At 42.0% G+C, this 65,779-nt stretch overlaps 1 protein-coding gene across 1 annotated transcript; it reads right to left on the reverse strand.

Moving 5' to 3' along the window:
* Positions 1–28,000: 28,000 nt before the first annotated feature.
* Positions 28,001–47,442, reverse strand: cbln1 (cerebellin 1 precursor). Its single transcript, XM_070831023.1, has 3 exons — positions 46,761–47,442; positions 45,357–45,476; positions 28,001–28,207 (listed from the first exon to the last, which is right to left on the reverse strand). Exons 1-3 carry the CDS (start codon positions 47,016–47,018, stop codon positions 28,010–28,012), a joined length of 576 nt encoding a protein of 191 aa, XP_070687124.1. The 5' UTR covers positions 47,019–47,442; the 3' UTR covers positions 28,001–28,009.
* Positions 47,443–65,779: the final 18,337 nt, after the last annotated feature.

The raw sequence follows: 65,779 nt of genomic DNA on the forward strand, positions 1-65,779 counted from the left end.
CCCATGTGTTTTTGTTTAATCAAATGTGATTAAACAAAAGTGATTTTGCCACCAGTCCTCGAAATTTTCATTAAGGTTTTTAAAGTTCACCGAGACTCAACTCCACATTTTGATTGTTGATTCCATCACTCCATAGACGCAGTCTGTTTGTAGCTTAAGGTCGTTAAGGCATTCATCATCTTGCTTCAAAATAAGAAAGCACCATTTTTTCATTGAATCAACCTGCCATCTACATGTTTCTGAACAAGCACATCACAGACACCATTTCATCAATAGAAACAGGTTTTGCATTCCAATTGGTGGCTTGTTTATAAAAGTCACAGGTCATAAAGGAGATGTGCTACCACTGGGTGATCCACCATTACAGTTTGTTTGCCAACCACTGACAGTCACAGAGCTTGTGACAACATGGAGGTGTTGGTCGTAGTGTTTCCAGCTATGACGAGAACAAGTGACGGCTGAAAAAGCTCAAGACCCACGCATGTAAAGGTTACGATCATTTTTTTACCACTTCCATGTGACGTGTAAGCTCATGATATGCACACACACACACACGCACAGACCAACACATATACACATGGGTGCACATGCAAAGATACCACAGATTAATGTTTGTGTGTGTGTGTGGCGGGGTGCAGACCCACGGGGTGTTTGAGTACAGCAGATATGGAACGGGGCATTAATTGAGCTCCAAACTAAAGGGAATAGAGAGAGGGAGCTGGGTGGGGGGGTAGTTAGAAAGAATATAAGTATGTGTATGTGTGTGTGAGGGAGAGAGAGAAATAGAGAGAGGGTGATGATGTGACTGAGAAAAAGGGGTAAAGAGAAAGAAATGCAGAGACAGACAGATGCAGAGAGAAAGAGAGAGAATCATGCTGAGGGGAATAACAGGGAGTGATGCTCATTAAAACTGATTATTAAAGCAGTAACACTGAAGAGTTGCATTCAGGCATAGCCACAGCATCCCAAATGTGTTTGTGTACGTGTGTGTGTGTGTGTGTGTGTGTGTGTGTGTGTGTGTGCGTGCATCTGTTGTTACTATAAACAGATAGCCACTGAAGTATTACATTGGTAGAGTGCAGACAGTTAAAACATACAACTGATTTTCATAAATTAAACATTTATCCTGTTCTCAGTTTGTTTCACTCCCACTTCTTCTCATGTCTCTGCTGGTATGTATGAGTGAACAATGCTGTCATGTCATCCAACAACTGCTGTCAAAGTGCACTCGAGCAAGGCACTTCAGGCAGGAACCCTGACTGCCTCAAACATAAATGTGGGGAAATGGATAGGGCAGCTCCAGCTGAGAATGTGTGGCAGAGCTATGCTGTAATAAAACAGCTGGAAGTGTAATTGTATCTATTATAAAATCACAAATAAAACACTGTATAACAATTAGCAGGACTTAGAGAATTAGCAAGATTCAGTTTTGTAGTGTTGCAAAACAGTCCTGCATTAAAACAGTGGAAGGAGAGAATTGATCTTAAAAATATATCTGTTTTATTTCAATGTATCTATCAGAGTTCAACTTAAAAATTGAGGCTTGTTTTGCCAAGGCCCCCTTTGTGTTGGCACCCCGAATGAGCTGAGAAGGTTTCAACCACTCTGAAATACAGACCTGGAGCCGGAAGGTGGACTAAAAGCAGGTAGAGTATTGCACACTTTACCTACAGCCACTGATACCACAGATGGAATTATCTAGGCAAAGCTTCACACTTGATCCTTATCCTACTGGGGAATAAGAACAGGACGCCCACCCTCTCCATCTTCATTTGAAGACCTGCTGCAAATAGTTGAAACAGTACAATAAAAAGAATTCACATCAATTCAATTCAATTCAAATCAATTCATAACATAAAGTTAGCTTCTTTGCAGATGACATGCAACTTTCCTTACAACTACAAAGTGGTGTGTTTACATTAATATTTATTTTACTCAATATTAATATATATTGAGTTAAATATGTTTCACACGTGTTTGGATGCTTGTATTTTTTTAACTTTGGAGACAGCTGGGCTAGCAACTTGGCCCTGCTTCCAGTCCAGAGCTGTATGTGTGAATCCAATGGCGCTTTTCCACTAGCACCTACTCGGCTTTGCTCGATTCAACTCAACTCAACTCGGTTTTTAGGGTTTTCCATTAGGTGATAGTACCTGGTACCGGGTACTTTTTTAGTACGTACTCGGCCGGGGTTCCAAGTGAGCTGAGTTGAGCTGAAAATGTGACATCAACAGATTGCAGGCCACTGACTGGCCAGGGAGTGATGTCACTGGATGAGTCATGAGAGCGACTCGTTCACAAGAATCAAACCCGCCATTTTTAAAACCCTGGCCCGTGCGGTTTTGTTATATAACGAGGTAAATGGCTACACACAAACCAACACCGTGATCCAACGATTCTTTTACCTTGAGTCTGACAAAAAGCCACAGACCGAGCAGCAGGTATACCATCACCTCCATGTCTTTAGTTGTGTTGTGTTCGTGTTGCATACAAATGACGTCACTGGAATTTCGGGCTGCCGTGCTACGACGACCCCACCCATGTTGAGGTGGTACTCAATTGTAATGGAAAACGACCGAAACCGAGTAGAGTCGAGTCGAGTAGAGGCGAGTAGTGCTAAAACTGTGTAATGGAAAAGCGCAACAAGTGTCCGAATCAGTTGTTGCACCAGACGGTATACTTTCCTGTGTACTGCTGTCCACTCTTTTGTTTATATTATGAATAACTCCAAATACACGTAATATTGATATTAACGCAAAACACAGTAGAGTATTTCCAGTAAATGAGAACGTGCCTCAAACAGACAATCTGCTGTTATGTGCTATATGTGTAAAAAAAAAAAACTACAGACAATGTCCAGACCTAATTCTCATATCTGAAAAGTTAAATGGAGTTCATATCTGAAAGCAACTAAACTAGGTTGCTAAGATGCTAATCCCCTCTCAGGTATAAAGTTCCAAACGTTTTCATTGATTTTTATCATACAATGTATCTATCATCCATCCATTATCCACCCAATCCATTAAGTCAACATCATTCTAGCAGATTTTTGCTTGAACACATCAACTATTTTACCTCATAGATTTTTCAGTTGAGAATAAAAAGGTTTATTTAAAAACCTTTTATTACATTTAACTTGCAGGTTTCCTTTTCAAAGATGTGCACTGGTGTAGCCAGAATGACCCTGTTGCTTTAATGTGAGGGTACTCTGATGGCAGAGGACAACACTCTCTCTCGATCATTGAACTCCAGATCACCAACGACACGATCAAACAATGTCACCAAAGTTAGCCTTTCTTTGTCAAAGCATCCCGCTCAGACAACAAAATGTTGCTCTCACTGAACTGTAAGAATAATAAATGTTTCTCAGAGGAATGAGGCTTTATTAAGTACCCAGAATTCATCACTTGGATCACATAAGGTCTGTTGTTTTGCTCCAGTTAATAAGAGAGAAGGCAGCAGTTTAGATGACACTAGCCCACACACTGAAATTCATCACTGTACTTCAACATTGCAAGTTTTCTTTTTTCATAACCTCCCTGCAACAGTGCTAGATTCCACATCTGAAGACAGACTTTGGTCAGTTCAGTGCTCGCACTGTGATGTGACATCCCCTCTTACTTTTCCAGACTTAAAAACGATCACAGTTTCAGAGCCTCTGATTTTATAAAGGCTTTACAAAAGGGATTTGGTACTGTGGTAGAATCACTGAAAATAGCTATCTATCCTTGAGCTCAGAAACCAACAATAGGTGAAGTCATCGATGACGTGAGGAGCTTATAGCAGCAACACTTTCTTACAAATCTTGACAGTGTGGGTGATAATGTTAAACAGATAAATGTTCAATGTATCTAGATCCTCGGCTGCCATTGTGATGATTATTTCAACATTATATAATTCTCTGCATATTACACCGTCTGTATGTGTGCAAAAAAGTCCTGTTTATTTTTTCAAGTGTTAAAGATTAAAGTTAAGATAAATCAGACCTCTTCTTACCCATCAGACTTCAGCACTGTACTAAAACCTGTCCTTGACTCAGGGAAGGTCGCAGTGTGGGTGTACACATCTGAAACGCCTCTTGTCATTTCTATGCATCCATGTTACCACAACTAGTGAGCGTAACATGGAACCATTCCTTACTAAAGAGCATGTTGTCTTCCCTATTCACCCTGAAAAAGCATGTCTCCTCATTCACTGAATATTTGCGGCTTGCCATTGTTGGGGGAATGAATAAAAGGTGGAGTGAAATGTCTGCCGTAGGATGTTTTCTGTAACCTACAGAGGTGTGTGTGTTTGTGCGTGTGAGAGCAACATGCTTCAGAGGAAAGCCCTGGGCATCGCCTGAAGCTGGGAAACTGGATTACAGGTGTCGATACGAGTGTGATGATGCTATTGTTGTACTGTTGTCTGTAAAAGTAGACCTATTGCATAACCCATGTTGTTTGCAGTATCAATTACACCTTTATGTTTATACTCTGTAATGAATGCAGTTAGATTAATGATGCTAATGGCTGAATTGATGTATTTGTAGCCAGTAAACAGGGGCATGAAAGTACGAAATTAAACAAAACAACTGACACGAGAGAGGGAAAAAAGGCGTTCTTACTCTGATACTATGCTGATAGTAGTGGATAGCAGTTTATGGGTTGTCACTAAGTAATGTTAGGAGAATTAGAATCAGCAAAAAACAATTTCAGTAGCTTATTTATACAGTTTAACTTTCACATGTAAGGATTTGAATGAAAATCATGCAAATGAAGGTTCTAATTTCATTCATTTGTTGATTCAGTCCAGTTTTCATTCATATGTGTCGTTCACTACATGTCACTCCTTCAAAAATATCATATATTCATATCATATCCTAAAAAGTCATTTAACTTTTATCTTCAAATTCTTTGGATTTGTTGAAATTGTCAAAAAGACAATGCTATTTTGATTTCATTTCATTAAAAAAATGGGCCCCCATGTGGCCCAAAAATGAATGAATGCAACATTCAATTATATAACTCAAATATTTTAATTGTCATAATTCTAAACTCTATACTATCTGTGTACACTGTTCTGTATGTGTGAATATATTTCAGGAAAGGTCACCTACAGTAGCTTTTGATTAGTATGTACTATCTGCACTCCAACATGCTCCATTCATTTATTCACAACCCAAGATATCAGCATCAGATCATTATTCATCACCAAATCATATTAATCATCTTCCCTCTTGTGTACATAGGCCCATCCCTCTGCTGCCCTTTACTCTTCATCATCTATTCACTCCTTCTGTCTTCTTACCTTCTCTCTATTCCAATTGACCCTTTGCTCATGTTTGAATCCCCAATGATGGTTGTTAACTGGGACAAGCCATTACATCACACAAGGAATTGATAAGAAGCTTATGGTCTTTGCTGTTACGTTATTGGCTCAGGCAGACGAATGGTACATGTACAGTACTGTTTAGTATTAAGTCCACTAGAAGAATCGCCAAAGAATGAGCTGTATAGCTTCCACATGGAGGGAAATTAGAAATTGCACATCTGCAGCACTTTGATTCAGACAGAAATATCCTGGTATTAATGGATCTCCATGAATTCTTGTACAGACACTCCTAATAACTTTGGTGATCCCTTGACTTTTCCTCTTCTGTGAAGCGATGCTTATACAATTATGAATTGTCGTGGAATGTGATGTGAGATAGGCAGGTGGAAGTAATGCAGGCCTGGTACGCCACCTTTCTGTTTACCAGTCGATCTACATCTCAATCCTCACTTATGTTCATGAGCTTTGGCAAGTGACCCCAAGAATGAGATTCTAGATATAAGCCATCCTCAGAGTTAGGGTAAGTAGTCCAAACACCACAAGGAGCTCAGAGAGATGCTTTTGTTTTGAGTCAATCGAGGTGGTTCTGGTGAGGTAGATGTGATCAGGATGCTTCAGGAGCACCTTCCTTTGGATGTTTTGCAGGCACGTTGAACTGGTGAGAGATGCTGGAGTAGACCCAGAATATGCTGGAGAGGTTACATATCTCATCTGGCTTGGGAATGCCTTGGAATCCCTCAGGAAAAGCTGACAAGCTTTGCTGGGGAGAGGGATGTCAGGACTACCTTGTAAAACCTGCTGCCACCTCATCTGGATAGGGCAGCAGAAATTGGATGGTTGACATTTTTGAATTTGTCCAATACTTTGGTTTATGACCAAATTTTTCCGGTCCGGTTGTTTTAAGATGAGCAGCCATATAAAAACATTACCAAACAAATTCTCTAAAACCAACAAACTTTTGAATGAACTCTCCATAGACTACACGTTTATAGATCTGACCAGATATTGGGTGGAAGCCCTTCCAGATAAATGGGATAAATGTGTGTGCAGAGGGTTGGGTAGGGGGGTGAAAGCTGTTATAAACAGGGAAGTTAAGTAAGTAACTTCATATGTTAATCTACCTGGTTAAGTTTGGGCACCGATCGGCTTTTAATCTTCTCCTGAAACTCCTGTCGGGGGTTGTGGGGTGGAAGAACACAGTGATGCTGCTTACCTTTCCATCTGAGAGACGACTGCTGCTAAAGGTTACTTGTCTGTAAAATGTCAACATCGGTTATTTCAAGCATGTCAACAACTGACCATTGTATTAATTTTTCTTGCTTAGACAGACTGGATGGGAACTATAATCAAACAAAAACTCATCTATACAGACGTGTATTTAACTTAACTCTCACTCAGATTGCTGAAAATCTCCACCCTCCTCTTTGCTGCTCCCTTATCAGTTTCTTTCTTTACGTTCATTACTCACATTACTTTTTATTAGATTAAGGATTTTCTAATAAGTCATTTCCTCCACTACATTTTTCCACATTAAATGAGCAGAACAATAAATAATTTGAACTTTTTTGACAGATTTAATATATTTTTTTGACATATTTAATATATTTCACACATGCAGAGGTCAGCCTGATTTTTTGCATGTTTGTTAAAGGGATTACCAGCCTGTGGGTGTCCCCTTAACCGAGTGCAGAGGCATTTTCCATAATGACTAACAAGTTATGACTAAACGCACACACACACACACACACAAATACACACACAGTGCTGAAGAATGCCACGTCTGCCAAATAAAGAAGAATTGAAGGCTTCGTGAGTATAAAAAAAACCTGGATGCTTTCAGAATGAAAAAGGTGCAGACAGCAACAAAAGCTTTTTGTGGAGAGCTGATCACAATATGACAGTGAAAGGAATAGAAAACAGGAATGCCATGCATACACACCTCCCTCTTCCACTCATCCACCCTGACTGCACCCCTCCTACTCATCTGTCCATCCCCTCTCCTCCTTTTCACTTTGCCTCTTCCATCCCCATCTCTCTGCTCAAAAGGTTAGTAAATGTCAGATGGGAGTCATCATCTTCAATGGCGTCATCTTTCTTCATAGAAACACTGTCTTTTTGTGTGTGTGTGTGTGCGCGCACGCATGTGTGTGTGTGTGTGTGTGTGTGTGAGGAAGTTGAAGGGAATACAATTGAACAGAATGAAATAGAAGAGGATATTGAAAATGGGAAATTACTGCTTTCAACAAAATACACCCTCATGTCGAAAAAACTTGAAATAGAGCTGAGGATGCACAGTATATACTTCATTCTGCACAGTTCTTTCTCTGTGTCCCCCTTTTATTTCCCGCTCAGTCTCTCTGTGTTCATCATAAAGAAACCACAAAACTTCAGTGAACAACTTAGCGTCAGTGTAGCTGCCTATGACTTATCCAGTTCCCACACACACATTTTTATCTCTCTCCGTCTCGCTGCTGCGTCTTCATCACAGCCTACATTTGCCTCTCTATATATTTTATGACTAATGGAAGGAACAGGCCTTTGTGGTGATGACAAATCCCCACACTCGGACAGTTTTACAGCCCTTAAAGAGCCCTTTGACAAACGACAGGGCTGTAAACCTAATATTCTAATGCTGTATGTTATTGTAATGGCATATGTGTGCATGAGTGAGTATTTAGGGGATGCTAAGTATTGCTTATCTCCGCCAATTATGGAAGCACTTTAGCATCAAAAAGTGATCTGACTACAGACGAATTCGCACAAGCACACTCACGGAGTAGTTCATATACTGAGGATATGTCTGTGCTAATACGCATATGTTCAATAATACAGTAAGTGAAAAAAAAAACCCATTCTGCACGCATGGGTGTGCATACAAGGGCTCACAAGCGTACACTAATATCTGTGTATGTCTGAGACTGAAAAATTGGAAAAGGAGCTAAAATTCGGACTAAAAATGTAAAAAAAATCTCAGGAAATTTTACTATGCATGAAGTGAATCCAGGTAAAAGACTCTCCTGGCTCCAATTTTTTTTTAAATATGCTGCATATGCAAATAGAGATCCCTGTGGGTGTGTGACCACAGGTGTAAGCACAATCCAGAAATACTGTGGAGAAATTTGGACAAGAGGTTGAAAGAATGAGTACCTGAGCTGGACCAAGCTTCAGCACATTATTACATATCTGTTTACTAATGTGCACAATATTACCACTAATATCAATACATCTGTTTTAGCTGCTTATGTGCTTAAATAAACCTAGAGCTCTCTAGAAATATCCCTTTTTTTTTTTACACCTGAAGATAATATTTCAATTTAAGACCAGTGGTTTGTGCACTTACCAGAATCATGACCCCACCCCAGAGGATAGGTTATTCAGCTTGTCCTCTGAGGTGTTATGATTCTGGTAATTAATTCATTAATTAAAACAGTATTAACTGAATTTTTTTTCACAGATGCAAAAGCTGCGTTTCTGGCCACCTAATCAATGTAAGTTCAATATTCACTGGTCCAGTATTAGCTGTGTTCCAGCCTCCACCGACTCCTTAGGGAAATATGAGGGTTTTATTGCTGTTAAATGCTCCACTCTGTGCACCAGCTAAATGCTAACATTGTCTGTGAGGCATTTGGGGCTGGGGAGGTAGAGCACGATTTAGTTTACCAGAGATTTTTTTGCTGAAAACATTTGGCAAAGTGGTGAATGTGAACAAAAACTGTAAAGCTGTGGGCCCCTGAAACCAAAACAATGGGCTGAAAAAGGCTAAAAGGCTCTGTAGGGCTGAGGGGAACTGCAAAGTTTGGTGACTGTTCTCTCCGGGTCCCTTTGGGTATACTTAACCCTTCATAATAAAAAAAATTGTGTGTATTTTTGACAACATGGCCTTTGTTTGGGGCACAATGAACTGTGTCATGTTAAGACTTGATAAATCATGAGCAGAGTCAGCTGGTACATCGATGTGACCTCAGGGCCCAATTCTTCGCTCATATAGTCTTACAGTGTATATGTCTCAACACCTTTACCCATCCATAATCCCCCAATGACTACACCCTGTTATTTCCCCTGAGGGCCGGTGAGCCACGCACCGCTGCGGGAATGCATTAAATTCAAGAGTTGTTGACGCACGCTGAACGGAAAGCAATAACCTGCGCAGGGTCATTTTTTCCCCCCGTTTCCTTTCATTTTCTGAGGTCGAGCAGAATTGCCTTTCAGTGCTAGTGTGATTATGTTCCGTTTAACATGGGAATTATGTGAATTACACACATAAGTGTAGTGCAGCATGCCTCAACAAGATTAAAAACAGCTTCACTGGGAGGGAGAAAGACACAAAGGACGAGAGGGCGGGAGAGAAACCCCCAGAGTGAGGAGATGGACGTGTAGCTTTACAGTTTTAATAATATCTACCCTTAAACCTTTTGATGATGAGTTACATTTTTAGGATGGCAATCATCAATCGTGGGAGGGTTACACTTCCTGACTACGGCCATGACAGTGACTGCGAGCTATTTGAAAAAGCTTAATAAGTCAGGAAACATGTTGATATTTATGCTCCGAATATTATGCCTCACGTCTGTAGTTAGGAGCAAATATTTTACAATAGCAAGGTGCTCACCTGTTTCCCCTAGCCACAGGCTGCCAGATAGTTAACATTCCTGGCATAGCAGACACTGTATTAAAGGAAATAAGCTGTATCTTTAATGTGTTAGACATTGAATGGCCAACCAAAGAATTTGGCAATTTGCAGCCCCAATCTGTGACTTGCACTTTGTACTACATCACCAATAAGTACAGAAAATGATAGAAATTGCCTGCCAGCTAGCATGTAGTGAAACCCTACCTGGAGGAAAATCGTGCAGCGAAAGACTGGAGGGTCAAGCAGGCATCAGTGAGAGGGGGAATCCTCTGTGACGGCACCCTGAAAGGCATAAACCATTCACCCTCTGGGCCTCAACAAGGAGCAGCCAAATTAAATGGCTGGTAAAAATGGCCGTAAAAGCCCTCACTCCCCTCGATCCGATTTGGACAAACTTAATTATCAGAATCAGAAGAGGAGCGTTTTCAAGCCGCCGGCACAAGGCAGTTCATTAAAGACCCACCACAGCTTTGTTACCCCAGCAACTCCCGGGGATCGATGTGTAATGCACTTTTTGTTTATGGAGACGGAGGAAAAAGGGGGAGGAGAGAGGACAAACTAATTGAGCTCCTCCAATTATTATCCTGATAGCCTTGTGGCCTGCTCGATGGCGAGCCGGCGCAGCAGAGAGATCCTCCCTGTGAGCAATTATAGGTGTTGTTCCAACTCAGAACTGTCACATGGATGGGACTGTGTGTAATTGTTCCTGGCAGACGCACTCACAGGCAACTTTGTGAGCATTGACAGAGTGGTGTCACAAACCCCTCCGCTTCTTGTCAGCAGAAAAAATGAAATCACTTTTCTTTATCTCTCTTCTCCTTTCCTCTATAGGCGGCCAATATACTCTAATGGCAGGTATAATTGAATTTCACAGTTTTCGTACATTCACACACACACACGCACACACACACACACACACACTCATAAATAGCCCTCTCGGCTGTTAGCGTTTCAGTCAAAATAAACAGCACTAATATGGTGTCTCACACACAGTAATTACAATCCAATCTGTGGTGTTTCTCCTGTTTTCCCTTTTAATTGCCTCTCTCTCTTTACCAATCCCTTTCTCCTCCCCTCTTCTTCTTCCTCCTGCTCTGCCCTCCCTCCATCCCAGCCTGTCGCTCCTCGCCATACTGCATTTGAAGAATTAGCCGCGCTAACGCAGGCCCTAATTGGCTGTCACTGCGTGCTCGGAAATGTGAAGCCACTTCCTCGATATAATCATGTTTACACGCGAGCGCCGGGTGCCAGACTGCTGGGCTTGTCTCTATCGAGCTTGTTTAGGAAGTAATTTACTGTAAAATTGGCTATGATAGTCAGTCACAGAAAGAGAGGGAGAGGAACTAGCTCAGCGTAAAATGGGTGTTGGTGAGACGCAATGACTTCGTCAGCATGCAGGTCATTATATTTCTTGCTTGTTGCTGATTTGGAGGGCAGATCAAACTCCAGTATAAACCTAGGTGAGTTTCATTGTCATTATGATAGCTTAATCAATTTAATAAAAGTGAAACAGCTTAATTGGTGTATTACAACAACTAACAAATCACATAAGATGGATTGCAGGATGTCCAGCTCTAGAAAGAGGCAACATAATCATTTTGCTGGGACATTTGTTTACACGCGCTTCCTTTCTGCTACTTCAATTTATCACACTAATTGGTGGAGATAAAACACAGCCATTTGAGGAAATAACAAATCAAGGTGCAACTTTAAAAAAAAAAAGAAGAAAAACACCGGCCCATAATTCATCTGTCGCTGTATTTTCATTCAGTATAAACCACCTTGATGGCAAAACAATCAAATGGGTTACTTCAAATAGAGCAGACACGCCTTATCTTTCACTTCTAACAGTGTAGATGCAGTTTTCCATAAGTGTCAGGAGCATTTCACATTAAAAGCATCTTCATTTGGAAGCGCGCTGACCGGAGGGCAAGTCTCCTAAGAACACATTCCTTATTCACCGATCCTGTTAATTCCCATTCCCAGCACAGCGAGGGCTGGGGGGCCACTTGAGAAGTCTGCACACTGTGAAGTAGACCTGACATTTTTCTCCTCTAATTGTGCTTTCTTCTTCCTTTGCTGGATTGCAGTGTGTGTACGTGTGTCTTTATTTGTTTCAGTTTGTGTGTGTGGCAACAAAAACTGTATTACCAATATATGTGTGTGCATGAGTGTGTGTGTGTGTGTGTATATGTGCGGAGGCATACTTATTCATCTGTGTGTGTGTGTGTGTGTGTGTGTGTGTATACAGCAGCAGTGTGTGCTTTTTGCCAATTAGGCACTCAATGACAGGACATGTGGTGAAGCAGCTAGCTGGGCTATTCATGGATCAGCAGTTATGGGAGGAAATTTCAAAATACCAACTGGATACACACACACACACACACACACACACACACACACACACACAGAGCCACAGTAATTTTGAATGCTCAGTGTATGAAGCTGATCTTAGTGGCTCAGACAGCAGGACGCTGTCTGTCAGTGCATCATGTGTTGACACAGTTGTCCTCCTCTTGTGTCAAGTTCACTTGTTCCTACGGATTTGCAAATTTCTAAGGTTTAGACAAGTGATGTCAAACAGAGTTCTTATTTTTCATACACTGAGTTAACATTTCTGCTCTCCCGTTCAGGTTAGTAGGAATCCTCCAACAATTTTCAGTACAGGCCTGGAATGACTTTAGCTTAGCTCATCACGTAGCTCTGTCGAAAGGGAAAACACACCTAACCAAACATTTTTAAAACCATCAAACTGATTGACTGATTGACATTTGATGGTAAACAAGAATGTTTTCTGAAATGCTGAAGTATTGTTTGATGTGACTCTCCACAGGGGTCAGTTACTGTGCTCACTGACCCCTCAGTGTTACCACCATGTGCCTCTATACCCCAAAAGAACATTGTTGAGAGCATCTGTAACTGTGCCCTTTTCTCCAAGCTGAAAGATATTTCATTCACAATAATATGAAACAAAGAAAGGCAGCAAATTTTTCACTACTGAGAAGCTGAGCGTTTGACATTTTTGCTTGAAGACTGACTTAAACGATGGATGATTTGTCAAAATATCTGCAGATCTATTTTCTGTTGACTAATCACTTGACTGACTAGATGTTTTCGCTCCATTAACACATAATTAACACATTAGAACATGGTGGCTTCCCTACTGATTCCTGGGTGTCAAATGCTAACGTTTTGTCACCCCCCTTGGCGTCTGATACAGACACACAAGGCACCCTTCAGCATCAACAATAGACACTCAGGACAACTGTTCCAGCAAACCCTTCGTTCCAAAGTGGTCTCATTCCCAGTTCATCAGATACTGACCTTCTAATATTGTCGCAGAAATACCAGACCTTCATGGTAGTAATAAAATATATGTGGTTAACATTCTCAAACTGTTGCAGTTTGGGTAGGTTTAGGCACTAAAACTACTTGGTTAGGTTTAGGAAAAGATGATAGTTTGGGGTAAAATAAGAACATTACTCATTTCACTGGTTTTTCTTTCGGTTTCACCTGGGACACAAGCTATCACGACGTTTGGGCCATCCAACCACTCCTCCACCTCCATATGCATTTATCGCTCTTCTGTGCTACGTTGCTTTCATACAGAAGCTAAAGGGTGCCTTTTGCATCGGCATCAGATGTCACAAGGGGTGAAAAAGTGACGGTATCTGACGCCCTGGCTATGAGAACGGGCTGGACTTCCTGCTGTGGTTTACCTACAGTATGTATTAGACAGAACAAAACATTTACCCTGGTTCCAGACCTCTGAATCAATGTCCACATGGTAAAACTTTTGTATACAGTACACAAAATTGTGGCATTTAACAATGAACGAGTGAGAAACAAGTCAGGAGCAACCTGATACCATGTAATGTAAAATGAAATAGTAGAAGAATTGTTAAGTTATGAACGATTACTAACTCAATTCAAATGAATTTAGAACATAAATACACACCATTTCAACTGACCAAAGAAGCCACAGTATGCTGTAGGTATAACTTTCAGCCTCTGGGCAGCACATGAATTATTTTGCACAGTGTCTGGACTGGACCCAGGCCCCATGAATCATAACTATGCCCCTTAATTGGGATTCTGAAGGGGTTCCTGGAGACTGGACCTACCCTCTCTCATGGCAGGACATACTGACAATTAGTCTGACATTCTGGTCAGCGAACCTATACCACCCACGTGGTTGTGACAACATTTACTATGTCTGCACAAGTTAAGATCATGTTGAAGATTATCATTCCCCAAAGTAAACTTCTGTTGGTGTGCACACACAAAATAAATCATTTATTCAACCAGACAACAGCCAAGTAAGTAACTCCTCTGTGTATCCAACAATACAATTCAAGGCGAGAAACGGTTACAACCGGTCTCTTCAGTGAATGGTGAAATGGTCGTAGGATGGGCCCCTGTAAACGTAGAAATGAGAAATTGATGGGCAATTGAAGGAAACATGACGAGCAGGAAGCGTCAAAGAGGGAAGAAACAGGAAAACGATGGAGTGGGTGAGTGGAATAATGATCAGTCGCTCTTCAGCGTCAGCTCCTCCGGATCAAACACAAGTAGAATGTGTTTTCTACTGAGTATTTTTTCTCGTACTTATTTTGATTATGGAACAATCCCTTCAGCCTTGAGACTGTGAGTTGTAATGGTCACCCACTGGAGCGCTCACTAAGTCACCTCTCCCTCGATCAATCATCCCAGCCCTCCTCTCCTGAAGCGATGCCATATGGCGCCTCCACCTCTCTTCTCTCACTCTGCTTCTCCGTCCTGTTAGATTTCTCACCTCCTCTCCCCTCTCTCTCTCCCTTTTCCCCTTTCCTCTCCACCTCCTCTCTTTGGCTCCGTTACTCCATCTCAGTCTCTTTGTCTCATCTCTGCTCATTTCTCGGTCCCCTCACTTGCTCAAACACACAGACGTAAGCGCACACACACACACACACACACACACACATGGCCCAGCTTGCCCTCCTGCCACCTATCAGTCAGGGCCAGATCTGTGCATGAGCGCCAGTGGGCACGCCCCCCCCCCATACCTGCCTCTGCTTCTTATTTCTCTTTCTCACCTGTCTCAGCTTCACTCGTTCTGCCTTATTGGGTCTTAGATCAATACAGCAGCAACGCAACGGACTAAAATAGAAAACTATGTTCTTGTATTGTAGTTCACCATTTTGCCACATTCATGACATATCAGAGTTACTGTGATGAGTGTCCTACTTGTAAACATATCACATCAACATCCATGTCATAATGACAGCAGGGAGGCTCTGACATATCACATATGTGCCAAATACTGTGGTTAGGGTTATTTGGTGTCGTTAAAGCCAAAATGAATGTTCAATGTTTTAATTCTGACACAACCACCTCTGTAATCACACAACTGGATTAATGGTGTTAATTAAGTCATTGACACGGAAACAACAACTGAGGTTTAAGCTCTGTGATTGGATATTGGATTGGACATCTCTGGGGAGTTCTGATGGACTTCTGTCCTTAAGTGTCAATGTAAACAGGCTGTCACCTTTCACTTTTATAAGAATTGCTTATTCATTGATTCATGTTTTTCTATTTCTTGCCCGTCTAAGCGTTGGAGGTGTTGTTGCTCCTGTCAGTCACCAAACATGATCTCACCAGCTAATAAACAAGACTGTTGCTGTGGGAACACTGGATGCCTAAAATAACTTTACAACTACTGTAAAGAGATATGTGAGTTTTGAGAGTACTCAAAGAGAATCAGAGACAATTTATGAAATGAACATTTTTTTTAGGATGTAAATATAGACACTGATAATCAGTGTTTCTGTGTGTATCGGGCTAGTCTCTCTCTCTCTCTCTCTCTCTGTCTCTCTCTCTCTCTCTCTCTGAGTCAGTCGACCAGACTGGGCCCCTGTCCAAGAAACACACCTGCTGGATGCCACAAAACACATTAGTCTGGTGTGAGAGCCCCTCCCTGCAGCCACCCCCCCCCCCCTCTCCTCTGCACTCCACTCTCCTTTCCTCTCTCCTCCTCTCATCATGTCACTGTGTAGTTTTTTTTCTCTCCTCTCTCTCTTTTCTTGTCCCTTCCCTCTCTCCTGTTCTCTCCATGACTGTTGTACTTGAGCCCGTTCTCAAGACATTCTGTCTATTATCTCGGCCTTGTGTCGCCTAACAGCCTCACCCAGTGCAGTCTTTGGTCTCGATCATTTCGGGACTCTACTTTGACTTTGACTAGATCCCATTTGGACTCGATCTTGACTCACTCCATAACCTGATAAATCAGGGTTTTTAGAAAAATGACGTACATTGTGCACAATGATATGTATTACCACTAGTAGAACTGCTGCCAAGATGCTGTATTTATGCACTGCACTGTACATCCCATTAGTCTCACCTCAGGAGCATTATTTGTGTGTACACTTATGGTGCTTGTGCTCTCTCTACGGCCTCTTCAGAGAAGAGAAGAAAGTAAATATGAGAGCGGTAGTAATACACAATTAAGACCCTCATGTTAACTGCTTAAAGAAAGTGGTCAGTCTTCTATTTCTCAAAAAAAAAAAATCTTCTATTTTGTCAAAATAGTTTTCAAAAAAATGTTAAGCAAGAGATGCAGCAGCAACATCATGCTTTATTTTTGTTCCTTACAAACGACGACGCTGACAGATGATGATGGCGATCATCTTTCCCCGATGTTGTTAAAGGTAAGTTAAAGGGTGCAAAATACACAAACTGGCACGCAGCATATAGGATGAGTGTCTTATTTAGATGCTAAATGCCTGGTCACAAATATCATTAAAATCTTTGTAATTATTAACATTGTCACTATAATCTATAATGCACTTTAGAGGGAAGCTATTAGTCCCTTTGCTGAGGTTCGAGGGTTTAGTTTGTCTTTGTTGTTTATTTGTTGTTGAAGGAAATCAGGCTTTTACTCTAAACTGCTAAAGGAGCACTTGTTTTTCTACATGCACATGCATAGGCACAGAGACTGAACTGTGGCACAGAATAATGATTATTTTTACTATTTTGCATTGTCTTAGTGAATAGATTATTGTCAAACAGCCTGGGGCTATGAATACATGCAAATACTGTGAATGTACACAACTACTCTTTTACATTACATTCTCATTCACCCATTCACACAGGAGGAACCAATTTTAACATCTGTCTAACACACACACAGTGATCAGATCAAGAGTCTGTACTGTCACTGAGGTACAATGGCCTATTTGCAAAGCACAGGAGGAGGTTTGTTCAGAAGTTTCAAGCTTTTTTTTTTCCTGCTGCAAATTTTTTCTGCAGCCATTCAAGCAGCTCTGTGATACTATACATAAGCTAAATGCTTTCATTAGCACGTCGTCATACTCACAAGTTAGGCAGGTATTTTTAGGTGAAAGGTCAGGGGATTGAAGTTGTTATAGTTCATCTCCTGAGGACTTTGAATGTGTGCACAAAATGTCACAGCAATCCATCCAATAGTTGTTGAGATATTTCAATGAAAAGCAAAACATTCAGCCCCATGGTGAAAGTCAATAGGACACATCATCAGGGCACCATGATTGTCTGTACCAAACTGTGTCCATAGTCCATAGCACAGATGTTGAGATATTTTTCAGGATAAGTGAAAACACAGAGGAAGAGTTAGAAGATCCTCCAGGGATCCTGAATATCTATAACATCCTGAACATCCTCTTGCAACCACGAATGTCTGTATGCAACTTCATATCAATCCTTCACATAGCTGCTGAGATATTTCTGTCTGGACCAAAGTGGCTGACGGAATGACCCCCTGAGCCGCGTCGCTAGTCTGACTAAACATGTCACCCAGGAATCTGTCTTTGATGGACCATGGAAGGGGCACAGCATAAGAGAACGACTGTCTCGCACTGACTTATATAGATAGATAGTTAGATTGATAGATCGATAGACATACTTAATTGATCCCCGGGGGATATTCTGGTGCTACAATAGCATAGAAGGTTAAGTGACCACCACCATGAATACAAACAAATAAATAAGCAAAATTAAAAAAATTTTAAATTAAAAAAAATAAAAAATGTACAAAATGTTCTAGGTTTTGCAGGTAAATAAATAACATGTTGCAGGTAAATAAATACAAAATGTAATATAGACTATAAACAGTACCAGATGTAATGTGCAGAGTAAAACCAAAGTGCAAGTTAATAATAACTGTGGTGCAAGTTTAAGAACCAGTAGTAGTACCATGTTAGTGTTTAATGGCAGAGGGTGCTGAGAGCTCTCTGCCAGTCATCAGAAAACTTCTGTAAGTGACATGACTCGAAGTTGTATTTAAAATCTGAGGTGTACAAGGTGAACAGAACAGGAGACAGCACAGTTCCCTGTGGAGCTCCTGTACCACTGACCACCACATCAGACAGAGCGCTGCCCAGTCGGACAAACTGCGGCCTGTCTGTCAGGAAGTCAGTGATCCAGGAGATGGTGGGAGCGTCCACACTCAGCACCTGCACCTGCAGCTTCTCTCTCAGCAGGAAAGGCTGGATGGTGTTGAATGCACTGGAGAAATCAAAGAATGTGATTCTCACAGTCCACCCAACACCATCCAGATGTGAGAGAGCTCTCTGCAGGATGTAGACGGTAGCATCAACCACACCAAGATGAGGCCGGTAGGCGAACTGCAGAGGGTCCAGTGATGGTCTCACCTGCGGCCTCAGATGGGTCAGGACCAGCACCTTCATCACATGAGAGGTGAGGGCGACTGGTCGGTAGTCGTTTGGGTCCGATGGAGACGACTTCTTGGGCACCGGAACCAGGCAGGAGGTCTTCCAGAGTGTTGGTACTTTCTCCTGGTCCAGGCTCAGGTTGAAGAGGCGACACAGGACAGGAGACAGCTGGCTGGCACAGGTCCTGAGGATCCTTATATTGATTTATATTGTCAAAATGCAATAGGGCAACTCAAGAGGGCAACACTTCACGTTTATTTCAGGTGTTTCAGTGGTTCCTAAAGAATTCCTTTCCTATATTCTTTTTTTGAGACAAAGTGGAGCCAACGAAGTGTCACTTACTTTGCATCTTTGTCTTCGGGAAGACATTTGCTACTTTCACTCACGTTGCTGGTACAGCTCGGCTCGCTGTGGCTGCGTCTCAGCTGTGATCAGTGACACAGAGGCACTTTCACAGGCAGACCCATGTAGATAACTGAACACAAAGTACCAACAGCATATGTGAGAACAGCATGGTTTACTTGTCCCGGTCACTTGGTGTGTCCCGTACTTAGCTATGCGTTGACTTGAAAGTATAATGTACTGTACCCACATGGCAAAGAAAAAAAAACATTGTTGTCTGTTCAGTGGAATAAGTTCTCATTTCAATTCATAAAACACACATGCTCATTTCGATCTCCTCCATCTGTATGCACTTCATGTCTGGCCAGCTCTTCATTTGAGGTTCCTGCCAGCTCTTCAGTTAGAGGCGCTAGCAGCTGGTTATTGATAATTTTGCCTACAGACTACAAAACTTAAAAACCCAGCATACTGCGCAGGCAGACAGGCAGCTTAAATTATCTTTCCAGACTACCTTGAGGAAAAAGATGAAGAACAGCTAGAGACAGGGATCACCGCCTTGATAAAGGCTGCCTCGCATAAGACACAGATTGTCTGTAATTGACTGGAGGAAAGAGCGTGACAACTGTCAAATCTGTGAGCTCTGGTGTTAACACAAGATGTTAAAAGACCAAACATGAAGACAAATCAACCCTGTTTCAGCTGGCTTGCAACAGCATGGAAAAAAATAAAAAATACAGTACTGAGGCAGGTGTGAAGAAATGCTGCAAAGTAAGAACATATTCAAAACATACAATTGGATTGTTTATTTTTATCAATCTAGAAAAATGCAAAGTAAACGAACAGAAGAAAATCTAAATTAAATCAATATTTGGTGTGATGCATGTACGCATTTAAGAGTGGAAACAATATTAGAAAATGCTCTTACCTTCTAAAAGCGATTGCTATGTGTGTGTTTTGACAGTTTTGGCTTTGATTGTGGTGCAGAGAATGTTATCATGCAACGTTGAGGAGCCCACACGGTGTGTTGTTTATTCTTACAGACATATCTGACCGATTTGATACTGTAGCTGTGTGACAGACTGTGTGAGGAACGCAGGAAGTAATTCAGCATGTGATTCAATGAGAATCAAGTAAAGGAGCTTTTGTATTATTAAAAACAAACACCAGGTCCTTTGAGTTTTAGAAAGTTGTTGCTACATACCGTCTGTGCTCCTGTCTGAACGTCACTGCTGAAAAGCTGTCAGTGTTCATTATATTCTGCTCTTTGTTCTGTGTTGGGACTGTCTGTAACTCTCTCCTGTACTCCCCCATCACCTCGGCTCATAACACAGAATCAACACTCTGCTTGTGACGCGACCGCCACTTCGTACTCACTGAAGAGTCCAGCATGTCATGTTTGTGTCCGCTCTCTGCTGAATTATACAGCACCAAGCAGTGTGTTCACCTGGAACTCAAGGTAGTCATTTTTCCTTCAGCATGAACATGAAATGTCATAAAATAACCATAGAATGAACCTACTCGTGACCACGGCTGGATCGTGGTCTCGTTAAGCCCCTGGACAAGAGTCTTCTGGAGGTCCCCCCCTACCCCCCCCCATACACATGTAGCTTTCATTTTCTGAAAATTATCTTTAGAGACAACCATTGATGATGTCAAGGGAAACCCAAAGTGATGTCAACTTACAGGTTGGCCTATAAAAATCCGTCATTACAGGTGCTCTCTGTGTAGAGTCTTGATTCATTTGATCCACTGAGAAAAACCTCCAGACAGCTGCACCACACTTACATTTTCAATACATCAACCGGTAAAATGAGCCATTTCACTGTTCCATTTAATATTGCCTTCTTTAATCTTGCCCTCTCTGTAGGTTATATTTGTTATGTTCTATCGAGTACATATAAAGAATGTCCACAATTACAAGCAGATTATTTAAAGATTTCATGCAGTATAAATAACATTATTACACCACTAAACAGTGTGCAAGTGTGTCACAACACCATGATGTGCATTTAGCACAATTGTTAATCCCAGCATTCCATGTTGAACTAATAGTAGTTTTAATGTTATACCATTGATAGTTAGCTAGTAGCTTTGATTGAGGCATCATGACCGTGTACGCACCGAGGGGCCAGGGAGCCCGAGCGGTCAGCTGGTGCTATGAGCACCCAGGGGCTTAGTGCTCAGCATGCACTGTGTGCACTCACTGAGGGCCCTGGCATCCGACTTCCCTCAGAATGCTTGAGCCAAACGCCACACACAGCCTGAGGCTTGGGGACCCCCTGGCAGTCTGAGGCCCCAGGGCACTGGCCTGGCCCATCATCCAGCCTTGCTCATGACAACATCTGTGACAGGGGATGTACTGTGTCGCACAGTCCTGCAGTACCAGTTGAGTGTTAGAACTGTAATGCAGCCACGCTGTCTCGTATAAATGCATGCTAGGCAACTATTTTAGTTTTGCAAACATTGTACTGCAAATGTAATATTTTGTGGGATGTGCAATAAACAGCAAAACAATCAGCACTGTTTCCAATGTTTTTATTTTCAGATGGCTGTGGATACCCAGTTTTTTTTTTTACCCTAATTACTGAAGAATGTCTCTGATGCTCTCTGGACATGATTGAAGACATAAAAAATACTTGAACTAATAACTTGAGCCTGATTTGATTTTTCCCCATTTTTTAACATGCATCACATTTGCAATGACATCTACTCCCTCTCTCTCACTGAAAAATCCAGATTTAGCTCATTTCCAAAGTGGAGCTGCTGGGCCCAAGATGTCTCCTGCTTCACTGAAAAGTCCATTCTCATTGTTTGCACACTGGAGAAGGAAGAAGGAAGTTTCCACATCTCATAAATCATGCTAGATAGATAGATATAAAGTGAGCACAGAGACGCTTTCCCACTTCTTCGGAGCAACGTAAAAACAGCCTTCTACTGTCGCGCCCCGCACATACATCATCCCTCACACCGAGGGTGAAGTAACAATAAGCAATAGAAGTTTTTGACTGGAGGGGGACATGAAGGCATTCATAATGTCAGGCAACTCAAACTACTTGGTTAAGTTTAGGTCAGGACTGTTTAATATTTGAGATATTTGACCATAAGTGTTGAGACTAAACAAACATCCTTCATATCCTTCATGCTGGTTTCCAGAGAAAAAAGTTGTCCATCAACTGTGCAGGTGGGAATGAATCCAAAGTCAGGTTATTTTATGTGATCCTTATCCTCTCCGCTGACTGCAGGAGCTGTGATAAGTCAATTCGCTGTATCTTTATCTTTACACTTCCATCCATTATCTATACCGCTTATCCTTAACGGTTGTGGGGGGGCTGGAGACAGAGAACCATTTACGCTCACACTCACACCTACAGGCAATGTGGAGTCACCAGTTAGCCTGACCTGCATGTTTTTGGACTTCTGTTAATTCTACAGCCGCAGGAATAGAGAGCAAATACAGCCTACATGAGCTGTGTAGGTTTTGCTTTGAAGAAAGATTTTCAGTGGGCAAACAAAGTAGAATATGTATGTTTTTGTCTCTCTGGAAGTATTGTGTGAGTGACACGGGTGAGACAAAGGGGAGGGCCAAGGGGATTTGGTGTCAGATGATCTCAAAATGCTAGAGATCAAGCTCCCATGGATGTGTCTGCGTTTGTGTGAGAGTGTGTGACCTGAGGAATGGGTGAGTTTGGCAGAGGTCAAAGGTTATCCATCATTGGGACAATAGAGTTGCTGGTGTGCTTCTTTTTTCCCGGCTAGATGTCAGTCTGACTCGCTCTCTGTTGGTCTTTCCTCTTGACTGTCTATCTGCCTTCATGCCCATCTGGCTGGAGTGAGAGGGCATGGGGGCAAATGTGTGTATGGCAGCAGGAAGTGTGTGTGAGAGAGAGTGTGTGTGAGTGTGAGTGTGAGTGTGTGTGTGCGTGCTCTTGGCAACTGTAAATAAAGTGCGTGCACATTTCCATAGAGCTGAAAGTATAATGCTGCATCAGACCCAACTGTCAGCTTTCTCTTGACATTGAGAGGAGGAGAGGAGAGGAGAGGAGAGAGGAGGAGAGGAGAGGAGAGGAGAGGAGAGGAGAGGAGAGCAGACACTGGTGGGGAGGGCAAACACTGCACTTGTTTGCTATGCGGTGACCTGCTGCAGACAATTATGTCTCCCTCGCTCCGCCACAATCAAATTACTGCTGGAGGACAAGGCCTCTGGACAGACCTGCTGCTGTGAGGGAAATGAACACACATACACAAACACACACACACTCCGTCTCTCTCGTACGCACACACCTTCCACCATATACATATACACCCGCATCTTCATAGAACACCGTCCTCCTTCTTTGTGCAACACGTTTTGAAAATAAGAAACGTTACAAATAAAGGACAGTAAGACATAGTGTGTTTAGCACCTGTGAATGGGAATGAATGTAGTGCGCAACTGAAATCAAATATGAGAAATATTACCCATAACGCGGGCCAACATCACGCACCAAGGAAATTCTCACGTTTGTCTTTTTGTCAGGATATTGTTAGGCTCCCAAATGCTTGTTATTCCGCATTTGTCACACTCGGTGCTCATTTTCATTCTGGCGTCACTAAGCTGTCAGGTCAGACCAATATGTCGTGTGATGTCAGCTTAAGTGATGTAAATGGCCCATGATGAAGAAGGTGTATTCATTATATTGTTAGTTGATATGTTAACTGTTGGATGGATCATGTGTGTATAATAACAGAGCTCACTCTAGAAGCACTCTTGATCGGGACCTTGTGTCTAAACGTCGTAGCTGTAGCATTAATTGAATGTGCGGGTACCTGAAAGTGGAAGCTGAGAACTTTTTTACTGTAGCACATCATCATGAAGTAAATGTCGACTGTAATCATATCGGGATGCTTATGGTTGCTTCTTGCTAGCAATAGCCCATTAGCCATGTTGCTAACGCTAGCAGGTGGCATTCTTTCTACTCGATGAGTAAATAACACAATATCCCTACTTATCAATACGGCCAGACGTTACACTTTGCCTTCGTCGTAGCACCGAGATCTGGGTTTGACAATCTGAACAAAGAACAGCTTTACTCAGGTTTTCAGCTGAAAGTTACTGTATTCTGTTATGATCAGGGAGTTGATTAGCACACAGATGGTTGAATATTGGAAGCTGTCTTTGTGACAGCGGTGAAATAAGAACACTTGGAAACGATAGGGAGGGAAAAGCTGAAAAGTTGCCAACTTCCACTTTAATATAGAATAAATTCAATAAATAAATTACCTCAAAAATTAGCATTCGCTAATGGACTCCTGTACTGACCAACCTTCAGCTGTCAGCTGATAATTGGTGAACTGAACTGTACTGGTAGGCTAACTGTTTCCTCCTGTTTCAAGTCTTTATGCTAAGCTAAGCAATGCTAGTTTCATATTTACTTCGCAGACATGTGAGTGCTATTGCTCTTCTCAACTAACTCAGGGGAAGTTAGAACTCCTTCCCTTCCTTTACCAAGCAGTTATCAGCGGCCTAGACATAACCTTAAAACAGATGGCAAAAAAAAACAAGTCATTTTCGATTGTCGATTAGTTTACAGTTAGTTTGGAGGACTTGATGCCTTTTGACCCAAAACAGAGGGACTTCAGAGAGACGGAGAGAGCGAGACAGCAATGCAAAGAGAGACTCCTGCAAAATAAGTCTACTCCAGTTTTTCCAAAGTAATTACGAGAAAATATGTTGTATTATATTTGTGCCAATAGCGTATTTGGAACTGCCAAATACTCTCTCAGTTAAGAAGGAAATGAAAAAAAAAAAACAGTGGGACAAAGAAAGAGGAAAGCTAAGAGAAAAGGAGAATGTAGAAGAAAGGCAGGGCCATAGGCAGTGGGTCTGAGCAGAGGGGAAGAGGACAGAAAGTCAACCATGGGCAACAGAGGGAAGTTGGAGAGAGGATGCGTAACAGAGGAAGGACAGGAAAGAAAGTGAGAAAGCATGAGACAAAAGAAAAGAACTGAAGTCAGATGAAGGCAGAAAAAAGATGAGGAAGAGGAAGAAGAGCAGGAGGAAAGAGGGATCGAGAGGAAGAGGGGAGATGATGTTGATGTTTGCTTGTTATTCCAGCTCTAATTTTCCCCCTGGAGCTCATTAGAGTCTGGAGAGAAACGAACCACAAAACCTTAAAATCAACAGAGTGGAGAGAGAGAAGGAGGGAGAGAGAGAGAGAGAGAGAGAAAGAGAGAGAGAGAGAGAGGGAGAGAGAGCATCTAAAAGAAATATAAAATGAACACATGGCAAAGGAATGAGAGAGAAAATTTAGAGTAACCAGGAGAAAGAGAAAGAGGGACAGAGGTAGCAAAAAAACAAGGAGCCCTAATCGATTGGATTCAGAGAGAAAAAGAGGAGGAAAAAAAGATAATCCACAGAGATATGAAGAAAGGAGGAGACACCGCCCACCATTACACACATCAACACACCTGGGGCTGTGTATGTTTCTGGTTGCTGTCAGAAGTTCTGCCAGCTTCAACAAAATAAACTGCCAAGCCAGGCTTAAAGTAGGTTTAAGAAAAATAAAAGTACCATTTAAATTTTATTGATTTCATCAGAGCAAATAAATAAGAAAACAGTAGATAAATTTCAATTTGATTGATAATAATAATAATAATAATAATAATAATAATAATAATAATAATAATAATAATAATAATAATAATAATCCTTTTTAGCTGTAGGTTCTTTATATAAGTAGTAGTCTCAGCTTTGTAGCCACAACTTGGTTTGACCCAAAACAAAAACAAGAAGCATGTTTTTAATCAGAAGAGCAGCCTCAGATTTCCACACACAATCACTAGTAAGTTTCTCTTAGAATATTTTTATATAACACTGAAGTACGGAAATACAGATATTATAGTCATCAACCAGATTCAGTTTTCAGTATTAGTATTATCATTATTATCATCATAATACCAGCAGAATAGAAATAGTGGCTTAGATTTCGATATATTTATATATCCATTTGTATATATACTGTGTAAATTATATGTGTATATATATATATGTATATATATATATACATATACATATACATATATAAATATATACATATCATAGAGTCTGTCATTGTAAGTTGGTTTCAGTGTCCAAAGATTGAAGAAAAGCAAGGAAGGATCCGTGCTGGGAGGCAAACGAGTACAGCAGCAGATAAAGTACAGACATGAGGAAGATGAGGGAGACAGACCGTTGAGGAAAGGAAGAGAGAGGTGAGCGAGGGGATTACAGAGGTATACAAAAAAAGAAGAGAGAAAAATCTGCACTTGTGGGTAAACAGCATAGCCGAAGAGAGAAGAGGATCCTGGAGAGGGAGGGGTACAGAACAGCAGTGATGGAGGGAGAGAAACAGACTGAGGGAGGGGAGATGAAGGTGTGGACAGAAGATGGTAAGACTGGATGGACGTCGATTCGAATGTTTGCGTGGCTGCCAGAGAAACGATAGAAACACTGAAGGGACAAGATACAGCAGTACTGTCTGTGTGACTTGTATCAATAGCAGTGTCAGGTTCATTAGATATAGTCACAATGAGTCACAGTTAAGTTTTGAGCACATGACTGCAGACTGGATGTGGTTTTATTACATTTACATTAAACTGTCTATCTGTAGCAACCTGTGCTATAAATGCTTCACCATTTTAAAATGACATGTTTCCATTCACTTTTTTCTATAATGCTTTTTGAAAGATGTTGCTAGCTAGCAGCATATTAATTCTAAACCTTCTAGTTTTCTGATCAGTCAGACAGCAACCCTGTCTCAGCCGGTCTCCTTACATTTTGTACAGAAACAGAATGGCTGCCTGGATTATGTGTAGGAAGTGCTACATTTGGGCAGCATTAGCTTTCCTTCAAAATGTATTTTGATTTGCCTGTTGCAAATTAGTATTAAAAAAAACGTAATTTCTCGGAGACTTTTCACAACACTATATCATTTGGCTTATATTTTGCATGTCACTTGATTTTATTTAATGTGTCATTTTCATCTGTTGTGCGAGCTTTGTTACCGTCAGTCATGGCTGGATGCAAAGGTTGACTGCCTTAGCTTAGGAGTCTTTAGCGTTAGCTAGCTGTAGTCATCTGATCTGAAGACAAAGAATAAGGAAACAATGGCAGGGTGCAGGAGGAGCCGTGTGTAATTAACAGGGAGCGGGAGAGATGAATAGGAGAGGGGACAAACAGATGTGCCTTTCAAGAAGTCTTTTAAAAGCCAATAATTATCATGATAACTATAAAACACAGCATTACTGGGAATGTAAATGTGTCCCTAGCAGCTGATTTTGCGATCAGAGTTAAGTGTTTCCCCTATAAAAATTCTAGTTTGGCTTTGGGGTAGTAGCTGATCCAAAATCAGTGCAATTTACGTCATGCTTGAAAAACAAAATGTACAAATATGGCCGGATGTGGGGAGCAGTTCCTTAAGAAACATTCTTCAAAGCTTATGTTGAAACAGATCAATGAATTAATGATTGAATGAATGAATGTGGAGGAAGTGTGTGTGGGGAGGGGAGTTACACTCGGGCTTTTAGAACTCTGGAACATATAAATGATCAATTGCGTCTTTCAGCAGAGAATAAAAAAAGTTTTGGCTGTCCAAAGCTGCAGTCGAGCCACAGAGAAAACAGAGGGAGGAAAGGATGGATGAAAGGATGGATGGAAGGAGGAAGGGAAGTGAGGAAGCTGGCCATACACTTTTATGTACTGGCTTCATATTTCTTCTCGCATTTTACCCTCGAATTATCATGTCATGGGCTTACATCTCTCTAACATCTCCCATCCTTCCTCTTCCCTCCTCCCGCTGCAGCGTCCCAAACAGAGTCTGTTGTCACGTTCCCTCTTCTTTTGTCTTCCTTTCCTCCTTTTCCACTTTCATATTCACGTCCTTTTCTTTCCCAAGCTCCTCATCTTCTTCCATTTGCCTTTTTCCACCGTCGCCATACTCTGCATCTTCCACCAGCTCCTCCTCCTTCGTTTCCACCCCCTGCTCCTCCTCCTCCCCCTCTTCCTCTCCCTTTTCCTCTACATGGGGAACACCAGGAAACCGGAGAAGGTGGAGTATTTCCATCCTCCCATTAGGTTTCCTCTCTCCAGTTTGAGGTAGGCCCTGTCTCCCTTCTCCATCTGGATCAGAACACCATTACTGGCCGCCTCGCGCGTGACATCCTGGTCACCGGCAAACGCCGAAATCACCGGCCAACCGTTGTGCATCAGGCTCACCTGGATGAGGAAGAAGAGGACAGAGAGTTTACAGAACAAAAAGGGTTGAAAACAGGAGGCTGACAACAAAACTGACAGACAGACACTTTCCCCACCACACAAGCAGGGACATGAGGGGCCATTCAGCAGCACACACACCCAGAATACTCTACAACATGGTGATGCTTTCATGTGGATTCAGAGCATCATTTTTCTAGAGATAGCAAGATTTTTAAATTCCTTGCATAATTTCTCTAGGAAATGTATGCAGAGATGATGTGGTTATGATAATACAACAGAATATTCTATTAGCATGGAGCAGCTCTGTGCCGTGCAGCCGGCACATTATCAATGGATACCTCGTGTGCACTTCCCTTCTTTTTCAATTACCACTTGGAGAAAATTTGCCAGTGACTGACAGAGACATTCACACATACAAAGACACAACAGACCGACACTGTGTCTGACTCAACAAATGTTTCAATGGGGAATAACGTCTTCTTCTTTCAAAGGGAAGTAGCTGCTGTCAGTGATACATCCCCTCCCTTCCCCGGCCGGCCAACATACACACCAGACAACAGATTTCATCGCTCCTCTTTTGAGCAACAGCAGGAATACAAGCGCTCCCAAGATTTGTTCCTCCCGTACGCCTCAGTAAGACACGGTTTGTGCGACCCCTGACTCATATGCTGTCCTAAAACACTGATATGAGTTTTGGAGAAATGTCTGTTTATGCAGGATCACGCCTTGTAAAACCTGTGAGATTACGGCCCTCCTGTGAGCAAACTCACTGTACCTTGATGAGGAAAGGAAAACGACACAGGGTTTATGTGCTCCTGCATTTCTAGGGGTGGTTGTACACTGCGAGACTCTGACTACACAGTGACTGACTTGGCATCACAAGGGGGGACTATGCAAAGCATCTGTGAGTCAGTTGAGTCATCCTCCTTTGTAAACTGAGGCTCCTATTCAAATTCCTGAGAGCTGGATGTAATAAAAATGTGATAAAAGCGCAAACTATTTATGAGGGATCAGTGATCTGACAAATATGACTGAAAAAGAAACACACTAAGGCAGCAAAATGTTCAGAAGTGTTCCAGATCCCATCAGACTGTCGTACGCATACTGGGGATGTGCCTTTCAACCAAAAACACTATTCAATCCTCACTGTGAGCTATTCCAAGATTCTTGGAATATTTTTTCACATTTATAGCTGACACACATATATTACTTATTGCAGAATTCCACCTATGAATTAAGTGGTTGAATTAAAGAAGATCTTGAGTTGATCACTGCCCATGGCATCGTCTGACCGCCCAGCCAGACCACCAAGCGCCGCAGCAGGAGGGGTCATCAGAAGCAGAGGAGAGAGCTAAGCTAACCCAGCTAGCTCCTGGCTTATGTCCTGTCATGGGAGGGTCGAGTGGATGAAATGGGACTTAGGCTGCCTAAGTAATGAAAAATCAGAGACTGTTTGTGCACAAATATTTGCAGAGAACAGGCCTCATCTCAATGCCACAGATCAAGCTACTGCTCCCAACAGGCGTACAACCAGGCACCGGCAAAAACAAGGGATAAAATATTTTCACAGCAAGACATTATTCTATTATTTAATGACCTTAATGATCCTCAGCACATACACACTATACAGAAATTGTGAAAAAATATATCCTTTGTGTCTACCTTCCAAAATCACTATGCCATGGGGGTTCAGTGACTACTGTGTGTCATTAGGTTAGAGGATCTTTGTCGTCATGGTTACAATAATGAACATTTGGTTAAGGTACATAAATACTGTGGCCACTTGAACGTGAACATTTGTCGTTCCAGGGAAATTATGGGAACTGGGCAATTATGGGATTTTCTTAACACCAGTAATGACAAAGCAAACAATCTCCATCTCCTCTACTAAGATATAACCCCTATTTAAAAAAAAACCTGAAAATATACTTTACCAACATCCACCCTAACATGCAACAAGCAAGCTAACGGTGATTTAAAACAGGCCACATCCGGTGTATGTTAGCAGTGCATTTGTTTCTTTACATTATTTACACAGCATGCAGGCATTTCAAGGTTCAGGTTTCGTTCGGACAGACGTTCACATTCAGAGCTCTAAACATGTCAAAATATTGCTGTACAACCTGGAAATAAGTAATTGTAAAACTGTTGCTAAATGATGGAACCCGGTCATAAACATCCCATAATTATACACTTATACCACCTCACTCTACATGATGATCAGGAGAGTGAGGAGGTGTGTGTGTGTGTGTGTGTGTGTGTGCGTGCGTGCAGGAGATGGAGAGCCTGTCAGAGTCAAGAGCTCTCTTAGCCAGGCACTCCTCTTAATAGCAAACTGAACGTAGCAACTCAGACTGTATGTGTGTGAATGTGTGTGTGTGTGTGTGTGTGTGTGTGTGTGTGTGTGTGTGTGTTGCTCTGATCCAGCACCCTGTGAATATGATGAAAACACTCAGACTATACTTAAACTATTTTTTTAATTATCAGGATGGAAACACATCACAGGTCACGGAAAAACTGACATTTCAGAGTGTTGAGAATTAAGGCTGCAGCAGATTTAATAAAGGAGACTGTGCTGTATTTTATATATTACTATATATCTACATATTTATAAGCAGTAGCCATTTGAGACTAATTCAAGGCCAAGGAGGCAGCACTCAGCATGAGATGAGGGAACATTGTTTTTGCTGTCCGACCTGAACTTGGCTCCTGCTGAACACATCTTGTACTATGGGGAAAATAAACTCTCCTCCTCCTGCATGTTTATCCAACTTCAAACTTTTCAGTGTGACACTCTCTTCCTCCCTCTTCTGATCCACATTCATCCTCTCTCTGCAGTCTAGAGCAGGCAACCAGTCGCAGTCTTTAAAACAGTGACATAAATCACCGTTCATGGACGAGGAGAGGTCACCACAGTCACTAAGATTCAAACTGCACTTGTAGTCGCTTTATGGTAAATTTAAGGAACGACTGGAGGAATATGTGGAGGTTTATCAGCTGTTCCTTTACACTGCAACAAGCAATACTGATGTTTTTCCATATAACCAATAATTTCCCAGGACAGTTCAGTCTATAACGATCCCACTAAAATCAGCATTGCCACCATGTGTCTAGTTCACACCTCCAGAGTGCACCAGTTTTAATATACCCGTAATAATTAGTAAAGCTTTTCACAGTACAAACTCTACTTCATTAGGCTCTATCTTGATTGATTACAAACATAACACTGTTTATGGGAATCTTCAATCAGCGGAGGGGATGAGCACAAATCATTTTAACTCAAATGTCAAAATATGAGATTTGGATCTCCTCCTGCTGTGCAGCCGTCATCAATAACAGACATCGCTACGGATGGCAATTGAGAGGCGAGTGAAGGAAACATGTACATAATCAACATCTAAGTGACAACACACCCCTTTTATGGGATACAGTTAAACGTTGTGGCAAGTGTGACAGAGATGGGGGGGTGGGTTTGTGATGTGGTTTGGGAGAACACATCTTTTGAAACCATTCTCAACATGTCTAATTAAATTCTGTGGTGATGCGTAATGGCTGCTAAATCACAACAGTCATAGTAACTATTAGGTAAATAAGAGATTCATGCATAAATGTACAAGCCAAACTTTATTATTTGACATTTACGTGTTTGGTGCAGCAAATCAAGCAGAAAGACTTAAAGGAGGCCAGTCTAAAAATACCAAGTGCTTCCTCCCCCACCCAAAATGTAGAGCTGAGCACGGCATTCTTACAATAGAGATGACGGACACTTAAAAAGAACATTGTATGTGGAGAGGTACAACCGAAGGCTTCAGGTTAGCCTCATTAACCTCCAGAACGTATAATAAAATAGACATAAATTAAAGGAGGAAGAGACGGAGGACACGGAGAACACTATCATCTGTAGATAGATAGATAGATAGATAGATAGATAGATAGATAAAGGGAGTTAAGGGAAAGAGAGAGGAGGGGATTACAAAAGAGGGAAAGGCAGACAGAAGAGGGAGACAGGGATGGCGAGGTAGAGGGAGGGGGAGACGTGGTTCCTGTCCAGTGTGCATGTAATGCCTCCAAACAGAGACTGAGATGGCAGACAAAGAAAAGCCAGCATCACTACATCACTCCGTTACCCTCAGATGCACACACAAGCACACACACAAATCATGCGGACAAAATCCACCCTCTCACCTAACCAACCATTCACCAAAGTCACTCATATGGAAATCACACTCCCCAAACCCACCTATTTTTATCCTCCACACACATAATACACACACACACACACACGCACACAATCTCTAGTTCTTTTCAGTTAATTATTTAAACACGCTTCTTTGTTGTCTTGCTTACTTAAGTGCCAGTCAGACCTGGAATCTGTAACATTGCTGGGCCCATTTATCAGTTAAATAATGGCTTTTTGGCTCTCACACAATGGAATCCATGGCGGAGGAGTGCCAGACTTTGTTAAGACATGATGGGACTGTTAACAGACAGCCACTGCGCTTCTGTGATTTTTGGCTTTTGGCACGTGCAAAGCAAGTCAAGACTTCATGCATTATATAAAAGACAAAAGACTGTTTACTGCAACAGCCCACTAAGCTGTCTAGTTATATTTGGTGCAGGGAGACGTCAGGGCACTTCTTTTATTTAAGCATCATACCAAAGTCCAGTCATTTCTTCACATAAATAAAGTAGCTCTCAAGTCACTCTTTAGAGTCAAATCGGCTGCTTCCAAATTATCGCTGTGATCAAAACAAAACAGCATTTATAAATTTGTATCCCCAAATTAGATTCCATAATCCAAATTACAGAACTCATAATCAGATTCAATAATCCATACATGGCTTGATGACTGCTAATGTGACAGCATTTCTACAAATTTAGTGACATTAAGTAAAAAAAAATGACATTATTTTCAAACCTGATGCCAAAATGTAAATTCAGTAGATAATTTATTAAAACCAATGCAAGTCTGAAAGGGACTAAAATCTCTCTTTCTGTCTTCTCTTACAATCTGTTTCTCTCTCTCTCACACACACACACACTGGGTCAGCGTGTGTGTGTGCCAGTGATGTATAGCTCTAATAAAGAAGTGACACTGGCTTTGGAAGGATGAGACTCTGGTCACCACACACACACACACCTGTATGAATAAAGAATATGTGTTGATTGTGCCTGTGTGCGACTGTCAGCCACCCCCAATCCCACACAAATGCACACACACACACACACACACACACACACACACACACACACACACACACACACACACACACACACACACACACACACACACACACACACACACACACACTGTCAACTACACTCTCACAATTACCAGCCATAAATATAAAAGCATGATAATAGGTCTGCACATCATGTCAGGCCTCCATCGATCTGCATTCATTAATGCATAAGCACCAATTAGCTGGCTGAGTAATGGAGAGAGAGACAGAATAACATAGAGAGAGAGACAGAGAGACAGAGACAGAGAGAGAGAGAATGGGGAGGCAGAAAGGATACATGAAAAGAGGAAAAGATAGAGGAGGGAAAAAAGGGGTAAAATAGCAGAACAGAAGAGGGAAAGAAAATGTGGCTCTCAATATGTAAATACAAGTTGTCTGACATGTCAGGGCACCACTTACTGCCAACGACATGATGACATCCTGTTATTGCATTATCAATTCCCGTCCAATCAACTGTCTTAACATGACAATGATTTTTTGGGTTTTTTTTGTCCACATCTTATTTTCTTTCTCCTCTGTCTCTTTTTCATTTCTTGTCCATTTCTTTTATCTGTGTTTTCCTTTGCTTTCCCTATTTATTACTCCTTGGATCTTTCTCTTTCCTTTTTTTCTCTCTTCCTCTCTCTGGATTTTTTTTCTCTCCCATTTCTCTCTTTACAGACTAATGCAGATAGACATGGTGATGAATACAAACATAATGGTGCGTCTGTCTGGGCCTGTAACAGCCTCTGTTTTTAAAATGGCCAACTATCCTATAACGGAAGTTGTCTAAAGTTTGCAGCAAGGTTACTCCAGGGTCAGTCAGGAGATGGTGCAGAGTACAAAAGCAAACCTCTGACGGGAAAAAAGTGTCCCTGGGGTAAACAGAGACTGACGTCATTGGACGTAAGGCCGACTAATCGCTTTGGGTTTATACAGTCTTACTCCATATGGAGACACTCATGTCAAAGCGACATGTAGGCCTTAATAGTACAAACTCAGCATTTTCATCACATCCTACTGTTCTATTGTTGCACAATAAAGGCTTACCATCCCGTTAATGTAAAAACATTGATTTATTATGGAAAAAGCTTTACTTGTCAGTATTAGCTTAACAAAGCAGAAGAACAGAGCAACAACAACAGGGATCTTGATTAAATAATGCTGTATGAGTGACAGGACAGCTGGTAAATAGTGATCAATAAGACAATATTAACCACAGGGTATTGAAGTGGTGCTACTTCTTTATGAATGCTGTGGAAACAAAGTAAATTTGGTGATGCAGTCACCATGCTTCACATCTTAGGAAAAAAGCTTTTCCTGCTGCACAGGCTCCCAGTATTAGAATCTGGAATATTTGTCCTGGCCAGAAGACTTTACGTCACGGTCACTGCTGTGATGCTTCTCATTCCTGGAGATTCTTGTTCTTTCCCTTTCCCTTGTGTGTCCTGAGTTCCCCTGTTTGTCAATGTGTGTTTGTGTGTGTGTGTGTGTGCGTGTGTGTGTCTGTGTGTGTGTATCACCAGATCGTTGTTTGAACCCCAGAAGCAGTTTTCATTCTCAGTCGCTCTGTATTGTGTATTCAGAGTTGTCCTCATGTTGTTAGTGTGCCAGTTCTGTTTTCCTTGTGCCATCAGGATCAGAACTCCCCAGATCTGCCTGCCTGCTACGCCAACTTCCATTACCCACCTCAGGCTACCCCGAACCAGCCACGCTCACTCCCTCGCCTGCCTCTCCCATTACACATTCTGCTCTGCACAGTGCAGCCATCCTCCATCGCCCCACTGCTCTAGGTAGGGTTGGGCTGATGGTCAACGCCATCGTCAACAGCCATCGACCAGTGAACCTCTACCATCGTGGCATCGTGACTGCAACCGCACTGTGGTGAACCCTGCCTTCCCTCACTGTGCTCACAGCACGCTTGCTGAACGACACGCCAACAGGGACATTCATCAAAACCTCTGTGCCCCTACAGCAGGTTCTTCCTAGAAACACTCCCTGAAACTGTCAGTGGGCCATGGCTGTGTGTTGTAACAACTGCTAATTTAATAAGCAGTTTTTCCATTTGGGATGACATTTGTACATAACTGGAAGCTTAAGTTGTTCTAATACCTGAATATGCTGAATCACCACAGTGGGAATATAAAAAGCCTGAAGGGATTTCCACACCTGTGTGTGTACAATTATTACACAATAGCATTAGTAAGTACATACTGTCAGTGATAATAAGTTATTGTCAAGGTAACTGCACTCTGGATCCGCATTTTATTTATGTTCTATACAGTGAAAGTCATTGTTCCCCCAGCCAACATCATTCCAGATAAGTGTTGTATATGGCACTGGATATACAACAGATTCTGTTAGTCTGCGAGCACTATATTTTATAATCCCACTGTAGAGAGTCATTGTTTCTTCAGTCTTCTTGTGTATTTATCCTCCATCAGTGCCGCAGTGATCGCCGCAGCCTCTTTACCTCTGCCAGCACTGTGTGACAGACGTTAGTCTTTATTTATTCTTTATTTAATCATTATTTTTACCTCAACACATCTGATTGTTTCTTATAAGGAAACTACAGAACAATTACAAATGCATAATCAGACATAAAGGAAATCGGTCACTTTTACTCAACTGGTCAATCTCATTTAATGAAGGACTGCATTGCAACTAATTTAATTGTTCTCTGTTTAAAGGGCTATGAAAAGATTGCATCTGCAGCACAAAGTTAGCAAGAGCATTTGCTTTGTTCCTGAGTGAACATGGCATTAGATGTCACAGTGCAGGAGATATGCTGTCATAAACTGCAGTCATTTCATCGTGTTTCACAGTCTGTAAGTAATTAAGAAAACAGGCAGAAATGATGCAAAGAGGTGCAGGCAACCAGAGCAGAGGCCAGATGTTTACTGAACTATTCACATTATAGACCAGGGCACAAAAACAGATCTTACAAATGCCAGATTGTCAAATCTTCACCAGTCTTCATCAATATTGCCTCAGGGAGGAACATCATTAATTTGAGGAAACCGCTGGGCAAAGCCTTCACCCGTCATATTTCTTCTTTAGTGAAAGGCAAAACATGCAAGCCTGAGTTAATTAAGACAAGTCAGTAGAGAACTTGAGAATGAGAGCAGATGATCCTATGATTCTTAACAGCATTTTCATCGAACACACCAATGAATCTGAAGGAATTAACTGATTGATGCTATGAGAAAGCAGACTGTGACCTCGTCACATCACCAGATAGGCTAAACAGCACAAATAAAAAATACTTCATGTTATTCTATTTCAGCTGAGAGAATAATATTGAGAGAAGGATTGTTTTTGTTTTATTGCTGCTTCATAGCTTGTGAAAAAACTGGTACCTCAGTCCTCATGATGATCTGACCAAACCTGTGTCAATCCCTCATGCTGTGGCCTCCTGCACCGCTGGAAATCATAAACTACTCTCTGCAGCATTGACATAGCCTGCCAGGCAAGTTTTACTTTGTAGACATGTGCACACACACACACACACACACACACACACACACACACACACACACACACACACACACACACACACACACACACACACACATACACACACACACACAGTTCTTACACAATCAGATGGACAATATAAAACATATACATGGTCTTTAATAACTGGCAAAGTTTCTGCATACCTTGAGCATTAAAAATGAAGTGTTGCTTTCAGCATTATTGGGCTATTTTAAAGGAACAACTAAAAAAATACATATCCTTCCTCCTACTCACAGTGCTATCTATCCACCTACATTGTTTTGGTGTGAGTTGCGGAGTTTTGAAGATATCGGCCGTAGAGGTGTTGGCCTTCTATTCAATACAATGGAACTGGATGGCAGTCACCTTGAGGTGCTCAAAGCGCCAAAAAAATGATTTGAACTAAACAACAATGTCTCATTCTAGAAGTCATGTTGTGGTTACTCAAGGTGAACCAAAGACGTTGTTGTTTAACCACACATCTGCTCATAGATGAGAAGCTCATGGTTGTGACAGCGGAGGATTTAAACGGTAATGGCGTCCTCCTCAGCTGAGCTGTAATGCTGGTTAGATCATCCAGCACCATCCAATTCCTTTTTATTCAAGATAAGGCCGATATCTCTGTGGCTAAAATCTCCAAAACTCAGCAACTCACACCAAAACGATCTAGATGGATAAATTAAGCAGGACCATAAACCATAAACAAGTAAGAGGAAAAATATGTATTTTTGATTTTGGAGTGAACTGTCCCTTAACCACTGCCAGTTGACATAATTGTCTCTTGATTAAAACATAAACACAACATACACAGGTGATGATGACGTATGCATGCACTGTTTACTGAACAGGTGTGGTGATAATGGGCAGGAATGATGCTGCCATTGTTAAATGCCCAGTACTGGCATTACTATACATGGCAGACCAAACTAAAGTCCATGTTCTCTTGTACCCACAATCAGCACACTCTATTTACTAGATATGCTGCTACCAGAAAGGATGTGGAAAACCTTTAGTAATACTCTGTCCAACTCTACTGGTGGAAATACAGTGAGAAACTACAATTACTATATCACCCGTTTATAAGGTTTGATCACCTCCCAGCAACTTTGCAGTCATAGAAAATCACAAGTGTTCATATCATACAGTATTTCTCCACATGCTTATGAAAGTCGGGCATCAGAACTCACCTGAATAATGTTTAGGCAACACAACTTGTATATCTCTGAACTGTTCATAACTGTTATCCAAGCAAAAGGTTCAGGTAGCACAAAGATTGAACTGATGAAGACTGATTTGTTGTTGAGCTTATAACAAGGCTGACATCAAAATAGCACCAATGGCCAATCACAACTCGGCAGATAATCTGGCGAAAGGCTACCAAAACAGGGGACCAGCTCTGTCTTAGCTATAGAATCACATTTAAAAGTGATGCAGCAGCCGGGCTCACACAGATATTGACGACGGCCATTTGTGTAACCAACCAACTGAAAATCTTTAATGCTTTATACACTTAATGCACATCCTTTAACTCTTCAGAGTCTCGAACCGCCCGTCGGCGTCAAAGACACGAACACAAAGAAAGCAAGCTAAACAGTTTTAATGGGAAACACAAAGGTAAAATGAAAAGTAGTAAAAAACGGCCATTTTACCCCAAGACTCTGGAGGGTTAAAGCACATGCCTGTGTTAATACATCGTTAGGCACTCTGAAAGCCTGGTGTCAGCACCATGTTTTTACTTTCTTGACAAAAACTGACAGAAATTATTTTTTTCTTCTGACTTTTACGAGTAATAAAATAATCAACCAAGGGACCTTTAACAAGTACCTTTGCAATTGTTGCAAGTGTTTAAACTTGCTACAGGCTCAAAATGTTCCTTTGTTTGGATCTGGATTCTTTTGTTGGGTCTGACTAATAATCTTGTTCAATTTAAAGACAATAAATATTCAAAGAATATTTTGTCTCACACCTCTCGTCTTTCACACATAAGGACAAACCAGCACAACTTTCTGTAACATTCTGCCAAACTGAAGGAGACTGAGCACAGGTTGATTGGATAAAAATGAAGCCAAGCACCTGGCCTAAAGGCTCTTGTGTGATATTGTGTGTGTGTGTGCAGACAATGACAGAAAAGGTAAGAACAGAAGAAGAGAGGCTTCATCTTCACTATCAGTGACACACAACATAAAAAACTATGTACAAACACTCAGAAAAGCTCCTTCGATACACCATTAATGTATCCATGAATTACATTCCTACACCAACACCATTTGGAGAAACGCTTTAAGTATTAGAAGTACATTCAGTATTTTTTTGTCTATGCATCCATTTATGCTCAACTCTAGAACACAAATGTTTCTAATCAGATATTTCAACTTCTGACAATGGATGATGTTAATAGACGAGTCACCATATCCCACCCCCCCAACAATCCATTAAAATGTCACACTAGACAAAAGAGCCAATGGTACATTATGAACTGAAAAGTGACTTGCGGAATCACTCTTCATTCCTGGATTCATAATGATGTTGGTTGACCATCAATGAATACCACTTAATTGAAAATGTTCATTCTGTCGTTGATTGCCATAAAGTATTGGTGAATCCAGATTATAATATGGGATATCACACTCAGGAGCTGCTCCTGAGTATTACTTTAACAAGGTTTCAATGAGAAACTGGGTCTTTATGCCTAATGTATCTTCTTAAATGCTCCCTCATGGCCAACATATCCACCCCTAATTATCTTTTGCTAACAAGGCCCAAATGACTATACAGTGCTAATATGGGAAAGTCAAATGCTTTGCAAGTGTTACATCAAATTATTAGACAAATTAAAATTTTGATGTGATGGTGACGTAAGGCAAAAACATCACCAATGAACTCATACGGTAGGGCATAAGAATATGTGTACCAAATTTCATGGCGATCCATCCAGCAGTTGTTGAAACCGTTCGCTGTGAACCGTGCATATCAACTTAATGTTGGCGCAAGAGGAAAAGTCAGGGGAACCCCAAAATGTAAGATTCATCATCTGGGACCATGGATGTCTGCACTTCATCTAGTAGATTTTGAGATATTTCAGTGTACAAGTGAAAATTTTGATCTGCTGGTGGCGCTAGATGAAAAGTTAGGAGATCATCTTCTGGGGACCATGAATGTCTGTACAAAATTTGATCCATCTGGTAGCTGTTGAGATATTTCAGTGTGGATCCAAGCGATGGAGCGGCCAACATTGCCATCACTACAGCCATGTCGCTAGCATCGATAAAAAGGACTTGGTCCAGCAGAACTGTCTATGTGATACCCTCCCTTGAAACAGGCCAACAAACCAGCGGCTAAAACACAGCGTCTGTGTGTGAAGCCTGACAACACCCAGAATATACTGTCTCTCTGGCCAGTTGCACACAAACCCATTTCACTATAACATCTTTTCCTTCCGCTTTCTCCTTCCGCCACTTCAAAGGCTACAGAACATAAGAACAGATAAGATGTTTATTTATGTGGCTTTGATTTGCCTCTCATTTCCCTGCATCTCCACTCTATAAGATGAACACTGTCTGAGCCAGGAGCAGAGGACAAGTGTATTTCTATTTTCTTTTTGACGTGGCACGATTCATGCAGCTCATTCTGTTCACACTTCCTCATGTGCAACATGAGGAAGTCACTTCGCCCAAACACACAGCTGTAGTACGGTGGGAGAGTAGGGACACGTTCTAATATTTTATTCTATTTTATTCCAACATTCTCACTTTGCACTATTTATAAGGTGATGTTGGTCTTCAGCACCACAAGAGTGTTATTGAGATCTCCACAGATATTGTTTGATCACTAAAAGTCACCCACTTTTCTACATGAATGATGGAGAACTACTCTGAAGAAGAGAAAATACAAGAGATAAGAAGTTGATATCTACAAATATCTACATTGACATCTTCTTACCCACGTGGTGAAGCAAGACTAATAGTATTTGATTGATTTCCTGATTTGCTGATAAACAGTTTTTATTGCAACAGATGTTGCTTGTCTATTTCCAAAGACAATTCAGGGATTCTGTCCTCTCGACTCCCCAGAAACTCTGATCTTTCCCGGTGCAGCACAAGGCCCTTGAACTACAAAGCAACCTTCAGTCGTATCCTCACCCTTGCTCTTATATTGTAGTCTACCACTACTAGTAATAGCTTACTTCATCAATCCTTGTCATAATGTTTGGTAATGTTTGTTCCTACCCTCTCCACTGCTCTGCTGCACCTGCCTCGCTGAAGCCTCGCTAAACTAAAACAGTTGTTCAGATGCTCTGTACCACCATCTTGGCCAACAGTGAAGGAGACTGGAATCTTTTCTGGAATTTTTTAAAGCCAAATTAGTTTTCATATTATCAACTCACTATATGGTTTAACAGAGCAACTTAAGGCCTTTTGTTTGATTGGACAACAAATATAGATGTTTTTTAGTGAATATTTCATGCATTTAAGCGTGCTCGTGCTCTCCTCATCTCTTCATATATGCTGGCTATATTTGTGTTCAGCCAGTGTTTTGCACTCTGCTGGCTGTAGTGGAAATCAGACAATAGTAAATTATTAAATAAACTGTTTGAGGATATTTAAAGATGTCTAGAAGAGATGTGGCTCTATACACGTATCAATCTTTAAAATGTGCATGTGTTTTTAAAACGGAATTTGCCAACTCTTTAATGAGGTGGTACTTCTACGCCATAAGCACTTTGTGACAGCACTGTAACTATTTTAATCTGAGAGCAGATTCATATAACACGGTCACAAAGCATTCATTATAGATTATAAAATATATATGGAATTAGATTGTAAAAAAGAGGTAATTATGCAAAGAAGAAAATATTCTTGCAGTGTATATGTGTCTAAAAAAAGCGTGCATTTAGCCTGTAACTTCTATTAATTTCTAGGTCTTTATTTTGTTTGCAAAAAACATATCTAACAAAAACAATGATCTGTGTTCCATTTAGTGATATTTTACTAAATATAGTCCTGCCCACATTATGATTACTGCTGACAAACAAAACTCCTCAGGCAGCTAATAGCAGACTACAATAGCGGTTGTGGATGTCTTGCCTTGAAATGAAATCACTGCTCATGGTCTTTCACTTGCCCTATTCAAAATATCCAACCACCCACATGCTCATACGTCTATTCTAAGCTTCATTCACATGTTAAAATGCTATGGTGATTAATTTACCATTTTTACCATTAGTATATCTACCTTAGAAATAATTAAAATCAACTGTATAATAATTAGTTAAAACCAATGTGGAACATAGATAACAACAACATAGATCCTAAACACACATTTTGATTTCATCATGGTGCTATTGTAGTAAACTGGAATTATATTGGACCACCAATGATGTTCTTGTACTACAATTAAGCGCGATAGCATTTTCTATTCTGAATGAACCACATCACATTTGAAAAATGGAGCATGCTTGCTATTTCACTGGAGTGGAATATGTCATTACAGTGTAGGCAACCCCAGTGGTTCAAGTTAGAGAACACAAAAGGTGTGATTTTGAAGCCAAAATACAAACACAGGCTGGCACTGAAAGAGTTGAAAGAATTTTGGCTTGCTGTAGACTGCTACTCCAAGTCAAAGTTCTCTTCTAATCCAAAGAGCAGCTCGTAAAAAGGTAAAATCTATTATAATTAGAGCAGTGTGCTATCAACAGCTTGAAGCAGTACCTTCAGGTTTCCTTCTGTCAATAGGAAAATGAAAGGCTTAATACACACACAGCATGAGGCATTTAAGATGTGCTCCTTGTGCTCCCCTGCAGAGGTGCAGTGACTCGAGGCTTCATGAACGACATTTCTCAATGCTCAGGTTCTCAAAATACTGTTGTAAAATATCACTTCCTCAGAGTGCAAAATCACAATGAATAGCACTAGAACATTTCTTTTTCCCACAAACAATACCAACATCAACGCATCATTGACAGGCTGGTTCGTAAATAATCAGACAGCAGGTTTTTGTTTAAGTTCTACCCTAGCAGAAGGCACCGTAACCCCTGTCTAATACCCCAAATTATCTCCAATATACACTACGGTGGTCTTAAACTAACCGTGAACAGGAAACTTGTGATTTAAAGGCACCTCACATTGTTGAGTGCTGATATCCCACCAGCACTTCATCTGTTTGTCTTTCCGATCCGCGAGCTCTCTGTTCCAAGCTGCAGGTGCAAGACGTTCACTAAGGGAGGTGGAATTCATTTGTTTCAATTTAATTTCAAATAAAGAGCAGTGGCACATGTAGGGAATGCAAAACGTTGCAAATGGAATGAAATCTGTAACAACAGGAAGAGGCTTGTTTAAATATTGTAAGTGATTTTGCAAAATAATGAAGTAAGCTATCCATTAACGGGAGTAGAGGGACAGCTAATGGTTGACATTGTGGCTAATGTGGTGGAGTTCTCTTTAGATCAGATAATATTCTGTGTTTCATTTGCAATACTTGTATTTAACTGCCAGGCAAAAAGCAAAGAGAGGCCGGGCTTGTGGAGGCTTTTTGACACCCACATCCCTTCTCTCACCCCTCACAGACAGATAGACAGATCCTTGCGCAGGAAAGGACTGATGAAAGATGGAGCAAACTGTTTATCCTTCCCTTTGTACATCTACCCAGCGTCCACTGATCAATACTTACTCGTCATGTCTGGCTTTCTTCCTATTCTCTCTTTTCTTCCTGTCCATTCTTTGTTTTTCTCTGACTTTTCTCTCTTTTATCTTCTTCTTCCTCCCTTCAGTCCTCCCACCCCATCAGTTCGGTCCATTTGCCTCCCGTTTTTTGTCCCTCCTTCCCTCTTTCCTCTCCCCTCGTCCCTCTCGCTGTTTTACATTTACATCATCATCCTTTCCTCTCTTTCCCATCCGCCGCTCTCCTTTCCCTGCTGTCTCTCATCTCTTGCATGCACCACAGTAGCTGCCTCTAAGGCAATCAAACAGTGGGAGTTTTCAACACAGCAGATGCGCTGGATGGATGGGAGGATGAGTGGAAGAGGTGGAAGGTGAGCAGCACACACAGGCTGGATGCTTGGAGGAGAGAGGACAACCTACACCTGTCTGTTTCACGAACAGTCAGAAACGTGACAGAACACTGGTTTTTCAAACCAAAAGTTTCAAAATCAGTTTTCAAAGGTTATTATTTTTAAAAGTTTGGGGCTTTAGAGGATTTTCTCTTTTTCACTGGTTTACAGCTGATAATACCTCACAGTCACACTGTATTTTTCTATTGAGAATACAGCAAATTGGCACAAATGGCAGTACTAATGGTGATGTGACAGGCATTATCACCATTGTGTTCTGCATGGTATGACAGACTTAATTACCTCAGTGCCATGAGTCAAGATTTTGCCATCCGCGCTCTATTTGCGTTCAGTCACACAAAGATAACTGGGAGTGCGCAGCGAGCTAGACGTAGCTTTTCCCCCTCACAGATCGCCCGCCCTCCTTGTTGTTGTTATTGTTGTTACTGCGGCTGCCATGCTAATTAATTCAAGACTCCAATAATAAAGTATAAGTAGCAAAACATAATGCCAAAGCCCCAGGGATCCAACGGCATAATTACACAACAGTTTAATTTGCCAGAGATACATTGTAATTAACGCTGTGTGGCTTGTAAAGCCTCATCTCGTGCGTGTTAAATGCTGGAAATGGGTTTAAGCTGCTCAAGTGCTTCCTATCACTTGACACATCAAAAGAATATGGAGACTTCATCTAAGGCACAGTGAAAACGAGTTGTTAGTGGGATGAAAGGAGAGCTGTGATGGGGCATACTGCAGGCAGTGTGTGAGTGTGTGAGGAACAAATAAGTGGAAAACGTGTTATTTCTGTATAAAAAAAACTCCATGTGAGTGTGTGAGTGTGTGTGTGTGTGTGTGTGTGTGTGTGTGTGTGTGTGTAAGTGAGAGGAAATTAAAATGCCTGTCTCTGTTTGCTGTGCGCAAAATTTACTTAATGTTTTAATCTTCTAAAATCGTCAAAACTCTTAGAGCGCCTGCTGCCTGTCTCCATGAGAGCAGGCGGAGAGGAGGAGACGTCTCTGTCCATGGTGCTGAGAGTGAGGCTGCCGGAGCCCCGTGCCCCTCCTCTCCCTCACCACAGCACCCAGTCCCCCTGCCGGCTCCACGCGCCTGCTCTGGCTCTGTCCTCTGTGCATGTATTGATTAATTATGATTGGCCCCGCGGGTGGCGGGCCACTGGCTTTCATCTGTTAACGCCCGCCTGCGCCGTCGTCTCCCGGGAAAGACATCTCAAACATCCACAGAATGACTTCCAGCGCGGGTGATATTCAACTTTTATGAGGTAGAAACAGCGTGGGGGCGCGCGCGCACACACACACACACACACACACACACACACACACACACACACACACACATCTAAAGACACAGAGGAAGGACGTCATACCTGTATAGTTTGGCGGTTGTAGACTTTCACTACGTGGAAGTTAAAACTGTAAATCCCTTTGCGCGGAGCGATGAAATTACTTCTCTCCTCGTCGAAATTCTTCCCAACATTTACTAGAACCTGAAACAAAGAAAGAAAGAAAGAAAGAAAGAAAGAAAGGGTTCCGTTGGTAAAACTGCAGTATCCGGCTCATGTATCTCTCAGTGTTTGCACTCGGGAGTGTGTGCAGATCACATGGGCGCATAAAAAATGGATTACATGGACGTCCTGACAAACAACACCAGCAACCAATCTCAGCAGGAAGACAATCCTGGATGTTTGCACGGAACAAGCCCTAAAACACACGCACACGAAGCCAAAATGACAAGAGAATTATTCTCTGGGATTGTTTATTTAGTGTTGATTTGCCTAATTGTCATTACTGTACATGTCTCTCTCTATTGAGACAGAGGGCCGTGAAGGGGCCGTGAGGGGGCCGTGAAGGGCCCCTCTGGCCCCGGAACACACGCTCAGATGGGGTGCTGTAGTGGAATAACTCTCCGCTTTTATCTTGGCTTTTCTCCCTGTCAGAACTCCCCAAACTTTAGGGGAAATGAAAAGGAACTTAATCAATCTTTCAAATGAAATTTTCAATTATGCATCTCTGCAGCCAAATGTCTGGTTTTATGGACGGAGGGGAACTGTGGCGGGTAATTGAACGGCAGTTTGAGGGAGAATTAACCTTTAACGGCGGGCGGGGAGGACCTCGCCCTCGCGACCTGCCGTTACTAAATTATTTGGCGAGATGTCAGTTCCCATATCCCGTATTGTCAGCTCAAAAACAGTTCAAATATTCAAAAGGCTTGCCTACCAGGCTATACTTTTCCCAACCACTTCGGGAATGTATTACCTATAAAAAGAATCGTTAAAGAGACACATTCATTTCCGCTCCACTCTCACTGCTCTCCCATGGAGCAGCTCTCTGCTGTCCACCTCCACCTTCACCTGGAGTCCTGCTCTCATCCACTTCTTCCTATTTTGACACAACACTCTTGTAGAGAAAGTTACACCTTTAGAGCACAGTACTAGAAATATTATTATAATATCGTTTTTAACCCTGACTGTGTTCTTTAATGGTCTGCAGCGCTGAGAAAAAACGACCATTTTTGTTTATTTCTCGTCTTTCTGTAAAATATGAGACATTCAGCTGCTCCAGCTCCAGAAACCTTTTCCTCCACAGACCGTTTGACACGCACCACACGAAACACACACATTTAAAACTTCCTCTGTGCGCTGACCATCACTGCTTCATCAGGTTGAAATGAAACACACTCAGAACTGACTGAAAACTTACTTCGCATGCTGCTGTCGCTGCCCTACAGTGTGACAGAATAAACACAACACACACAGTTTTATTTTTCCTACCCGGTCGAAGTAGATGACCATGGTCCGGTTGCTCATCTCGGAGGGCTCGTGGTTGGTGTTCCGGACTGCGGAGAAAGCCACCTTGGCGCTGCCGGAGCGCACCGAGATCCCGAGCGCCGTGCCCGTGGGGTCCGAGGTCGGGTTGGAGTCGCACACCACGAGGCACTTCCCCTCCAGGACGATCGGTTCCGTCTCGTTCTGAGCGCGGGTCGGGCTCGCCGCGAGCCACACGGCACTCAGCAGGCAAAACGCCAACATACCGGAGCGGAACTTGTGCGGTCGTCTTCTCGCCTCAAACTGCGGGTCTATTCCCCTTTAAAAAAGTAGGGTAGCAAGAGTTTCCCGGCGCTCCCCCGGTGAACCTTGGCGAGGCTCGTGCTACCACTCCGTTTGCTTGGTTTAATTAGCCAACAGCAAACACTTTCTCCCCGGCGGAGTCTCTCTGAGGGTGAACCACACGGCTTGTTTCTAGGCTTCTCTCCCTTTTCTCTTTTCTGTTTATTGGCCTCGTATCTCCCGTGGCGTCGCCAGCTTTCACCTGTTCCTTCCCTCTTTTCTCACTTCTCGGCAGCTTTTCTGTCACTTGGAAACACAATGAGCGGGAGTCGCGCGCGGTGCGGAAGGGCCCTGGACGAGTGACGAGGCAGCAGCACTCATAGCGCGCGGGGGGAGCTCCGTCTGCTCTCTCTCGCGCGCGCCTGAATTATTGATATGTGAGATATGAGAGTTTCAAACACAAAAGGCTCGAGAGGAAGGGACGCGGCGCGCGAGCTCAAGATGCTCCCGCCCTGATCGTCTTTTCTTTTTTTTTTCTTTCTTTCTTTTTCTTTTTTTTTTTACAGACCCCTCCCTCCCCCCGGTAACGGAGACCCATCATCAGATTAGCGCGTGCGCGTCTTCGATATTTCCCAATCACTGCGTGGCGACCGCCCCCTCCCCGCTTCACCTCCCTCTCTCTCTCCCTCTCTCTCTCTCACACATACACACACACATTAATTCCCTGCTATCTATCTATCTATCTATCTATCTATCTATCTATCTATCTATCTATCTATCTATCTATCTATCTATCTATCTAATTCCCTTCCTTGACACACGTATTCTTCTTCTTTTCTTTTTCTTCCCTTTCTTTTTTCTCTTTCTGCAGCAGCCATCCCTATGAAGGAAGAGCCATGTAAGTGTGCACAAGTCCAAATTTAGGATGCGTTCCCACAGTCAACAGCATCATCATCATCATCATCATCATCATCACCGAAAACACCATCATTAAACTGCTTTGCAACCAGCAAGAAGTCATATCGGGTGTAGAGACGAAAGCCCTCCAGGATGTGTAAATACCACCTGAAGTTGTGTAACATCTAAAAGTTTGCAGAGGAATTTAATTAAAGCTGCAAATGAGTGCAAACAGACGTGATTAAGGTATAATGATTTGGGGGGGGGGACGCTCACATTTCAGGAGAAATTGGGCATCTTTGGCGTCGTGGCAGCTGTAAAAGATACCATGCAGAAAGTGTGCCAAATGAGCCCCACCGGGAACCAAACCAAAAGGGACACACAACCATGGCATTTATTTTTAGAGAGTATTCCAGAGATGTAGTATGATGCTAAAAGAATGATCAAATGTGATGCAGAAGGTGAAATATCCTGACTTTTAGTCCCTTGGGTCAAGCTCCTAAAACGCTGTATCTGCTTCCCGTAATCCAACTCGACAGCATCTTTTAATAGCCTTAACAGTCTTTCAAACTTCACACTTGTACTTAAACAGGCTTTCAACTCACTATTTGTCGTACAAAAAGCCTAAAGCGAGTCTACTCGAGTGATGTGATAGGGATTTTTTCATGCTGTGTTCACAATACTAGCAACAAAGCTACAAAATGGCCAGACGTGGCTAGCTACATCGACACCAAGTCGCTGTTGAAGTGTTGCTAAAGCGCTCTTTGACGTTGTTATGTCGTCACAGGCTTGTGTACCATATTATGGCACGTTTCCACTAGTACCTACTCGGCTCGACTCGACTTGACTCGGTCTTGTTGCGTTTCCACCAGCGCTAGTACCTGGTACCAGGTACTATTTTAGTACCTCCTCTGCCGGGGTTCCAAGCGAGCTGAGTCGAGCTGACAATGCGACGTCACCAGACTGCAGGTCACTGATTGGTCAGGGAGCGGCGTCACTTGATGAGTCACGAGAGCGACTCGTTCACAAGAATCAAACCCGCCGTTTTTAAAACCCTGGAAACAGAGACCGGGCGTTTTTATTATTTCTGTGAACGAGGTAAACGGATACACGCAAACCAAATGCTCCACGTCCTTAGTTGTGTTTGTTTGTGCCGTATACAAATTACGCCACCGGAGTTTCGGGCCGCCTTGCTATGACGACCCCTCCAACTTTGAGGTGGTACGCTACTGTAATGGAAACACAACCAAACCGTGCCGAGTCGAGAGTAGAGCCGAATAGAGCCAAGTAGGTACTAGTGGAAACGCGGCATTAATGTTTAAAAGCTTTTTGTCAGTACGCTACAATACACAGAAGCTAACCTTAGCTAGCGCGACAACTGCTAGCTTAACAACTAAACAATGCATTTAAAGATATATCTTACAGATGAGGAACTGTGGTTGTGAGAGAAGGGTTGAAACAAAATATATGACTAAACTAAAAAACTAAACTAAAACTTTCAGCTTAGGTCTGTAGTTCGTCACACAGCAAGTAGCGGGCATTGTAGTGTCACGCTCCCGGCTTCTATTGAGCACGAGTTATACGACATGAGTTTTTCCCTCGCTGTGTGAACACAGAATCAGACTTGAACGAGCTCCCCACACTCGCAAAGGATGAGAGACTGACTGATTTTGACATCAGCAGATTTGCACAACAAAGATCGCTCCACATGCGAGTGAACAATTTGCCTACTAGAGTTATTGACCAAATCGAGCCATCAGAGAACCCTGCTTTGTTTTTAGATGTAAGGACATCTTCACTTTTGATCGTTTAGAGTTTAGTGACTGAAGGTAAACGCGAACAGAAACTGGCGTCCCGTTATAAGTAAGATAATAAAAAAATAGTGATACTTTTGATAAAGTAAAGGCCTGTTTGTGGACCTTCGACGAAGTCAATGGATAGAAAGTACTAATGCCACAGTCCATCAGCAGCTCCTCATAAAGCCCTGATGTTTGTCACATTTCTCCTAAACTTGTGCCTCTACTCATCATCCTGTTCGTCTTCAGCCATTTCTTCCTCTTTCTACTTCTTTTCTTCCATACCTCTTTTCTGCTACTCCTTACTTTCTTTCTGTCTTGTTCTGATTGTTCCTTTATTTCGCTGTCCCTTATGTTTTTCTTCCCTTTGCTGCCCCTCCCTCCCTCCCTCTGTTTCACCATCATCCCTTCCCCTCCTATTTGTTTCTTTACAGGATCTTCCTCTCATGGTCTCTTTCTCCTTCCTACCTCCTCCTGTCTCTCTCTCTCTTCTCTCCCTTTGTCTTCCTTTCTCCACTCCCTCTCCTCCTGTCGTTCCTGCAGTTTTCCTCCCTGCCTCTCTCTGTCCCAGGGGTTTCCTTCCGCCTCTAATACCAGCTGACGGTGACTGACAGGCCAAAAGGACTTCTCCAGATACAGGGTGCAGGGGACCAGCCACATCCACTCTCTGTCTCTCTCTCTCACTGTCATACACTCAAACGTGGATGTCACACATCCAAATCTTCATTTTCCTCTCTCTCTTCCTCACGGCCACATTGCTCTTTTGCCGACCACGATTAGTGTGCGTGTTTGTGTGTGTGTTATCTGTCTGAGGTTGTCACGGGCACACAGGGGGAACAGAGCTCATTGTTTCTCAGGGTGACACTGGCCCGACTGCAGTTTAACTGGACTGGCAGACAGGAGGGGGCAGCCACCACACACCTACTCTGTTCGTGTGTGTGTGTGTGTGTGTGTGCGTCCATCGGGGTGCATGCACCTATGTGTGTGTGTGTGTGTGTGTGTGTGTGTGTCGGTTTGTGCTCAGCAGAGATTAAAGAGCGATCATGGATATCATATTCATCGCCTCTGGACAGCGAGGCCAGTCTTCTATCCTGACTGCATGTCTGTCCACCTACCAGCCTAATTACCTGTCTGTCTCTCATGCTCATGTCTGTCTGTCTGTCTGTCCGTCCGCTGGCCGATGATGCTCTCTAGCCTCAGAGTCTGAGGCTGCGCAGTGCTGCTGTGACATTTAGGAAGTGAGATCACCAAAGTTCTTCTTTTTTAGGTTAAGAAGGACAGAGAGAAAACAATCAAATTGAAGATGATGTGAGGAAAAGTCCTCTAATCACTAATCACTAATTCCACTAATCATAACTATGAAGATAATGAAGATATTAGGCAATGATAAATAATAAACAGCCAGCTTAATGGGAAGAAGAAATATGGCTTTAGTTCGTTGGCATATTATTTGGAACGAGTCCTATTGTCGTCACTGGACTAAAATGTGCTGTTTGGAAACTAATTAGGTGTGAATGCTGAAAGGAACAAGTATCACTTTTTCTATTTGTGGCCCTATTTTAGTTTTAATGTTTACTGCACGTTAAGGAGATACATGATATGGCATCATATTTCTTCTAAATAGTCTTAAATAGGTTGTGTTATTCAGGATTAGGTTTTTTGAGTAATATACTATATGCACTGACTACATCTATTGGCCCTCAGCAGTATTTTGTCCATAGCTTCTATGGTATTTCTGTTACTGTTTAAATACAGTTGCTTTACTCATAATTATTCAACCCCCATTGTAAACTAGATGTATTGGCAAAATGTGAAACCTTTCAGCTGTGTTCAATCGAACAAGAACAATTGAAATAGCTCAACACAACTAATATTACAGGTGGTTTCTTCAAATTCACTTTTAATGACTACTACAGTTTCAAAATTATTCAACCCCTTCTGTAAAAGCACCTTCAGTTCTTAGCAGAGCACCCTTTTGCTGTTATGACCTGCTGCAAACGTGATACATTCCCCGACACCAGGTTCTGACAGCGTTCCTGAGGAATCAGAGCCCATTCCTCATGAACAACAGCCTCCAGCTCTCTAATATTCTTGGGTTTGTGTGCTGCAACCAACTTCTTCAAATCCCACCAGAGATTCAAGTGAGGCGACTGTGGCGGCCACTTTAGTATCTTCCAAGACTTTTTCTGAAGCCAAGCCTGGGTGGACTTTGAGGTATGCTTGGCATCATAGTCCTGCTGGAACGTCCAGTGACGTCCAAGCTTCAGCTTCCTCACAGACGTCATTCTCCTGGATTTCCAGATACTTGATTGAATCCATCTTGTCCTCCAAACGCTGCAGGTTTCCAGTGCCAGAAGCCATGCTTCACTGTAGGCAGGGTGTTCTTTATCCATAGATCCATAGACCCTTTTTGCTTTTGGGTCAGTAGTGGTGAGTGTCTTGGGTGTCTACAGTATACTGTTACTGTAGAAACGTACTGCAGGTCTTCTGCAGTCACTCTCAGGTTTTTGGCCTCCTCAGAAATCTGGTGGCAGCCGTTGATAGTTTCCTCTTTCTGCCACGTCCAGGTAGTGCAGCCAGTGTTGCTTTAGCTTTGAACTTGTGAACTATACTTCCAGCAGCATCTTTAGGAACATTCAGTGTCTTTGCTATCTGTTGTTTGTGCAAGGCAACGATCTCATATATTTCTAACATGTAACCAAACGTCACTGTGAACAAACCCCTGGCCGGTCCGAGTATTTGATGTGTTCTATGATGCAACTAATTAAGGGCCTCATTAGTTGCATCAGGTGAGTTTGATTTGCACACACCTGATTTGCAAATAAGTGCTCTGATGAGGGATTCTATTCAGACAGTTTGGAGACTGCAGTAGTAATTAAAAGTCCCATATTGTGTTGAATTTGGAGAAACCACTTGTAATTAATTAATTTGCAATGGGGGTTGAATCATTTTGAGTGAAACTATATATGGATGATATTGTTTGGATTAATTGATGAATTAGCATTTGTGTCCTTAATTATTGTATTAATTGATGTGGTCACACATCCTTGACTTGTGATTGTTTGATGCCACTTGGAGGTAGATATGTTTAATGTATGATGACACTTAAAACCCTTTCTGACAAGGTGAGGCTTAATTCACCTTCCCTTTTGACTTTTTGGATGAATGGATCTAATATTGATTTAGTATGGTAAGGTTATAATGTTCGTCTGTGGTCATTCAACTGTGTGGTCATTTTGTGGTCCTGTTGAACCGTACTTGGTTATACTGGCAAACACCTGTCCGTATAACACGGCACAGTTCAACACCAAACTTTAGTTGAATCTACACGTCTCTGAAACAACAAAAACTGAACATCATAATCTTCATGGAGGGGGGTTTGTTGTAGGACTGTTGCTTTAGACTGCATTAGTTTCAGCTTGGTGTACCTAATAAACTAGCAACTGAGTGCATACATGAAAGTGTTGGGATGCTGCCCATGTAGCTGATGAGGGTCAGACAGAAAAACATTATGATCTACTGAATATTTTAGCAGTAAGGGAGACCGTGTATGGGAGTTCTCCTCATTGGCCTCTAATTGTGAAATGACTCTCAGCAGTATAGTACGACATCTGTAGAGGGAAATGTGTGAAGGACATGGGTTTATTCTATGTGTTGCATTCTGTATTTATGATGCAGAAGTGACTAAAGGCACAAAGGAGCTCCTTTAAATAAATTGTACAGAGGGATGCTTTACTTGAACAGTGTGACACTTCTCAAAATTGCAGATGTGTAACTGTTAAGGAACCAGAGCTCCCAACAGCTGTGCTCTCTTCAGGAAAAAAAAAAGGGTTTGACAGTCTGAAGAAAAGAGACAGAGCCTGTAGGAAGACCTGCTGCTCAAGACAGCTGAAGAGGCTCAATGCCAACACAAGACCAAAGCTAGAAATAACCACATTTCTGTTAAAATCTGTTTTAAAAAGTGCTACTCTGTACTCAGGCTGACATTTTAAAAGAAGCACTCAAACTTTAATTGTAAATATACCGTTTCTTATTTCTCTAAATGGCTTACAGATACAATGATATCACACCTCACAAGATTAATAAAGAAGTCTGGCTGCCACACCTCCAATGTCTGGCAAGTCACATCCACATCGTCCCCACCTACTCAGCCACAAGAAAGAACTGAATTAGTCAAGCCCTGTACTCTATACACTGAGACAGCTGCACGGTATAGGCGGCTGAACCATTGTCAGCGATGTGGATGTAATGTTTCTTCCTTGGACAGCCTGAAAATACCTGCTTCCTCTCTGCCTGATGGCTGCAGTTTGTGAAAAAAGAAGGAAACATCTCTCTGCGGGGATAGAGATGCTATTTGCTAATTTAAAAGAAATTGCGTATTCAAGCAGAACAACGGTGAAGAAAATCAGCAGATGCTCGCTTCTATAGAAATGGTACCTGAGCACCTGAAATGGTTCCCAGGGTCGTGGAAAAGTTCCAGCATTTGAGAAGGACCTTTATTTGTTTGTTAAATCACACTCTTGCAGTGGCTCAGGACACAGTACAGGATTTTATTATTTCAGCCCCAAATTTTACTGGTTTGGAGGAAATAAAATAAGAGAAGATACAGCAGACTACTGAAAATGACCAGTGTTTGCCAAACAAATGATGTGAAAAATTACAAATGATCATTTGGGCAAAATGTCACCTTGAACACTATATTTATTTACAAGAATTCCACAAGAGAAGGTTGCTGCATCAACCAGTATATGTATCAGTATTCATCAACTGTAGATGGACTTTATTTGACATCATCATTGCATGTAATAAGATCCATCGTTAAGGCCTTAGAAACAGTTTTGTATGTATCACTTTCAGAAGTGCTACATATTTTCCCAGAGTGTAAAAATCTCAACCACAAACATTTAGTGTGTTAAGACTGGAAATGGACCTAAATTTGCTACTTAAAGGTAGAAAGTAAATTATAGGCAAAGTGCTAAGAGGATGTGTGAAGAAAGCTTTATGCAACACCCTTAACACATACTATAATACATGCTTACACATATTTAAACAGTTCATGCACAAAGACACACACTCACACACACACACAGCTTAAAAGAACATCTCAGAGGAGAAATCTCAGGTCCCACAGTTTTCTGCAAAACAACACACCCACACACACACACACACACTAAACTCACCCAGAGACAGAGGCAGTCTTCCAGAACAAAACATGCTCGTACACACTCACTCACACACACACACACACACACAGCAAGCCAGGTAAACACAGAGGGATCAGGGTTAACCAGGCATCAGTCGGATGTGCTGTCTGGTGATCGGTGGCCTCCCTGCTGACACCCTCTTGTACTGTATGAGTGTGTGTGACTGTGTGTGTGTGTGTGTAGGTGGGCTCATGCGAGCATGTATTCTCATTGCGTCATAGCACTGCCTGAAGTGCAGAATGTTTTCCCCCCACTGTCTCAAAGAGATGGAAGCAGGAGGAGAGAGGCTATAGCCCTCTGCTTGGTTTCATTAGGGAGCAGTCGACCACTGGGACATTACACAGCGAGCTCTAAAGGAGCCTCTGACAGAGCAGGCATGCAGGCAGTGGGTAACATGGTGTCTGGTCCCAATTATTCCCCATGCCGGTGCCCACACCCGTTTGCATGCATCGAACTGGCTCTCAATCTCGGTGTGCTTTGCCTAATCAAAGGGGAGGCTGGCATAGTTGTGTGAGGCAGCAAGGGCAAAATCACAAATGTTACATTCTTAAATCTTTAAATTTTTAATGGAGCCAGCAGCAGCTAGATTATTCATGCCTTGAACTCAGGGAACAAGCTGTAAAGTCCCAAATAAAGCCGCAATATATTTAGGGTAGGAGGTGTTTAGGATTTCAAGGCCTATCGACCTATAATGTCTGCATCTGAGTCTGGGTCTGTGGAATATCAAAGTAAAGCAACTTTTGTTTAGTTTTAACATCATAATAGGTGACAAAGTGCTCAAACAAGTCTACGATCAGGAATGCAGTCACAACCACAGAGTCATAATTAAGCTTGACGGGTCATTGTAAGAAGAAACTGCAGCTCTCAAATAAATGTAGTGGTCACAAGTACAATATTTTCTTCTGAACTTCAGTGGAGCCAAACTATAGGGTAAAATGGAAATTCTCAAGTAGAGTCCAAGTGTAGTACCTCAAATATGTACAAGTGCAGTAGAAGTACTCAGTTAACCTCCACCACTGCACTCCACCCACCATCTATCCTTTTCAGTCTCCAAGGAAGAAAGAAGAAATCTTTTGAGAGATAAATGCAGGGCTATCTGACAATACAATGTTTTCTCCACAGTAATAAATGGCTCCTCTCATATTATTTCTTGTGTAATCTGAGGATTTAGACACTAGTGCAGGTTGAATGTAGCTGTGGCCTCAGACCTGATGCTCACCTCCCTACTCATCACTGTGTCGTTGTATTTTCCTGTTTTTATTGATGCATCAGCACAGTGATGTTCTGATGCAGCACGCTGGCACAAATTCAATTATTAGATGTAGGTTTGGTTATTTAATAAACAGTTGTCCTAGCATATGACTAATTAACATGCGCTCTTGCTATTTATAGGCATATTTTTGAAGTGGAGGCGCCATTAAGTGAATTATCGCCTGTCACCGCATCCAGCACTTCTGTTGAAATAATCAAATCAGATATGTAAAATGCAGCCTATAATCTCATTTTCGAAACCTGATTACATTTTGTTGACAGGACATTGGTGGGTCTGATGGTTGCTGGGCGTGACAGTGTGGCGCACTGCAAGGTTGTCACGTCCTATACAAAATAGTCCTCTATGTGCTGAGTAATTTTCAGGACCACTGGACCAACAGAACAACACAAAACAGTTGGGTACCTGCATGGCCAAGTGCCAAAAGGGTCAGAGTGAAAGTACCTCAAGCAAGTGTTGAATGGTGACTTACGTGACAGCTGGCAGGGTTGAGAAGCCAGAGATGAACAGACAAATGGACCTCTGCATGTTTAATTACTATTTATCGTGCAATGAGGGATTATTGGCAACATTACAGGTGAGATCGCAGCCGTTCTTACCTGTAATTAGCGTTGTGTTAATAGGTGGCCATTAACAACTTTGCCCCATCCACTTATAAGGCGATAATGTGTCAGTAATGAGTTTACTTTTCTGCCAACACACACAAAAAAAAACTGTTAATGCATGTTTAAGGGAGACAACATTTTAACAAAAGTTCAGCATTTTTCCAAATCCTTTCGCATGCAGTTGAGTTATGCAGAGTTACTTCCATTTTTGTAAGCATCATAGTCTGCAGCTCGTTTTCATGCCATTAATCAGTGCAGGTTTACAGTCGTCTAGTTTCCCATAAAGGGGCTGACTGTGCATATACAGGCAGATCAGTGGAATATCTGCAGTGCTATTTCATATCCCATGTAGTGGTCAGTGTTTAGAAATACATATGCAGCTCCAAATTGCTAAACTACAAAGCCACAAGATGGAAAGTATAGTTCTAAAGATCAGGTATTATGGCTATTTCTTTGAGCCCAATTACAGCAGCCACTGAATTTTAAGCAGCTCTGTGTGTGTGTATTCGACAGAGCAGCTTTGGGTCTGCGAATTCATTAAAGGGAGCAGTTCCTACAACATAACAGGGGGTCATGGTTTCTTCTAGTTTTTGTGTTCTTGGTCATACAGGATGCAGTTATCTTCTTTATTTGTCAGGCTGTAGCTGTGCTCCTTTTTGAGAGAGCACTCAGCAGAAACAAGAAACAAACTCTCTGGGAAATCTGCCATCAATATTACATGATATCCATCTACTATCAACGACAAAGTAAACCCACTCAGAGCAGGCATATTTAATATCTGGAACTGTACCTTGAGTGCCCATGTTTTCTCTCTATGTTTAGATAGAAAATGAAAAGTCTAGCCCGAGTTGCAAAGTCTGATTTGATCTGGGAAGAAAAATCTGATAACAGAAACATGCTTTTGACTTGTAGATTTCGGCATGTGGTGAACATTATATAGACTCCTATAACCTCAGTCCATTCCCCTATAATGTTTCCAAGGCTATCCATTATACAGAGCAAGCCCCCACTCTGTGAGGATATTCAGAAATCTGTGTTGTACTCCTTTTATTAGGAAAGCCTCGAAGCTTCTCGAACCGCAACAACAACCCTTTGGAGTGTAACTGTTTTTAGTTCAGAGGATTTTAGAGCCGGTCTCACAACATGTGCTTGGGACACTATGACTCATGTTGAGGTGCTCGTGGCTCAACGTGGTTTACACTGCGTATTACATTAGTGGCAGACAAATTAGCGATGTGGGAATTAGTCAGCCTCTTACAGTTTCACAGCTACAGCATATAAATACGTAATCCTCTCACTCTCAATGGGTTTCTTCGTTTTGTCAAACACAAAAAGATCTGTTTTTCCTTTTCACCCCTCACACAAAATTAAGAAAATGTTGAATGAGATGCATGCAGAGATACGCACAGACTAAAAAGATACAAAAATTCTGAAATCTGCAATGTGCAGGCAGTCACCACTGCATGTGCTGCCCAATGAAGGCTGTTTGTTTTGTATTTTGCCTGCCATTGTGGCTAAATGCTTTGTCCAATCCCTGTCCTTGAATTAACACTATCATCATTATTATTATTAGCAGCACGGTGGTGCGCTGGTTAGCACTGTTGCCTCACAGCAAGAAGACCCCAGGTTTGAACCTGGGGTCTTCCTGTGTGGCGTTCTCTGCATGTTCTCCCCTATGCTTGCTTCTCCAGGTACTCCGGCTTCCTCCCACAGTCCAAAGACAGTGTGTGTTGGCCCTGTGGTTGGCCGGTGACCAGTCCAGGGTGTACCCTGCCTCTCGCCCCAAAGTCAGCTGGGACTGGCACCAGCTCCCTCATGACCCTGATGGATAAGCGGTATAGATAATGGATGGATGGATGGATTATTATATTAGTTAATTAGTAAATTAATACAAAATAAATCAGTAGCGATCCTTCTAAAACCCTGTTATGACTTTTACACCTTTAGGTGGTCAGCCTTAGTCTGCTCGGTGCTCCATCAGAGCCATGAACAACCCCATTGTGGCCGATTCGGACCTCACTAAACCGTCCCATCAGTAGCAGCAGCGGCAGTGTGTATAAATATAAAGGGCGGGGACTTAATCAGTGCGACCTTATGACCCACGCTCTTTGGGAATTCCTAATTCATAGGAAATAATTACCACCACCAGTCCCTGTCACACGTGGGGTTAACCATGCCTCTTGGCAAAGGGTGTGTTGCAATGTCCACTGGGAAGTGGAGGAGAAATAACAACGATACAGCCTCTGGCTTGGTTCAGGTTTGGGTCCCAAATTTTGCATTCGACTGCCAGGTGGGTTCACTGGGGTCTGAAAGGAGCGGGTTCAGGCCAAGCTTGGGTCTTATTTTAGCCCCACACTGATCTCTACATAGCCCTTCCCTTCTCTCTGGTAAGACTCCTCTGAGTGGTCATGGGTAAACGTGTGGATTAGGGCCCACAAGCCGGGTTTCTCATCATAAATGAATAGCTAGGTGTATTCACTTTTCACTTTTAATTCACTCTCACATACTTGAAGATTAGGTAGAGAATTAAGTAGCACAGCAGAAATAGCAATGAGATCAGTGTTGGAGAAATGTCAGAGGAGGATGTCTGATTTTGACCTTTCCCATTTTCTCTCATTCACACCTATACCCCCAGTGCATACAAAAACTCAATTTCCCACAGTTCCCAGGGTGCAATACCTCTCTGTGTCACATTAATAGACTGAGGTAACCTGATAGTAGTAGTTACGTATTAAGAGAAACGTTCACCTTGACTCTCCTTTCTAACACCTATGTGATTAGCTGTCATCACCTCTCTTTCTTTCTCTCTGTCTTTTCTCCCTTTACAGCCCTTGTTCTTTTCAAAGAGCCCCATTCTGCTCTATCTTTTGAGTTTCCCTAAAATCTCAATCTCTTTGTAGCCTCCTACTTTGTGTTGGTCAGAAGTCCCAATCTTACTCAAAGAATTAATAAATATATAGTGTCTCCACAGTCTGAGGATCATACATACATGAGGTATGAGGGATCTTAGAGAGGGGAGGACGGGGAAGAAAATGAATAAAAACCAAGTGGGGAGGGAGGGAGGGAATAATAATTTACCAGTACTCACAAAAGAGATCTTCTGTGGGGCTTTTATTTTTATGGCCTGACGCACATGGCTCACCAGTGTTGTGCTTGCATGTACAAGTGTATGTGTGTGTGTTAATGTGCATATACTGTGTGTGTCTCCGGAGCCCACACTCAGCCCAGTGAACAATAATAAACCTTCGTAAACTAACAGCCAAAGAATTAAACCTTCGCCCCACGGCCTAAACTATTAACACACACACACACACACACACACACACACACACACACACACACACACACACACACAAGCCCACACAAAACATAAATGGTCATTCAGGCAGGGTACACCGACCATGCCACCTTAACAAAAACCTGCATTTCCACGTACAAACTGCACGTGTTGTGTAACTCTTTTAATTCAGACACACTTGTAAATTCAATATAGAAGTTAGATTTCTATACTACATACAAGTGTGTCTACAGTGCATCTTGTCACACCCAATTTTGGGGGTGTGTGCTTGTAACAATGTGACTGTGATACTTCTATCTTGAGAGGAGATGTATTAAGTATACGGTGTACATTCTGTGTGGTTTCTATGTTTTGCTTTGTGTGTGTGGTCTGTGTGTGTGTGTGTGTGGTCTGTGTAAGGTGTACGTAATAAAGGTTTTCATTTGGTTATGGGGCTTCAGAAGGGCCGTCCAGAGAAGCCTTAGATTGGATCTGCTGTGTGTCCGAGGAGAATGGGAAATAACATCAGCCGTCAGGAGAGGAAAGGTGAAAAATAACCTGTCATCACTTCTCTCTCTCTCTCTCTCTCTCTCTCTCTCTCATTCTCTTCTTGCTGGCTGTCCTCCCTCTAACCTTTGGAGTGTTCCCTCTCTCTCTCTCTCTTCCTCACACATCTAAAACTCACTGGCTCATAGCTTTTCTCACTTGTTTTTACTCTCTCTTGTTCCATCAGTGCTTGCTGCATAGTGATTTGCCCCTCTCTCTCTCCTATCTCTCTCTCTCTCTCTCTCTCTGTCTTGTTTATGGAGGTTTATTAACTACAAAACTGAGGAGCAAGTGCAAATCAAATTCAGGCTGTAATCAAGCGCCATGTTAGGATTTGAGTGGGCACAGGGACAGATTTGCGACACAGACTGAAGTCTGCTCTGTCTTCTCAGGCTGCATGAACATATTCGGAGCAGCTTTTCTCACCAAGTGTTGCTGAGACAAACAAAAAAAGCTGATGTAGCCCACTGGAAAGTAGCCTCATGTCACGCAATAACAGGATGAAAGTACTGCGTTACACACCCTCTGTAATCTGGAAACAGTACTCTTATGAAACATAACTCATTTTCTCTACAGTTTCTGCTCAACGATATGTAGCGTCAGCTCTATAGACTCTTGCCAAACTCATAAAAAGCTATTAAATAAACAGCACAAATGCAACTGAGTGAAATACATTTGACATTTGAGTATCTTATGAGTACATGTGAATTTACAAGATGGCGGACACACTTCCCATAATGAGGAGTTTGCTAATGAGCGCGGCTCTCTGCTCACTCAGACACATTACCATTCCTGGCAAACTTCTCTCTAACTTACTCAAAATAACTAACAAAAACACTCTTGAGACACACAACAATTAGTGCGTGTGAACTTGTCGTTTCCTCAGTGAGAACTTTTACTCGAACGCGATTTCCCAGAGCTCAGTGGGTGGAGACAAAAGCAATCGACCTCAGACTGGCAGGCCAAGGCTACCAGGCAGATCACTGATACGCTGACAGCTCAGTTCTTTTCGCTGACAGCTTTTCTTCAAATAGTTAGCTAGAAAAATAATAAATCAGTGATCTTTCAGTTTTAACACTTTTTTAAGCACAATGAGTGTTTTTACCTTTTAATCAACTTTTAAGCCCATGAATTATCTCTCATAGCTGTAAGATCTTGTACCCTTGCTGCAGGATTTACTCTTGAACTTGTATCAGACCATTTGTATCGTCACTTTCCATCAACCTGTCACACTAGGAGCCTGCTTTTGATTCAAACTTAGATGCAAACTGCTAAAACCAACGAGTACTGCAAAATAAACCGCAAAAACGTCGAATGTCAGTTAGAAATTATATGCAAACAGCCATCTCCAAGGTCAGACTTTCATATTTTGCCAGTGAAACACTAATTCCACCTTTGTTCCTGATAGACAAGAGTCTTACTTCACATGGGAGCTACAGGTCCATGTCAGGTAGACATACAGAGAGTTTGTTTTTGGGATTTGAACAAATGACAAGGTGCCAAAACTTAGCTTACCCTTCAGTCTGCCCACAGGTGTGAGCTTCTTTACAAAGTTGTTTCAAACAACTGGGCAAAGTGGGCAACAAGGATTACTCACTACCAAAGGACAAAATCGACATAAGGGCCTGAAAGTGAGTCTGGCTTTACCTTATTGACTGAAGGGCCCAGCATTTTGTTATGTGTTTCTGCTATTTACTCCTTAACTGATGTTTCCATCAACAGGTGTGTGTCCACGTGGCCTTCAGCTAAGTGTGCTGATTGGTTGCTCAACTGGAAATCTCTTTTGCATGTCAGGACATCTAAGGAAGGAATGGGAATGATATGCCCATGACAATATACTTTTTCATACCGCTCAGCATTTTTGGGTCCTGCAGTACTCCGGAGCAGAAATACAATAAAATGCAAAAGGACAGGGAAGACCAGCGAGTACTCAGAGCGCAGAAGCTCATTTTTGCTTCAGGGGCCCCTGAGCCTGGCCTTCATACTGCCATGCTCTTTAAAGATTCCAGGCAATAAGCTGAATTGAACGCTAGAAAAAAAATATTGCCAAGAACCTGTCTTGATGCACTCTAAAACTTTTTATGCGGGATAAACTGTGTTTTCTCAGCAATTTGGTCATTAGCTGGAATAGGTAGTTTATTTTTAGTGTCATTGGACAAAAATTCAATAATAACCTTTCTTTCAAATGGTCGGAGAGAAAACTAGACTTCTGCAATTTTCCTGTAGTATCTAAATGTGCGGCACTGGATTATAAGATTATGTCATAGATGTAAGACCTCTTATAATACATTCATATGTTGTGTACTTGCATTTACCATCAAAATAGGCAATGGGTGGCTATGTTCAATGTTGCTAATAAATTAGCCTCATGCTAACGGAAATGTTAGCCAAAGGCTTGTGGCTGCAGCTAGTTCAAATTCATGTTTATGTAACATTACATAATGGCATCAGGAAATGCTAACCTCATTCTCCTGAAACATTAGGTGCTTAGAGCAGAGAGGGGAGCACTGCAGGAGGAGGGCTGTATTTCTCAAAGTCTGGCTTTTTTCTTGCCTTTTCCAGAGAACTGCATACCCCAGCTTTAATGGACTTCTATAGATTTTCCTCTCCTTTGCTCTCGACCAAAATGTGTTTTCTTTCCCCTTGTACTCTCTCTCTCTCACTTCATTTCACAGTCTGTCAAAGTCTGTTTTTGTAGAATGTGCTGCAAAACTCTGCAAATCTGTGCACGAGTAAGGAAAAGACCAGCACACACACAAGACACCACCGTCACAAAGGATGAAAGTTAATGATTAAAGGTGAGGTGGGTTAAAGCGTAGAAGACCGTGCGTCTGTTAGCATGACAGTTGGAAGTCAGAGGAAAGATGGGACCTGTGAGACGAGTGTGAGAGCGGGAGCGAGGGTGGTAAATTGAAAGAAAAAATGTGGGAGAGGTGAGAAACACCAGGATATATATAGCTATGAGGCAGGTGCAGCTTCCATAAAGTGGGTTCATGGTGGAAGAATTGTTTCATGATTGCAAATGTGCAAAGAAAGTCAACTGTGAAGAACATCGAGCTGAAAATGTTACATGTGACATGAAGACCTCTGACTCTTTAATTGACAGACTGATTAGCTGATGATTAAATGACTGAACGTCCACTGAACAAACACATGACTCAGGCATAGAAGAGAGCTCCAAAATCTCAGCTCTAACTCTCCTAGCACACAGTTCAGCCGTTTGTCATCTGAAAAAGCTTGTGTTCGCTCTCATCAACTCTTCCAACCAGTTTTGTTTGGAGAAAGATTTGTCTCATAAATATTAATACTGATAGAAAAGAATCAGGTTCATAATTTGGGGCAATTCACTCTCAAAACATTGTGCTAGTGCCATCTCTGCCTCACTGTAAATAGCTAAAGGTCTGACTAGTACCTGGAAAACAATTAGTCCCATTCACAGACTGTTTAATGAAACTATTACTTTACCACTCCAAAGCAAATAACACTGACGTGGGTAAACAATGCTGATATGGACAAGACGGAGGTACTTGAGCCAAGTTCTGTATGCACTGAGTTGAACTGCTTCACCACAGAGGAAGAAACCTCAGTGGACACACGCCGACTGGTAGTTACAAATGTGCGAATTGCACCTTCAAAACACCATTCAATTCAATTCAATTTATTTTGTATAGCCCAATATCACAACAGAGTTGTCTCACAGTGCTTTACAAAGTTCACTGGAATATGATGATATGATATTAATCTCAAAATTCAAAAGAGAAAAAGAAATCGCCTCAAAACTACGTTAATGAATGCACATGTGTCATTTGATCCACAAATGCAGATTCTGCAGCTCTCAAACCTACAGTTGGTTTGAGACTGTCTTGGACACAGTAATAGATATAAATACATATATATGCTTTAGGTATTTTTGGAAAATGTAAAACTTGGATTCATAAATATGTTTGCACTTTAAATCATTGCACATTCATGTAAAAGTGAATTTCCAAGGCAGAAGTTAACTTCTACAACACACAAGTTGACTCCAATTAGTATTAAACCTCTCTGCATAGTTTTCCTCATGATGTGAATTCTCTACTAGTCCTAGAAGACGTGTGAAGTGGGCAGGCACCGAGAAAACAGCTAGAACAAAAATAGACTGACTTCTTCGCCATAAGCTGCTGAAAAGAGCGATTTAAATAGAGTTGAATGGGAGGTGTAAAGTGGGCAGTCAGTGAAAACACTGTTGTGCTCACCAGAGGAAGCCAGACATGTTGGAGAACATTTGGTAAGCAGCACACGCAGAAGAAAAACATGTCACCGTGGCCAACACAGAGTAGTGAATGCTCATTTTTCTCAGATGAGTGTGAATCTGCTCCGAAGACAGCAGGTGATGTCTTCAATTCTAACAAGGTGAGCAGGACGCAAGACTGTTTTGCATCTCTGTTTATCTAAATGAAAATCTTGTCAGGTCACAGCGTCGCTCTGTGTGTGTGGGTGTGTGGAGAGGATGGTGGTGGGGTTTCTTACATTCATTTTCTGATTGCAAGTGTGTGCCTGCTTTAATGTTTGTTTGTACCTGTGTGCAAATATCAGAGAGGCGTGAGTGGTTGTGTTGACTCTGAAGATCGATGGTTGATCTCTCAGGAAGCAGCAAAGGCCAATCTTCTACTGTAATAACACTGGCACACTACACTTGTGTGTGTGGGTGTGTGTCTGTGTGTGTGTGTGTGTGTGCATGTGTGTGTGTGTTAAGAGAAAAAGTAATATAAAACATAGTCTGTACATAACAGACATGATACCCGAGACTTTCATCTCACAGGGACAACATACAGATGAGACCATTATTCTTGATTTCCGGAGACATCTCCTCTTGTGTTTTATGTTGGAGCGTTGCTCAGCGTTGTATCTCACCCAGCGTGTCCCTACTATATTATGCAACGGTCAAGGACAAAAAAAAAAAAAAATCACATTCCAAAAGCAAATCAAGGCGAGCTTTGAATGCTTTCTTTCTCACTGATGTGGCTGGAAAATCATCGGTAAATTATTCAGGTGCATTCAACAGATATCATGGACCCAGGGGTCACAGATTTCACTCTACACACTTTGCAGAGATGCAACTGAAATGATACAGTCAGACAAGCAACGTCACTGGACGCAGCCGCAAGA

This window comes from Pempheris klunzingeri, chromosome 5, assembly GCF_042242105.1.
Source record: "Pempheris klunzingeri isolate RE-2024b chromosome 5, fPemKlu1.hap1, whole genome shotgun sequence".
NCBI lineage: Eukaryota > Metazoa > Chordata > Actinopteri > Acropomatiformes > Pempheridae > Pempheris > Pempheris klunzingeri.

Bases quoted from the DNA above. Each gene is read 5' to 3' on its own strand.
- cbln1 (XM_070831023.1), bottom strand. From the start codon at position 47,018: ATGTTGGCGTTTTGCCTGCTGAGTGCCGTGTGGCTCGCGGCGAGCCCG. The intron at 45,477-46,760 runs GTAGGAAAAATA...TCTTTGTTTCAG, and splicing joins TGGTCATCTACTTCGACCGG to GTTCTAGTAAATGTTGGGAA. The intron at 28,208-45,356 runs GTATGACGTCCT...TTCCTCATCCAG, and splicing joins ACAACCGCCAAACTATACAG to GTGAGCCTGATGCACAACGG.